General features: G+C 39.6%; 1 protein-coding gene and 2 long non-coding RNA genes across 5 annotated transcripts; 1 reads left to right on the forward strand and 2 right to left on the reverse strand.

Moving 5' to 3' along the window:
- Positions 1-5,201: 5,201 nt before the first annotated feature.
- Positions 5,202-19,796, reverse strand: LOC124881165. 3 transcript variants are annotated; one of them, XM_047386700.1, is made up of 5 exons: positions 19,316-19,796; positions 16,045-16,161; positions 8,339-8,416; positions 8,169-8,231; positions 5,202-7,940 (listed from the first exon to the last, which is right to left on the reverse strand). In XM_047386700.1, the coding sequence occupies exons 3-5, from the start codon at positions 8,342-8,344 to the stop codon at positions 6,921-6,923; spliced, it is 1,089 nt and encodes a 362-aa protein (XP_047242656.1). In that variant the 5' UTR covers positions 8,345-8,416; positions 16,045-16,161; positions 19,316-19,796; the 3' UTR covers positions 5,202-6,920. The 3 variants fall into 3 exon arrangements, with proteins under 3 accessions (XP_047242656.1, XP_047242655.1, XP_047242657.1); XM_047386699.1 differs by lacking the exon at positions 16,045-16,161; XM_047386701.1 differs by lacking the exons at positions 16,045-16,161; positions 19,316-19,796 and adding an exon at positions 10,377-10,557.
- A 109-nt stretch (positions 19,797-19,905) lies between these two features.
- LOC124881175 lies at positions 19,906-22,278 on the forward strand. Its single transcript, XR_007041553.1, has 3 exons — positions 19,906-20,595; positions 20,818-20,944; positions 21,364-22,278. It is a non-coding gene; the product is annotated as an uncharacterized LOC124881175 (long non-coding RNA).
- Positions 22,279-62,209: 39,931 nt separating this feature from the next.
- Positions 62,210-65,904, reverse strand: LOC124881181. The gene is made up of 6 exons (XR_007041558.1): positions 65,763-65,904; positions 65,143-65,561; positions 64,803-64,926; positions 63,946-64,081; positions 63,513-63,624; positions 62,210-63,375 (listed from the first exon to the last, which is right to left on the reverse strand). It is a non-coding gene; the product is annotated as an uncharacterized LOC124881181 (long non-coding RNA).
- Positions 65,905-72,089: the final 6,185 nt, after the last annotated feature.

The following is a 72,089-nucleotide window of genomic DNA, read 5'->3' on the forward strand; positions in this document are numbered from 1 at the left end:
CAGGTTTTTTAAACCATTCCAAACTGCAGGAACGTCTCAATGTGAGAAACTTTTCTTTATCTTCTCATTGTAGCTTCTCTTCGCTGCTTTGATCTCCTTGGTCAATTTGTTCTTGGCCTGTTTAAATGGAGCCCTATCCCCACTGCAGTAAGCCTCTTACTTATGCTTGCACAGCCTCCTCAGAGGAGAAGTGAACCAAGGTTTGTTGTTGTTGTAAGTGCAGAAGGTCTTGGTCTCCACACACATGTCCTCAGAAACTAATGTATGATGTCACCATCAACATCCAGCTGTTTGCAGTGTATCATCTCAGTTGTTTCAAATATTCTTTCTCCCATTTTGCTGGCTGCAGACAACGAGTCACTAACCGACGCAAGCATGCTAATGGTGCCAAATGCATGAATTGTAGCCCTAGAGCTGAGGTTGTCAAAAATTGTGCATGGTCAGCCTTGAGAAAAATCTTGTGCTTAACCGGGTGCTTACTCAGATTAAAAGTATTCCCGTCACTGGCCTTGCACTTTGTGTCACAAATATTGCAGCGAGGGTAATCTATAATAATCTTTATTTGTCATTATAATTTTATATTCCAATGTAATTGTTCTCTGCATTTAACCCATCCCTATAAGCAAGTTGCGCAAAGCCTTTGCGGATGTGGGAGCTTATTGAGTTCAAAGATTTTGACTACCATATCAAAAACACCGCCTCTGTGATTTGTATGAAGTGAAGGTAGCGGACGTGAACATAAGGCTCACAAGCATTGGTTTTAGACTCAATAACATTTAATCTTGGATAAAACACTGACGAAGGTAAAAGCTAAGAAACATCTTTATCGTGTTTCTCAGAAAGAATCCATAGATGCAGCTGTTTACTGTGTGAGGCTAAAGGTTTTGCATCGAGGTGTTAGTGGTAGCTAACTTGTTTACATAGCCATATGTTCTGGGATTAATATACCCTATGATCACAATTATGGAAAAATGCTCGTATCAATTAATTGTGCCTGTTTTCATTTCACATTTCGTTATTATTTAATATCGTCCCACCCCAAATGTCCTAAAGCTGATATATGTCAAATTATAAAAACAAACACCGCACCAACCTTCCTTGTAGTCATTGTAAAGCTGGTGGAGTAGCGACTTCTCATCCCTGCTGATCAACTACTCTGCAATATCAGATAACACGAAAGGTGGCCACAGTTTCAGGCCCTGGACATCGTCCAACTATCTGTCAGTTGCCTTCAAGGGGTTGGAAATTTGTTTGTCTCCGCCTACCAATAAGGAATTGTAGTCTTTTTTGACGCCATCTCTCTCATCCTCCTTTGTCATAAACAACGGCGGGTTTTGGATCGATGCAGCGTATGCTAGGGCAGCCAGTTCTTCCTTTCGTTTCTGCCAATTGCCATAACACAATTTGAAATGGATTTGAAATGGTCCAAATAAAAGATCTCTTCGTTACTTTCTGCCATCATTGCATGTGGTTTGGTAGCCAAAACAATGTCCTTACCCATAATGCACTGCACAGCCCGAGATGCGCAGCTCACTTATAGGAATCAGTGGTTTGCCACTGTGCAGCACCCACGGATCATTCTGGTGCTAAGGGTCTTGCTCAGGAACCCAAAGTGGCAGTCTGTATGATTCAAACCCAGGTTCTTGTGGCCTCTCCAGGACACGAATGCCCTGCTCTTTGACCACTAGGCCATCAGCCCCTCTGCATTGCATTTTGAAAAATGAAGCCATACTTTCAAGCTTTTCTATCAGACATGCTTGCTTTGTAGACAGTATCAGCAACTACTGATGTCATTACGCTCTTGTGCGTGCAATGCTGTGTTCATGTCTGGCATGGAAAATCGCCCACTCTTCCACTCCCTTAGTGTCACAATGATGCGTTTAGGTACTGAAACAAGGTACCATTTGATTTTACGTCATATGGTACTTGATAGTACCGATGGAATTCGGTCGGTACCTAAAAAAGTACCAAATTCAGTACCCATCCCTAGTGATGAAGGCTGTTTAATTAGCAGTCTTGTACCATATGGTCATGGTTTCGCATGGTCTCTTCAGGATGACACCTGGGAGGGACCAATCCAGAGAGACTGGCTGAACCGGGAACCCCTTTAGCACACTTGACTCAAAAACCTATGGACACGTAGAGAGTATTTCAGGGCCCTGAACCAGGACAATATATATGGCAGAAGAATAAAATTAAAAAGCACAAGTCCAGGAGGCAGCGAATTGTTCCAGCAAATTGAGGACAGATTTATACTGTGACTTGACTAAGAACGTAATTGATGTTTCTCCATATTTCTATGTTATAACCTCAAGTTTTGTCTTTATGTAGTTTTAATGTTTTCATGTTATCACCTTTAATGAGGTTCTGAACTGTTTCAATCTTTTTATATACACTGATAGAATGGAAGCATCAACTTTGGTGATATTCTGCTCCTGAGGTTTAACATGACCAACATTTTCTGTTTTATATATATTTTGATAAAAGGAATGATGGAACAGGACCGGATTGGCATTAAAGGTCCTTCAAATAGATAATAATGATACTTATTAAATGGAATGCAGGGACTTCTTTGTCAGATTGGGCGGCAGCGAGATTTCTCTGAGACCTCCAGATGTTTTCTCCTACCTTTTAGGAGGGGTGGATTTTTTGATTGAAAGGGCTTAAGCTGACCTTTGGGTCGCCTCCTGTGACAGAGTTTGTTTGTTTGAAGGACATGGATGTTTGTCCATGATGGGTGAGCTATATGGCTGGAGAGTAGATGAATTTAGTATAATTTGCAAATAGGTTTAGTTTACCTAGTCTAACAGTTAAAATAATGTGTGCATAGAAACTTATATAGGATCCTAATTCATTAGTTGAGCCCAAAATTGAAGATCTAAACCAGAGCCATCATCTTGGGTTGCTTAATTTCTGTAAATAATTTTTTTTATTATTCCTTATATTCATTTACATTTTTTATTTCATTTAATCACTTTAAGTATATTACATATATTCTGGTATACTTATATGTTACATGTTAAGATTGTATACATATGAAAGAAAATTCTCTCTCAGCTGATAGGTTTTCACTTATTAAGGGCAGATGTTTGGAAGCATTTTACTTTATTAATTGTGCTCCTGGCATAGGAGAGCCTGTTCCTGTCAAAAGATAAAATAATAGCTTTGTTTTGTCCAACACTGCGAGTAAACTGTCCAAGTATAACTCAGACGTGGCAGAAGTGGAACGATTAAATGAAGTTGTTATAGTAAAACAGTCACGTAGGCTAGTTCTGATATCTTGCAGATGTGGTGTTATTCACATTATTCTGGGAATCGTTGCTAAGAATCTATGGTTATGTTTGCCTGTGGATTTGCAGTTAGAAAGTTATATTGGATTTGTTAAAAATTCCACATACACACCAATGTGAGGAATCTCAATAAAAACTCCCTGTATTTATCTAAAGGTTAGGAGTTTGCGATAAAGATGTTGTGCAAAGAATGCGTAATAAAAGTCCCCCGTGTAGACTGGGAAGATAGAAATGTAGTATCCCCAGTTGAAAAGATGTTCTCCCAAACTGATGGTTCACAATCCCTTTATTAAACAGCCTTGCATGTGAACACACCGTAAGAGCTATGAAATATATGGAATAAAAAACATCATTAGTAAATCAAATAGTTTGTTGCCTTTAACCCTTTGGATTATTTATTAACCATAAATTATCTTTTAACTTGAATTATTACATCCTTTTTATCCTTGACAATCTCTACATTGAGTGCTATTACCATGCATCTACCGTGTATATTTAATAAATCGTTTTTAACATTAACTTTTATACCTTTCATGTACCTTAAATAAAGTAAAATAGACCATATTGCAAATGTCAGTGACTTAACATAACATGTAACATCGATGAGTGTAAACCTTCGCATTGTTTGCAAGGCATGACTAATGCCCCTTTATCAGTGGCTTGATTTGGTCCACCCAGAACGGCTCTGCATGTCTTGTGTTGTATTTCATAACCAAACGGCAATCCTTTGCCTTCCCGTCACCTTTAACACTACCTATAAATTTAATATAAAACTGATTAATACACCGTAAGAATATATCAACTGTGTTGAAGGCTCACAGCCCACATTCTTGTTGGCCTTGCCATCTTTTTCACAACATATGTGTTTAACTTAGAGTCCCAGGAGGAGGAAGTGTGCACACGGGAGTTCTCCCTGTAAGGGATGGGTTAAATGCAGAGGACAAATTTCGTTGTAATGTACATGTGCAATGACCAATAAAGATAATAATAATAATTATTATTATTATATGATGTAAGGGCTAAATTGTCGTACATTTGCATGTGAAAATATGTGACTTTGAAAACTTAATGTCTTTCCAAATTACAGTGAATTTTCCATAACCTAAGTAATATTTTTTCTCAGTCAGTTCATTGGCATTAACCCTGAAGGAGGAACCAAAAAGCCAAAGGGAAAGATCTCATCAAAACAAACTGGCCAGCTGTTGCAGAAGAGGCATGTTCATGTCAACCCTCGTGTGTCCACTCTTATGTTCAAGTTAATAGACTTCCAATGGAACGTCTGATGTGGTACTTTTACTTGATATGGTCACCCTCCACGTTTTGTTGTCTTTCGCACGTCCTCTCTTTTCTGTCCTGTAAAAGTATTTTCTACCCTGGTCCTGAAGGCATTCTGTCCTAGATTTTCCACGTTTGCCTTTTTCAGCACAATGGATTTCAGTTATCTGACAGATTAATAGTCTCTTGCTGAACCGCAATTGGTCTACCTGACCTCTCTGGGACAGGATGGGGGAGGGGGAAGGAAGTGTAAATAAATAAATAAATAAAATGAAAAGCATAGCTGGGGTCAACTGGACCCCATCTGGGACAACAGGGAGGGGTGAGGGAATAAAATAAAATGAACATAACTGAGAAAATGAATGCATAGGTGGGGTCCAACGGATCAGTAAATAAATAAATAAATATCTACGCTACATAAACTTCCAGGGTTTGACTGGTTATAACTTTTTTTTCCACTTCCGCCTCTCTGCCTGCTCAGACGCTTTTCTCCTAAGCTCCCTGCTTATACTAATAAATTATTGTGGCCTAAAACCAGGTGTTTCAGTTTCATTGTCCAACCCCTGTATATTTCAATATATCAGAAACTTTGTCATATATTTGAAGATATATAGCAATACAAGGATGGACAACTAATTGCTCTATATTGATTTATATGTTTTAGAATACATTGCTGTGCATACAAAACTGAATTACATTACTGCATGTATGTTTATTACAACAAAGTATTTGTTTGAGTCAAGCAAGCTCAAAATTACATTTTGTATCACATTCATTGTATTTTACATTTTAAAGCCTATGGACCATATATGGCTACGTATGATTCATATATTGTGAAATGTAGATTACAGAACATAAGTTAAATCATTATTGACAGCAGCAAAAAATAAAGCAAACATTTCTTTGAGTCCACTTGCCTACATGACATGTCATCCTCAACAAGACATTTCAGTCCTCCACACTTAAACGTGGAGGTATACATGCATAAAAGTTGGCATAATGCGGCAGATCAACTAACATACATTTCCTGTTGAATGTCATCACATCAAAAACCTGCTTCCTGCCCTCTAACACTCTTTTCAAGCCAACTACATGTTCTAAATGTATCACTGAACTGTGTGATTTGTCATACTGTCTCCCAACAGCAAAACACATTCTGTTATGAAGTCTCTCTACCACAATGTAATAATACACAGTGATTATGTGTCCATTTTCGAACAAAACTGTGAAGCTGTTCCTTTTCGTTATTCTAATGAAATGCTCTGAGTAATACAGTTCTCCTCTGACTAAAGTTCTAGTGAAAATTTTCACAACTGTATCCGTGGTGACAGAAAGTGTATCTCTCATAGCCAGTATCTCTTCATTAGTAAATTTTCGTGCATAGTGTAAACCAAGGGTCACAACTTCATCTGCTACTCTTTCAAAGTGTTTCAGCTTTTTTTCACCAGTCAAGCTGTTATACAGCTGTATACATCCAGGCAAAACATTTTTCAATACACTGTTTTTCAAAAGAGACATCACTTGTCTATATGCAAATTGTTTCATTATTTGTAAAGGAACACACTGAGTGCCATGAAACATCTTCAGTATCTCCCCATTAGAAGACTCAAAAATATATCCTGAATGTGCCCACAATGGTCCCCAATAGAGTCTGGCAAATGAAAACATAAATGTACATTAAATGACACATTTTCCTTACCATAGAGTTTTTCAAACTGTTTGACAAACTCAACAACTAGTTTTTCACATTTTTGTAACCCCTCAGATGTGACAGTGTCCTTACATAGTAAGAACATGAAGGTAACAAGGATTAACCAGTGCTGGTAAAATGCATGAGGTACTATTCCCTTCAGCACAAAGATACTATAAAAAAGTGAGAAGTTCTGCCATTCACTGGCTTTCCAAAACTTTCTTTGCTTAAAAGAGCGGGGCACTCTTGTGATGTTGCAAGGTGGTTAATTCTCAAGAGTTGCTGGTCGAGCTCAGGAACACGATTACCGATATAGTATGGCTCCTCAGGGTGTTCACTATCCAGCCACATGCTTGTCATTTGCCGAACAACTCCAAGATGTACATTATGCATATGATCAGGAGGCATTCCAGATATGATGTCATAGTGTGGGATGTTGATAAGACATGTGGGCCCTTTAATGCCTCTCAGATTGTGTGGTACGTATAGCCTCCCTTGCATCAGTTAGGGTTGAAGCATGATCCCTTTTTTGAACGTCTTTGTATGGATAAACCCTAACAGTTCCATTTCCCTTTGGAACTTGTTCACCAGGATGTAGGCAGAAGCTGCACCCATAATGAACATTAAATTGGGTCATGTTTTGCAGAATGGGTCTGGCAACTGAATCACACATCATAACAGCTGCTATAACTTTGCAATGATTCACAGTGTTGTTTCTGTGTAACTTGAAGCCAACAGTTGACAATGACTGACAGTCTTGTGTGAATGGTTTTAAAAAATGTATTAACATTTGGCTTCTTAGTACCAAACCATAGGCCAAAAAGTAAAACGTTCTCTTTACGGACATGATAAGGAAGCTCATTTACCATCGCTTGTAATGGCCAAATTGCATACTGGGATGATTTGAATACTGGAACTCCATCACAATTCAAAGTTAAGGAGAACACATGAGGATTATCCATTGGGCCTCCATCTTTTTTCAAATTAAGATACATTTTACCACAACATATGTCATCATAATTTTCTGAATTACATGTGCCGTCTCCTGACTTGACCCAACATGCAATATCTTCTCTTTGAAGAAGATGTTCCAGTTGTGTTTGGATGGGTAAGTATAGGAAGAAATTTCCATTTTTCAGTGAGCTGTTTCTATCCCATGTAGAGTTACACACACAACACTGCCCCTCGGTGACTTGGTTGCCAATGTAATATTCACAGTTGGGACAGTTTATGTGACATTCTAGGTGACCTTGTATTGGCTTAAGCTCTTTTAAGAACAGATGCTTTGAAGTTAGAACATTTTCTGGGCAGTGGATATTAATCAAATCTAAAAGATCAGACAGGGCTACACCAGTAAGCAAGTGTCTCAAAGCATATGAAAGTATAAGTAAAAAACTCTGAGCGTTGGTTAGTCGTGAGCCTGTGTACAGTGGCTCATCATTTACTGGAGGAACCCTTTCATTAAAGCCTACTCCGAAATGTAATTGTTCATTTGCAGACTTGTCAGCGCTATCTTCCATGGGAAATTCTTCTCCACTGCCAAAGGATTCAGAGTCAGTATAAGACTGCCATAGTGGTTGAAACACACCAAAATCAACACAGTCCTCTAAGCTGAAGGCTGATGACTCTGTTGTTTGGCTCAAATGTGGAGGTAGTTCATCGGATTCAGGGTCTGCATGCAGGCTCTGTAATGGTAAAATACAGCAATTTCAAGGAATAGTTGACAAACATAAGCACTAGTAAATTTGCATAAAATTAAGACTTAACAAATATATTAAAGATGTGCCATTGTTGTTATACAGGGTACAAATAAGCCTTAGATAAATAAATAAAAAAGCTAGGAAAGCAAAATACCTAAAGTATGAAGACACGAAACTCATATGTGAGATCATTGCCCTGATAGAATTACTTACTGTAATGTCATCACCATCATGTGCATTTTCAGATCTGTTGTCAAAGGAATCCTGATCCAGATTCTGTTGTGTAAAAATAAAGAAGTCTTAGAGGAAGGGCTTTCAGTGAAATAGTCATCAACAGAAACCTGTAGATTTGTTGTACTGTTAGTTATCAGAGACTTACTTACTGTCATCCCACCACCATCATCATGTGTGTCTTCTGAGCCACTGTTAGTGTTGTAGTCAGAGGAATCCTGATCCAGATACTGTTGTGTAAGAATGTAGGACATCTTTAGCTGAAGCATGTCTATGGTATACATGGCGCTCTCTCTCTGTCTACCCTTAACCTTTCCCTAGTATAGCGCCCTGAGTTCGACTATTTTCTATTATTTCCCTCAGTAAATGTTTGCTTCAGTCATTCAAATTCTCACCCCCTTTCACTATGTGAGACCAAATAACCAAACAATGTTTCTAAACAATCTCTAATTTACTGATAAAAGCATAACTCACTCTTGTCTCCATCTCCCTTCCTGTGGCATGTAAGGAGGGAAAAGCACTTAGAGCTGACATGAGTGATAAACAATACAAAAGTTTTCAAACCCTAACACCCCATGACTGTGGATGGTACACAGTGCCAAATGAGTGTTTTAGTCCAGACATTTTTCCACTTCCTTGAGTTCCTCATTTTTTAAAATGTGTTCCATTGTCAGACCTTATTTTAGCTGGGAAACCGTGTCTAGGGATATAATGATTTATCAAACACTTTACCACAGATTTGCTGTCTTCCTTTTTTGTAGGCCACTCCTCCGGCCATCCAATAAATGCATCCACACACACCAACAGATATCTGAACCCATTTACTCTCTCAGTCATGTCTGTATAATCAATGATAACCTCTTTTCCTGCTATTGGGTCTACTGGGAACTTTCCAGGTGCTGGTTTCAAGGTTGGTCTGGCATTGAACTGCCTGCACATCTAACATGAATTAATCTAATGCACTGCCATTGGTTTCAAAAGAGGATGCCACCAGTGTTCAAGATTTTTCAACATTTGCATTGTTCCCACATGTCCTACTCCATGCGCTTCTTCTAGAGCTACTTTGGTAAGACCTGGTGGCAAGATGGGACGTCCATCTGGGCTTCTCCAGAGACCATTCTGATCTTGTGAGCCCCCTCGTGTCTTCCAAACTGATTTTTCCTCAGGAGAGGCCCCCTTTTGTAGTTTCATTACTTCTTCCACGGTGGGTTCTGGTGTCCACCCTGCTTCTGAACACAGCATTATGTGCCTGGGCTGATATCCTGCACACTGTTTAGATGCCCGGTCAGCGGCCTGATTACCTTGTGCTACTCTGGTGTTAATGCTGTCATGTCCTCTGCATTTAATGACGGCTACTTCTTGAGGGAGCAACATAGCTTCAGCCAACTTTCTCATTTCCTGTTCATGTTTAATGGGTTTCTGTCCTGCAGTTCTGAATCCTGTCCTCAGCCTGTACTGTGACAAAATCTGTCCCTGTGTCTTCCACAACCGCGTATGCTGCCTTAAGTCTTTCTGTGTCATGTCTGAAGCAGCACCCGTCTGTGTATAGGTTTTGGGTGTCTGTTAGGGATGTACTTTGTAGATCTGGTCTGATTTTTTCATTAAACTCCACTTTTTCTGCACAGACATGTGGCGTACCGGTAGTTATTCTATCTGCCATGTTTATCCCTTCATGTGTGTATGTGATGTTTGTGCCTCCAAGATTTTGCTGAGCCTGTGTTGTCTCAGAGCTGTCATGGTGAAACTTTGAGAGTTCACATATGCCACCACACTGTGAGTTGTTAAAACATTCAGAGGGTGTCCCATCACTAAGTGAACTGTTTTTTGAATTAATTTTGCCAACCCTACTGCATGTTGTGTATATTGTGGGTGGCGTTTTTCCATGTTATCCATCATTACTGAAATGTACATCAGCACTCTCCTCTCTCCCCCTTTTTTCTGAAACAAAACTCCATTTACTGGCAGTTTTGTTACAGAAACATCCAAATAAAATAGTGGTGTGGTGTAGTCTGGGAGCATAAGTTCTGCAGAAAAAGCATTAGCTAGATCAATACATGTGTACCACTGAGGTGAAAGTTCAAGGTTGGAGAGAACAACATAGGGATTTGGGATTTGGGACAGGAACAGTAGGAGTCACCCGAACTGAATTTATTGCTCTTAAATCATGTGCCATGCGGTATTTTCCAGTACCTTATTTCTCTACAGGAAGTATGGGTGTGTTCCATGCTGAGGCTGAGGTGTCTAACACACCTGCTGCCTTCAGGCCTTCAATAGTGTCTCTGACGCCTTCCTGAGCTTTTTTTTTTTTTTTTTTTGCGGATACTGTGGAACCCAAATAAGCAAGGGAGATGCAACCTGAAAAGAAACTTAAGTTGGTGACTGAGGTGTCCTGCCAGTCCCCAGCTGCCAGAGCGCTTTACTGCTCCTCCCAATTCCTTAGCTTGATGCTCAGGATGCAAAGAAAGAGAAACATGAGAAACAGCTTCATCTGACAGTAAATACCATTCTGCTTGGTCAGGTGTTAAATCAACTGTTGCAGCCACACCCTCAGGAGCCACATAAATATTTTTGGATGAAATAAACCATGTCCTACCTTCAACTGTTTCATTAAACAAATCCTGGTACCATTCAGTGTGACAACGGTCGTAGAACAGAGTGACATGGGGCGGGTCAGGCGGAGAGGTGTAGAGGCAGAGACTTTGAATCCAGGGTTTCCACAGCTGATACACAAAGAAGATGCTGCTTGGAGAAGAAGGTGCGGTCAGCAGTCCCCAGTAGATGTCAGCATATTCCTCTGCAACTGGCTGTAAAAAATATTGTCCATGCTGAAGCATTTGTCCACATGCCAAAAAGGAACCATCTGGAAAGGTTACCGTTAAGCCATCAGTACCACACAGCACTGATGCTCCCAGCTTCACTAATAAGTCTCTGCCCAGCAAATTAACAGGTGTGCTGGGTGAACACACAAAAGAGTGAATTACTCTCTGAGTCCCTATCTGAACAGGAGGTGGTACAGTCACAGGCAGAATTTATGCAGCCCCTGAGAAGCCCATCACAGAAATAGTCTTGGTAGAAAGCAGTGGTTTAGGAGGTTGCTGTGTTATGGTGGAATAAGTAGCTCCAGTGTCCACTAAAAATTCAGACAGTTCTCTCCCACCTTTGCAGGCAACATGGGATCTGCTGTGCCCATGCTGCCTTGGTCCTCCTCAGGGGCGTCAGTATGGGCTGTCGTGCCCAATGTCCAGACTGACCGCAGTTGTAGCACACATCTCCCAGTGCCCTGCTGGCTCCACCCCGTCCTCTGGGCGCCCCGCACCATCCACCATTGACCAACTGACCACCAACATGCCATCCGCCTCCATGACCGCCTCTATACCTGTAATTATAAAAATAGATAGGGTGGAAGAGGGGGTAACCCCCCTCCTTGCCACTGATCAGTCACAGACGTAGGGGTGTGTGTTGATGGAGATGCAGCCGGAGGAACAGGTTGAGGTGCAGCTAACGTTACATTTTCAGTTTTATCACTTTTTCTCTTATTTAATTTGTCTTTGGCCTCTTTAAGCAGCATTTTAAGGAGCTGATTCTGTAAATGCTCTTTCTCCTCTTTTCTTTTTCTCTGCCTCCTGAGCTGTATGTAAATGGTGAATTAAATGTTTTCCCCACTTTGTGAAGTCTGTTCCCTGCAAATCAGGATTATTTTTCATCTTTTGACACATGTCAACAGGAACTCCTTTTAATATGGCTTTTTAAACAGCTGTCCCATTCCTGTCCCATCACCCTTAGGATTAACTCCTAAATGTGTTTTTTCTAACTGCTTCTCAACCAGTTCAGCGTCTCCTTCCTTTTTCTGTTTTGCAGAACAGGGCTGTTTAGTTAATCAGATTTTATTTCTCATCCACGTGTCCACTCCAGCACTAATGTGCTCTTTAGGATGCTGATTAGTGTCCCAATCAAATTGAGGGACTGCAACGGGGCGGATACTTATTTCTTATGGCCTTCCCTAGGCCTGTCATTACACGTGTCAGGGGTGTGTCATCAGGGTCCTTACTGCAATCAGCATACTGTTCTATCTCCCTAGCCACCGAGGGGCGCACACATTGTCCCAAAATTGCTCTAAAGTCACCCAAGGCCAGTGTCATGCCTTTAATCAATGTATCTAATTCCTGTAACCAGAACCGTCCGCATCCTACAATAGGTGGCAACTTATCCACTAATGCCTGTACATCTCCCAATAAAAATGGAACATAATTTGTCATTCCAACTGATGAAGTCAACAACGGACATTGAAATCTGGATGGACCGCTCTGGCTACGAGTAGTCATGGTGTGTGTTCTTCCAGAATCTTTAAACTGTTTTTCTGTCATCTGTTGAGAAGCTTTCTCATATACAGGTCCTTCTCAAAATATTAGCATATTGTGACAAAGTTCATTATTTTCCATAATATCATGATGAAAATTTAACATTCATATATTTTAGATTCATTGCGCACTAACTGAAATATTTCAGGTCTTTTATTGTCTTAATACGGATGATTTTGGCATACAGCTCATGAAAACCCAAAATTCCTATCTCACAAAATTAGCATATTTCATCCGACCAATAAAAGAAAAGTGTTTTTAATACAAAAACCGTCAACCTTCAAATAATCATGTACAGTTACGCACTCAATACTTGGTCGGGAATCCTTTTGCAGAAATAACTGCTTCAATGCGGCGTGGCATGGAGGCAATCAGCCTGTGGCACTGCTGAGGTCTTATGGAGGCCCAGGATGCTTCGATAGCGGCCTTTAGCTCATCCAGAGTGTTGGGTCTTGAGTCTCTCAACGTTCTCTTCACAATATCCCGCAGATTTTCTATGGGGTTCAGGTCAGGAGAGTTGGCAGGCCAATTGAGCACAGTGATACCATGGTCAGTAAACCATTTACCAGTGGTTTTGGCACTGTGAGCAGGTGCCAGGTCGTGCTGAAAAATGAAATCTTCATCTCCATAAAGCTTTTCAGCAGATGGAAGCATGAAGTGCTCCAAAATCTCCTGATAGCTAGCTGCATTGACCCTGCCCTTGATAAAACACAGTGGACCAACACCAGCAGCTGACACGGCACCCCAGACCATCACTGACTGTGGGTACTTGACACTGGATTTCTGGCATTTTGGCATTTCCTTCTCCCCAGTCTTCCTCCAGACTCTGGCACCTTGATTTCCGAATGACATGCAGAATTTGCTTTCATCCGAAAAAAGTACTTTGGAACACTGAGCAACAGTCCAGTGCTGCTTCTCTGTAGCCCAGGTCTGGGGAATACGGAACCTGTAGCCCATTTCCTGCACACGCCTGTGCACGGTGGCTCTGGATGTTTCTACTCCAGACTCAGTCCACTGCTTCCGCAGGTCCCCCAAGGTCTGGAATCGGCCCTTCTCCACAATCTTCCTCAGGGTCCGGTCACCTCTTCTCGTTGTGTAACGTTTTCTGCCACACTTTTTCCTTCCCACAGACTTCCCACTGAGGTGCCTTGATACAGCACTCTGGGAACAGCCTATTCGTTCAGAAATTTCTTTCTGTGTCTTACCCTCTTGCTTGAGGGTGTCAATAGTGGCCTTCTGGACAGCAGTCAGGTCGGCAGTCTTACCCATGATTGGGGTTTTGAGTGATGAACCAGGCTGGGAGTTTTAAAGGCCTCAGGAATCTTTTGCAGGTGTTTAGAGTTAACTCGTTGATTCAGATGATTAGGTTCATAGCTCGTTTAGAGACCCTTTTAATGATATGCTAATTTTGTGAGATAGGAATTTTGGGTTTTCATGAGCTGTATGCCAAAATCATCCGTATTAAGACAACAAAAGACCTGAAATATTTCAGTTAGTGTGCAATGAATCTAAAATATATGAATGTTAAATTTTCATCATGACATTATGGAAAATAATGAACTTTATCACAATATGCTAATATTTTGAGAAGGACCTGTAAATCATGCACTTTTGTTTCCAATAGTGTAACCCCTCTTAAAAGTCTAAATGTTTCTTGTGCTTCTGTCTCTCTTAGGCCCTACTTCAGCTCTTTTGCTTCAACTTTACACTTTATTCCACCAAGTCGCCCTTTCTCATCAGCTTTAATCAACCAACTTTCTTTATCCTTCAGATACCTCTTATATCTACCTAATGGTTCTCTGTCATTCATTCCTACTCCTCCTTCAACAATCAATCTCTCCTGCCATGTTGAACAACTTGTCTTTTTTTTTTCTTTTTTCGGTTCACGCTATGGCAATACAGTTTGTAATATAATCACTGCTTCTACAGTCACTCACACTCAAGTGCAGCCATTCGCAGTCGCTCATTTGTATTCTCTCCTCACTCATATGCATAGTAAATCCAGTTAGACAAATACGAAAACACAACAGGCAACAAATATTTTTACGCAATATATCATTTCTTTACCATAATCCATTATTTCAACCAACAAATATTTTACCCAAAACTGATCAAGAATGTAAATTTAAGAGAAAACATATCTATTCCACAACACCACCTACACTATTAGCAGGCAAAAGGAGAATAAATATAGATCTCCTTACCTTTTGTTTTGGGTCGACCCTGTGGTGTTGTAGAACGACGTCTGCCTCGTAGTCAATTAATTATCCTTTAGTTAGTGCCAAATCCCTCTCCTTTTTTGCATTTTTTTTTAAACAAAACCATTTGCGAACACTCTCTATCTGTCTTGTTCTTTCCATCTTATGACAATTACTATGCTTTTTTTCTAAAAGATATATTTAATACGTTATCTCAGTCACTCACTCATTCAATTCTGACCAACCTCCAAGACATTAGAACACATTCAACCCCCAAAAGCCTGTTTTTAGTGGCCAGTGTGTGTGTGTGTCTCACAGCTCATGGACTTAAACTATAAATCTTGTCTAATATTTGCCGGAGTGTTGTGTGTCCAACTCATGCACTTTTCTAACTCTAACAAGTCTGTTGTTGGTTATTTCTCCAACTTAACAGCTCTTGACCGGTCTTACAGTTATAATAACTGCTGTTCACAGCTCTTTAAGAAAAACATGTCAAACTCACAGAACTTTCTATATCTTACAGTGTTATTTCAACCGCTTATATTGTTCCGTCTAAGTTTATGTGTTTATAATCTGAATTTTCACAGATAAATATTTCGTTACTCATCAAAAGCAGCAATCAGCAGTCTATCCGTAAGATTTCCAGATAGAAAACTGCATTCAGTCACCTACTTATGAGAGAGCTGCTCTCCACAGCTGCTTCTCCAGTCATACACAACTTTTCACTCACTCCTAACAAGTCTGTAACACAGATTATTTCCTCTGCGCACAGCTCATGAGTTTTTTACCAAAAAGCCTGGTCCTGCTGAATTTTATGTCAGCTCGCAGTTCATCACTTCACAGGACTTATTCTTAGACTATGTGTTTGTGCTTTTATTACGTCTGTAATCTGGTTTTACTGAGGCAGAACTCACGTAAAACACAGCATTCACACCCAAGTGTTTGTGCCTGATCTCAGTGTATTTACTTTTCTATAGAATTTGAGGTTTATCAATTCCTCAGGCCTCAAACCTAGCTAACAGTAGACCTCCGTCGAGGACGTACTCTGAACTACCACGTTCGAGAAACTACTATATTTTTCCACACAATACCACCATTAAGTCTTGTAATTCTCTTAAAACAACATCTTATTCACCAGTTTAAAACAACCTCCTATTCACCAGTTTAAATCCTAGTCAACTTTTATGACACTCTTTTTCTTAAGTTTTGGCTGACTCAGACTTACTTAGACATCAGACACAATATTAATTTAGCCTATCAAAAATCCAGAAGCAGAGTTTTGATTAAACAGGTTCTGCTTACCTGTTTTGTAGTTTTGGCTAGCCCGTGTCTGATGCCTGTTGGTCCTCGTCAGTGGTCCGGATTTCTTTCGCCTGTTGTTCCAAATCCCGGACGAGCCCCCAATTGTTGAAGCCGTCTCTGCTTCCCCGGATCCGTTGATATGGGTACAGGTTTCAAAGAGTGAAATAAACACAAGTACAATCTACTTATGTCCGCCTCTGCAGAGTGAGAGATGGAGAGCCAAGCAGCTGCAAACCCAACTTTGATCAACTCTTGCTTCCAGCTCGTTTTATTCAGTCTCAAGGGTGTGTTCAACATATACATATATCATGTCACACATGTATAACATAACATAACAGTCCCTTAGGTCCAAATAAGGAATACTTCTGATTGTAACATGCAACTCATCCTCCCCTGTTTCTGGCCTTCCCTGTCCTCTTCTAATTTATGACCTTGCACTCTCTATGCTTCTCACTCCCTAGGCCCCTTCTATGCTTCACACATTGCAGTTACACACATAGATAGTTTATATTACACACATAGACAGTTTATATTCTATAATTGCCACTTTACTTTTGCGACCACCCCTGATATCACCCGTTCAGTAGATTGAGCCCAGATTCTCAGAGAGTGCCCACCCTTTATCTCTTCATGTTCTAATGCTTGCTCCAACAGATAGCGCAACTTCTGGGAGTTGGTCCCAATAATTACAGGAACTGAATCAGGGCTCTTTGGATCAGGACATACAAGGGCTAACACTAAAACTGTCTCTGATGTCCATTTAGAACAGGCTGGAAGCCCTACATCCACAGCCACATACCCCAAGTATGGATAATCAGTATCACTCAAGCCCCATATTGCTAGGTCTTTAAGGGGGTGGATTGGAATGCTGACAATATGGTTAGAATACCAGCTCTCGAATATGATAGTGGCCCTTGATCCTCTGTCAAGGAGAGCTTTGCACGGCTGTCCTTCAATAGTCACATCGACCATCATGGAGGGGCCGATTAATCTTTTCAGAAGACAATCGGACAGGACAGTGTGCACTGAGCTTTGCTTAACTGAGCCAACCTCTTTTGCGTCATCCTTTCTCTTAATTTCCCTGATTTCGTCTTTACTCTTTCGGAGAGTACATAGTAATTTCTGGATAACTTTTGTGGTGTTCTCAGGAGCTTTACAGCGGGACGCAATATGACCACCTTCCCCACACCTGTAACAGAAATAGTCTTCTAAGCCAGTTCTGGTGGGTCACTTTTCATACCCACTTTGTTGCCCTCTTTCTGTTTTTAGAAAAGGTGGTGTAATAGGACTATGTGAAACTGACATAACAGTTAACAGTTAGCTGTTAAACTTGCTGTTTCAGCATTTTAACTTCACCACTGCCCTCATCCTTTGTGCATCTCTTGTTTTCTTTACATTTTTGCCATGCAAGTCCATCAGACTTTTTAGCTGTTAACTCAGCTAACTGGGAACGGAGTTCTCTGATTTCTGTTTTTAACTCCTGGACTTCGACACTTTTGGATTTTGCATCGTCATCTACTCTCACTGGCCTCACTGTTGTAGCTAGTTTACGCCGTGACATTTCGTATTCTTCCTCTTCCTTCATTTCATTTAATAGCTTTAAGAAAGTCGGAGGCTTTTCTCTTCTCTCCTTGAGTCTGAGGTGTAACAACATTATATCTGATTCGGCAGCATCCCTTATAAGCTGGTCAATTCTGGCGCGACCAGCTTTATGGCCTGGAAGACCTCCCTTTTTCACAACTTTGGTTAGTAAACGTTCCAATCTTCTCAGAAAGTCTGACAGTTTTTCTTTGGGCTGCTGATGTAAACTTCTGAAGGCAAAGTATAAATTTTCTCCAGATTCAAGTTTTCCAAAAGCACTCTCCATTGCTTCCACATACTCCTCAGCACTTGCTTCTGGTTCATTTTGTCGTACAGCCTGAACTATTTCTAGTGCAGGCCCTTTTAGGCTCTCCACTATTCTTTTACGCTTCTCTTTGTCAGAACAATCACACTCTTCAATTATCAGGCGAGCTTGCTCAAGCCAGTGCTCCAGATTTTCTTCTCCAGCAGGTGTAGGAAAATTTCCTGAGAATTTGCGCAGGCGACGGAAAGCAGTGTCCTCATTAACAGGTCTCATAGTTTTTCCTAACAGGTCACCAACAGCTTGAATGATTGATTCAGGTGAATTTGCTTGCGGCACGCCTCCATATAGAAATGCAGACACATCCTCTCTTGACCTCCCTTCTTCTCTCATCAGGCTTTGCAGCTTTGAAAATAAATCTTCTTTAGTCCTTGCCGGCTGATTTATAAGAAGAACTTTCCACGGGGAGTCTCCATTTGCTGGTTTCAGGTAGGGTGGAATGTGGTCTTCATTTACCTCACAACGGCACTCACAAAGTACTAAACTAAGACTAGTTTTTGGGTCAGTCTGAGTATTTCTCACTCTTACTTTTCCAAATGCCTTTACTGTCTGTGCTATCTCTTCAATGTCAGCTACTTCAACCTCAGTAGGAACATCACACAACACAAACGCATGTAGAGGATCTATATCAGCTTCTCTGCACCAAGTAGCTGAGCACCAGCTTAACTTAGCGTTCAACACTTGTTCCTCGGCCAACATTTTGTTTTCAATATTCCGAATGAAATTTACTAAAACATTTTATCCCTATGTATTTTCAAAAAACAATACTCATTATTTAGGGAAACAAATCCCAGCGGTGCTTCCAATATGTAGCGCTTCCCTTAACCTTTTCCCTAGGATAGCGCCCTGAGTTCGACTATTTTCTATTATTTCCCTCAGTAAATGTTTGCTTCAGTCATTCAAATTCTCACCCCCTTTCACTATGTGAGATCAAATAACCAAACAATGTTTCTAAACAATCTCTAATTTTTTAGAGATGTAAAAGAAAATATTTGAAAGACAAGATTAAGGCAGAGTTTGTAACAAATTAGTTCAACCTTCTTTAACAGGTATGTTAATCCAACTTCACTTGAAACCAAACTAAGTCTTAGCATGTAGATACTAATATTTGGATACTTCCCAAGTAATCTTTGCAAATACAACATACAATTTTTACAGTACCTACAAACAAAATTTAACCTGTGGATCCACAGCTGGTAACATATAAAAACGAACCCAAATAAAAATCAGCGCTGTTCACTGTTCAACCAAATTACCATATGTGCATTAACCCCTCGTTGCAGGCCTGATTGTTGCTCGGGGGCGGTGTGGCTAAAAACGATGCAGCCCGTTCACTCTGTTGAGCTAAATAAAATAGTGAGTACTCACATAAACTCCAGAGTAGTGTTCGGGTCCTTATGTGTCACCTCCCAATCGTATGCTGCATCTATTCAACGAACCCAGCTGAAGCGATGACTCAAACCCACTGTTGCATCCCACGTTGCCAGAGGAGCTACCAGGTTTTCTCGGTAACCTGGAGCGCTATCTGGGTACTGCGGTGGGGAATCTTCCGGTGCAATCCACCGTAGTGGCAAGATCGGCTATTAACTGAAGACCCAGCTTTGTCCCACGTTGCCAGAGGAGCTACCAGGCTTTTCCGGTCACCTGGAGCGCTATCTGGTGCTGCGGTGTCTCGCACTTCTTTTCAGCCTGCTTCGATACACAGCTAGCTCACTATCTAAATTAAGCAATCCATAGTTTCATTTAGTCTTGTTGCTTACTGTCCTGTCTCTTGTAGGGCAGTTACAATCATGCCTCTCTACACACTCTCCCCTCCAATTCCAACTTTTTTCAAGTCCAGACTCTCTCTCCCCCCCTTCTCAATGCTCCTCTCCTCAGCCAATCAGAATTCAAAATGATGGCTCATTCATTTATACATCCAATTGGCTATGTGCACAATATGGCGACTGCTAACTTCCGGTCAAAAGTTGTGAGGGCGGGAACGTCCGGGTAAACGTCCCTGCCATTCAGGTTGGATTATTTTGATAGCAACCAGTGGAAAGAAATAGGTATGTCAATTGTCCAGAGGAAAAAACAATGCTATCAGCGTGTGAGTGGATCGTCGCTACACTGTTGTGTACCTCAATGTTCGTGTTCCTCATGCTATAATTCTAAAGTTAGCTTTCACAGCTTCCCTGCTGATAATGTAGCACGTCAGCAATGGCTAGCCAAAATCCGGAGGGATAACTTTAGTCCCACTAGAGACACACGGGTATGTAGCCGACATTTCTTACCCGAGGATCTGATAGATACACCGGGGGGGAGGAGATGGTTAAAAAGGGGTGCTATTCCCATTTTTTTTGAGTGGAACAACAACTCATTGCCTGAGAAAAGACCCGGTGTGTGGGACCGTAGGCCTCGGGAGGAATCTGTCGCTGCAGATCCGCATATGGACCCTTCTGAATCGGAGATTGTGTTTGTAGCTCCTGATCATGATTACTGTGTTTCACTGAAAACCAGAGTAATGGCCAATGAGTTACAGATTGAAATGCGGCTCTGCACAAGAGAATTGAACAGCTACAGAGTCAAGTGGAAGGACTGCAGCTGCGGATCCGTTTTGGTTTGGAGCGCTTTGCAGGCTCAGACGATGAAATCAGGTTCTATACCAGGTAAGTTTGTATTTTTGTGGGCTAATTATGCTGTGTTAACATATTGTGTTTTGTACTGTAGTATTCTGTACATGCATTGGCTCAATGTAATATATATATATATATATATATATATATATATATATATATATATATACATATATCGTCATTTAGCTTAACGGCGGGGTTTACAATAGGTTATGATATCAATTACTCCATATATGTTTTATTTTATTTACACAGATTTGCTTCATACAACCAGTTCCAATGTTTCTGGAAGCTTGTGGAGTCTGCTGTGAAGACCAAGATGATTCGGGTCACCAATACCAAGGCCTCCATAGCTGACTCTGACAGATTTCACACATACACGGTATGATGATTATTTTGTAGGTTAATGTGTGACAAACAGATCTGGAATAATCCATGCAGTGTGGTCAGAAAAGCAGTAATTAATGTGCAAAAGGACGATATCCATACCCAGATGTATTTTTAGCTGCATTTATAATATTGTTGCATTGTGATATTTAATTAATGCCAATTTTAGAGCTGATTGAGATTGAAGCTTTGTGATTTTACTCTCTTCTAGTGGAGTAACTAGGAACTACATGTGATTATAGTTGACATAATCAGGAGAAAACCACATTTTTATTAAATTTTTCATACCATGAATCACACTCTGAAAATGTCTTTTCAAAAGCATTTATAAACAGGTGTTTGTAAAAGTTGTATTGTTAGAGCTGTATTTTAATTTCTGTGCATTATGGTTTTGTGTCTTTTCTTCTTTTGAAGAAACTTCCTCCTATTGATGAGCTGTTCCTTTTCTTGATGTACCTGTCCTTGGGTCAGCCACACAGAGATCTTACTGAAAGGTTTGGCATCCACCGAACAACTGTAAGCAGGATCATCACTACATGGGCCAACTTTCTATACCACCTGCTTGGAAGCCAACGCCTCTGGTTGCCCAAGGAGGTGGTGCATGCTCGACTTCCAGCAGAGTTTGCTTCATACCCTGACACCTAGGTAGTGCTTGATTGCACTAAAATCTACTGCCAGACACCATCGGATCTCCTATTGCAGAGTGAGGTGTTTTCTGCATACAAGTCCCACTCTACACTCAAAGCCATGATCGGCATGGCACCTCTTGGTGCCATCACATTTGTCTCTGCCCTTTTTGCTGGATCCATGAGTGATTGTGAGATCTTCAAGCAATCAGGCATAACCAATGTATTAGAGCCAGACATGGCAATAATGGTTGACAAGGGCTTTCTAGTTGACAATCTGGCTCCCTGCAAAGTATATAGGCCAGCCTTCCTCTCAGGGAAAAATCAGATGAGCCCACATGATGTTCATGAGACTCAGTCCATTGCTCGGCTGAGGGTCCATGTAGAACGCTGCATCAGGAGAGTGAAGGAGAACAAACTTTTTGACCGCGTACTATCAGTGTCTGTGTGTGGGATCATTGATGAGCTCTTCAACGTGGCTTGCTACCTGGTAAATTACCAGTATGGGCCCCTCGTGAAGGCATGGGCAAGTTAAAGCAGTAAATACAATGTCAACAGTTAAATTCTCAGATGTTTAATGAAATGGTATAGATTTAGATGCGATGGCAAAAAGATAAATGTGGGTGCTGGTTAATTTTGTTTCTCAAACTGTTAAATAGGCTTCTTCAGGTGATATGTTCAATTAAAATACTTTGCAAAACTATGTTTCCATCCTTGTCGTGTACATGTCCTGGTTTCACACCCTGTAAAACAATAAAAAGAAATTATACCAGAAAATATTATAACATTAGCGACACCAAATATAGAACTGTATGGCATGTAATATCAAGATCACACTTACCATGGTCCTTGGTTTGTGCCGGCTCTGTTCCGATTCAGTACAGCTTAGTATAGGCGGCACATCAGTCAAATTCAGAGCAGAGTAGTGTGCGGTCTGGTACAGTAGTGCAACACTGTGATTGCACAACACAATACCAGCTGCACGGGAACACTCCACTTCGGCGATTTGTACAGGATAGCAGTCTTCAAACTTCATCTAAACACAAAATAAAAACTCAGCCAAAACTATAAAGGTATTACTTGGTAATTTTAGAACAAAATACAGGATTTCAGAGTGTTGGCTGTTTTTTGTGAACTTAATTGTATTTTGATTTGTACTCTGGGTTTACATTTGCTATTCTAAACTGTATTTTTAGCAAAGTGCAATTTTGATTATTTATGAGTGTCATTGCACATTAAATGAGTAATAATAATTATGTGATAAGAAAAAAACGTTGTTCACAGAGTATTGTTTCCCTGGGGCCCTAATATATCTGTGACTCAAATAAACTGCACACGTTATAAACCATTATAATCTGTTTGCCAACCAAACATGGAAGAACACAACAGTGATCACTCTTACAGGAACCTGTGCTGTGTTCAGTCTATAAACAGAAAAATAGCCAAAAGCAGAAAGAACTGGCCATTGCATTAACAATTTGAAATGGGGTTGAGAACTGAAGCCATTAGACACTAGCTTATGGGGTTCTCATGCAAGCTAACGCCAAAGCTAGATGTATGCACCTAATCAATCACTTTTCCAAACAGCTAGAAATGCTTACTACTTTACTGGTAAATGGACTGAACTTATATAGCGCTTTTCCAGTCATACAGACCACTCAAAGCGCTTTACACTAGCGCCACATTCACCCAATTGCACTCACTAACGCTTACACATTCATACACCGATACACAGATCAGTAGGCAATTTGAGGTTAAGTGCCTTGCCCAGGGGCACATCGACATATGGCAGGAGGAAGCTGGAATCGAACCCACAACCTTCTGATTGCAAGACGACTACTCTTCCTACTGAGCCACAGTTGTCTACACATCAGTGACATAAGAACCCCAAAATGTACTCCTGTTTTCGTGAAACAGACAACATTTCTTGTTATTGTTTCACCCTACTCTGAGTTCATGAGGCTTATCATGCTTTCGCATGGATCTGTAACAGACCGCCCTGATGCTCACTCTCCCTGATGAGTCTTTGTTGGACACTGTGGTTAAGACAATAAAACAGGGTAACAGGGTAGAAATCTGAAACTACGACTTTGAGGTTAGGTTAAAACAGACTTAATATAATTGCAGAAAGCAATAACGCATTAGTTTTAAAGTAGAAAGAAAGCTGTAAAGTAGATACGACCTAAAGCTAGTTAGCTGAACAGTGACTGAATGTGTTTAACACTTACCTTCATAGTTGTCAATGTAATTCAACACGTAAAACCTGAAGCCCTTTTCTTTTTTGCAACGTGGCGCTGATGATAAGGCTCGAATCAAGCGGAGAACATCGTTGACTGAAACTTTTGGGAGGTCCTGAAGGCAGCGGGTGTAGTACAACGCCATTGCTTTAGGTGGTGAACAACCGAACAGGAAGTACTCGCCCTCACAACTTCCGATTAGCGGAAGTTGTGTAGCCACATCATGCAACGAGCCAATCACTAAGAAACAATAAAGCAATTTTGTTTGCTTTACCCATGGAGCACATTTTCACACAGTCCATTGCAACCAAACTATGCCAAACCCAGCTCGTAGCCCCCTCCTGGGCAGCTAACATACTACACATATAAATATAAATACCACTGATAGCAAATATCAGTGTCAGAAAATACCCTGTCTGTCTGACAAAGATCAATAAACAGTTTTTACATGCAGTATAAATTCAACCAGGGCTATATATATATATATATATATATATATATATATATATATATATATATACACACACACACACACACACTTATGGCTATACATTATATATAAGATTTACATTCGGCTGTTGTATGTTTGATATACATTATAATTAGTCTGTACTTCATATCCTCCAAGGAACAGGGAGGGCGATAAGTGCCCAATGCCGACTGCCTGCAAAGTGGATGGCAAAGATAAGATTCTTCCACCAAATGCCTCAAATGGAGGCTCAACATTTGGCCTGACCAAGGACTACTTATTTGCTCAACTTAATTAATAGATACTAATCAAGAAGTATTACATTTCAATGAACTGGTTAAATTGTGGCCATTTAGTGTAGCGTAATGCCCAAAGTCCAGAAAATACACACAAAAGGTCATGTTCGTGACTCACCACTTCCTGGTTTGACTGATGCATGTTGATGGCCTCAGTCAGTTTCCTACGATAAGTATAAAATTTAATTTTATGAATACCTATTTTCAAAGGCATGGGCATATGGCATGTACAGGTCCTTCTCAAAATATTAGCATATTGTGATAAAGTTAATTATTTTCCGTAATGTAATGATGAAAATTTAACATTCATATATTTTAGATTCATTGCACACTAACTGAAATATTTCAGGTCTTTTATTGTCTTAATACGGTTGATTTTGGCATACAGCTCATGAAAACCCCAAATTCCTATCTCACAAAATTAGCATATCATTAAAAGGGTCTCTAAACGAGCTATGAACCTAATCATCTGAATCAACGAGTTAACTCTAAACACCTGCAAAAGATTCCTGAGGCCTTTAAAACTCCCAGCCTGGTTCATCACTCAAAACCCCAATCATGGGTAAGACTGCCGACCTGACTGCTGTCCAGAAGGCCACTATTGACACCCTCAAGCAAGAGTGTAAGACACAGAAAGAAATTTCTGAACGAATAGGCTGTTCCCAGAGTGCTGTATCAAGGCACCTCAGTGGGAAGTCTGTGGGAAGGAAAAAGTGTGGCAGAAAACGCTGCACAACGAGAAGAGGTGACCATACCCTGAGGAAGATTGTGGAGAAGGGCCGATTCCAGACTTTGGGGGACCTGCGGAAGCAGTGGACTGAGTCTAGAGTAGAAACATCCAGAGCCACCGTGCACAGGCGTGTGCAGGAAATGGGCTACAGGTGCCGCATTCCCCAGGTCAAGCCACTTTTGAACCAGAAACAGCAGCAGAAACGCCTGACCTGGGCTACAGAGAAGCAGCACTGGACTGTTGCTCAGTGGTCCAAAGTACTTTTTTCAGATGAAAGCAAATTCTGCATGTCATTCGGAAATCAAGGTGCCAGAGTCTGGAGGAAGACTGGGGAGAAGGAAATGCCAAAATGCCAGAAGTCTAGTGTCAAGTACCCACAGTCAGTGATGGTCTGGGGTGCCGTGTCAGCTGCTGGTGTTGGTCCACTGTGTTTTATCAAGGGCAGGGTCAATGCAGCTAGCTATCAGGAGATTTTGGAGCACTTCATGCTTCCATCTGCTGAAAAGCTTTATGGAGATGAAGATTTCATTTTTCAGCACGACCTGGCACCTGCTCACAGTGCCAAAACCACTGGTAAATGGTTTACTGACCATGGTATCACTGTGCTCAATTGGCCTGCCAACTCTCCTGACCTGAACCCCATAGAGAATCTGTGGGATATTGTGAAGAGAACGTTGAGAGACTCAAGACCCAACACTCTGGATGAGCTAAAGGCCGCTATCGAAGCATCCTGGGCCTCCATAAGACCTCAGCAGTGCCACAGGCTGATTGCCTCCATGCCACGCCGCATTGAAGCAGTCATTTCTGCCAAAAGATTCCCGACCAAGTATTGAGTGCATAACTGTACATGATTATTTGAAGGTTGACGTTTTTTGTATTAAAAACACTTTTCTTTTATTGGTCGGATGAAATATGCTAATTTTGTGAGATAGGAATTTTGGGTTTTCATGAGCTGTATGCCAAAATCATCCGTATTAAGACAATAAAAGACCTGAAATATTTCAGTTAGTGTGCAATGAATCTAAAGTATATGAATGTTAAATTTTCATCATGACATTATGGAAAATAATGAACTTTATCACAATATGCTAATATTTTGAGAAGGACCTGTATATAACACTATGAGTCAATAGAAAGTTTATGAAGGAAACATAATTTATTTGAAAGCTGTGGTGTATGGACCACAGCTTTCTGTTTGAAATTGCGATTTCAGACAACACAATCACGTGATCGCCAAAACTGCGTTTTTTTTTTTTTTGGCTGCTCTCCAGACGGACCTAGGATCTGCTCTGTCAACTATTGCATGACAAAAAAGTCAGGTGAAAGTGATGCTCAGGCCCACATTAGCAAACAGTCTACAATTACAGCATCCTTTGCCAGTGTAATTCCATATGACATGAGCAGTAAAAGACACCGGGAGATAAGGACTGCCATAATGTACTACATTGCCAAGGACATGGTACCTATTAACACGGTCACCAAACGCGGATTTAAAAACCTTCTCCACAAGCTAGTCAAGAGCTAGATAACGTTAGGTAGCTAGCAGAAAATTCAAATGAAGCTGGACTGATATGAATAACAGCTGTCAGCTAGCTAGCTATTTGCTATTATTATTTTACCTAAATTGAAGAATGTCAGCCAGGATTTGTGTGAATAAGAATACTAAACTGTTCCACCTCAACAGAAAAGGAGTCTACACTTAAGATTGCTGAGCAGAAACTTTTGCAAGAGGAACTACCAATGAAGAGAGAAAGAGGGTACTCAACAAACTCTTCCTTGACATACCAGAGGAAACTGTTGAACAAGTTGCAAAAAAGGTAATGGGGTTCTTTTCATTACAGGTGTTTTGATCATATACATTATATATATATATATATATATATATATATATAAAGTAACTGTCAGGTTTAACCAACCTAACAATATTTATAACAACACAAAAAGAAAAGAGAGACAAAGTATGAGTTCCTTTTACTCGCTTTGCGAGGAGAGACGGTCAAGATTTGCTCAGTTACAGATCCCGCACCGCTCTGAAGCCTATCCGACCGCTTCCTCTTTTTATTGTCTTTCGGGGGTCCCTAGTTTACAAAAACATTGTTCTCTAAAGGATGGGGGAAAACAACAGCTGCATCGTAAACAGGTCATAAACAGCTTTATACATTAACAACACATTTCCACAGTCCCCTTCAACTGGTAGGGTCAGCTGTGACTTTTTGTCGAGTGTAATCAGCCTTCATCTTTATGACCTCCTTCATCTTTATGACCTCCTCAACTGGACTGCTTCCTTCTCTGCTAGTTCAGCTCCATTTATGATCTTTGCCTGCAGACAAACTCACACATCCTTTCTCACACATACATCATGAAAGGTTATAAGATCAAATAGTCAAGTTAAAGAATAGGAGAAAATATAAGATAAATCTATATTCAATTATTCCAACAATATTGACCATGCATACAATATATAATTATATGAAATATATTATTTAATTTAAATCAACATATTTTTCAACATAGGTAAGACATATCTTCCCGTATATATGTGATTGTATTATCTTGTATGTTGAAGTATATTGTCTCATATAATTTTACATATATTTTTTTACATACATTCACAATAAATCTTCCAATATATAATCTCATACAATTTAGGATATATTTAAAATATATCCAAAAATATATTACATAATATAGGAACATATTTACTCAATATATGAAAACGGCAATAATTGCAGTATTTTCCCCTATATTGCAATATATTTCTTCATACATATAGTATATTACTATTTAATATATCACTATGTACATTTCACAATACATGAACACACATGAAATATATTGCAAAATAATATATTGAGAAATATATTTTTGTTGCGTAAGGGTGAGTGTCCTTTATCAAGCATATTGGATAGTTTTGAGCCACTTGTTTCTTTTAACTTGAATTCACTCCATGACTCCATTGCAAATTTATGTCCGGCGCTTTCATGATGGCTCCTCAACGATGTAGCTGCTTTTCGCCAATTATTAGATCCGAGAGCGGTAAATGCTGGCTCCAGGTGAAATCTATGTCCTCCTTTTAGAAAATGCCAACACGGCATCTCTACCCACGCTATATTCCAACCACAAATATTGATGGAGCCAGCCTTTGTTAAAACTTCTCTGTTGCACTCCAGGTAGGCGTGACGGGTATTTTTGCAGACGTGGTCATCTTGGTCCATCTTGAGGACTTCTGCTTAGATCCCCCAGCTGTCCAGCGCCAGCAGTGTTAGCATTCTCTGCATATGTGGAAGGATGGCAGTACGCTTGATCCCCTTCTTCCAGATTATCCTTTTTTTGTTGGTCAGAGTCTGCTTCCAAAACATCCCCCTTCTCCGATTCCATCCTAGGAAATTTGGGTAACGGAAAATGGTCCTTCTTATATTTCGTGCACCTCTCCTATGTTTACCGAAAGTGAAAATTCTAGTTCATTTCCTTTTGCAGAACTGACTTTTCCAGGGGGGAGCTATAGCAACCCCTACCACCCCCCCTGGCGCTGCCACTGACTGGAGCTGGGTATGCCTCCTTAGATACTTTGCTAAAACTGATTCTGTATTGTGTTTACAGAGTGCTCGCAAATAAAAATATAAGATGCTGCTTGCAAGTAACTGTCAAAAACGTACTAGAATTGTGGATTAGTTTAATTAATAATAGGATAAAATGGTAAAGATGGAACTGGGTGAGAACGAGCCATAAGAGAGACTGCAAACAATGTTTCAAACTGGCAACAAAAAGGTAGAACCGAATAAAACTGAACCTGTAGATTACGTCATTTTAACATGCTTGATAATACATTAGTGAACATATAATATAAAATGTGTGGTTTGTTTGACAACAAAGTTTCCATTCATGTGAGGTAACGATCCATGTTTTTCAGGAAGGGTCACCATGTTAGTTTGACCCGACTGGTTGCAGGTTCGACTCGGACCAACATGTCTCAACCATAAGCATTCCTGACAACTTCTCCCTCCACTGGTTTCTGAATTTATCTTCCCCCTCCTGACGATCATAAAGATATATTCAACATGAGAAAACTGAAATCACCTTTTGGAAAATTATTTTTTGAGATTCCAAATGTGGTAAAAATGAGGAAGTGTTAATCTCTTTATATTCTAGCAGTAAAGAAAAACATGTGGGTCTTTAAAGAAATTATTTACAGGGAACAACAGTTCCAAGAAAGAGATCAGGCCATTCATTCAGTCTCTTTCTGTGTTGTTTCATCAAGTCCAGTAGTTCCCATGGCTCAGGAGAAGAGCTGGATCACTTCTCTGGCTCTCTGCGCCCTCTGATGAACAACCATGTCCTTTGGTGCCGTTCTAGATTGTTCCACCAGCATGAAGGCCTTCAGGTCTGTTGTATCCTTTGCTCCTCCATAGAGCCCCTCCAGATACTGAAGCAGCGCCAAAAATGTATCGTCTGGGGTCTAAAGAAAAAGAATAACTTTCCTTTACCTTACCATCTTGGGTAGGTTACATGCATTTATAGTTAACAGTCTTTCATGGCTAAAATATAGAAACATTTTACAACACTTGAATGAATTATTTCTTTAAGTAGCAAAAAATCTTACATATTAAATATTCAAATGTTTTCAGGGGGGATTTAAGGAATTCAAAAATGAATGAGTTCATTTCCTGAACCAAACCGGATGTTGATGTCTCTGGTAGTCCAAATTTCAACAGATGAGGATTCAGGTTATTTTTTTTACTTTTTCAGAGTCGTACATGTGCTGCGATAACCATGTTTATACATATATATATTTTACCCTAATCTGAAGATATATGTATTCATGAAACATGGCTAAAATCTACATTAGATTTTGTTATTAATGGCTATATTAGTATTTGTAGGGATAGGGGAGAGGATGTGTAGTTTTTCTAAAACAAAGAAAAAGGACAAGAACTTGAGTACATAGTGGTTTAAATATGGACAAAATAATGGAAATTTAGTGTGATATGGTGTGGTGATTTTAATGCCTACAACACAATATGGGACTAGAGGACTGATGGGAATGGATTGGTTATTGAGGAGTTAATGGAGTGTAAACATCTTATAATCATTAGTAATTTAGACAAGAACAAGATCAAACATCAGAATCGTTACAGAGACAGCCACTGATATTACATTAGTTTCTGATTCATTGGCAGGGCTCTGTTCTTGGAGTGTTATTAAAGACACAGCTATTGGATGTGATAATTTTTCAACAATGATTTAAGTTGGCCTGAATTAACAGAAGGATGACACTGGAGAGTGGCATAATTGATCTTGTAGTAGAGCTGAATGGGAGAAATATAAGACAATAAGTCAACAAAGAATTAGGGAAAAAAACATGAGCGGTGATGTTGATTCATTAAACCTCCTGTTTTACAGTTCTGTTATAGAAGCTGTTTAACATTCAGTTCCAAAGAAAGGTGGGAATTAATAGTTAAGATTTACAAAATGTCAACTCCAGGAAATGTTGAGATCTGCTTTGTAATTAAAAGTAAACTTATTGAGTATTCAGATGTGATTTTATTGGACTTGTATAATAAAGTATTAGAATGTGGAAATAGAAAATTGTCTTAAAGTTGCAAAGAGGCTGTAGTGAAAAACTAACCTGCACAATGCATGTACAAAAGGTTATTGATAAATGTTTAAAAAAAAAGTATTTAGAATTAGGTGTTTATTCAGGTGTGAATGGGGCTCAGACAGACAAGCTTTAAAAGTAATTTACATAAGCCTCATAAGACGTACAGTCGATTATCGTTGTATAGTTTATGGTTCAGATTCTGACACAGTTCCCAGGGACAACATCCGACTTTGCGCTCAATTACAGGAGCAAGTAAAGCAACTCCAATTTCAGCTTTACAGGTAGAGATGGGTGAAATGTCATTAGAAGGAAGAAGGAAAAGCGTTATTAAACTACTGAGTTAATCTGCAGGGCCAAAGTTAAGACCTCCCCATGTAGGCAACTTTACAAACCTGCAGGAAAGAAAAAAAACGCAGGTCATAAAATATTTGGTTCGACAATCATACAGAAAGCAACAGAGTTAGAAATAAATCCTTTAGACATCAGTCCATTAGTGCCACTAATGGTAATACCACCCTGGATTTTACCAGATTCTGATGTTGATTTAACTACATTAGAGCGAAAGATCAGATATAACTTTCATTTATGATTCACTAACAGACAGTGCACATATGCATCCCAGCATTTATCAGGTCATATTTCTTTTGGACTGTGCTTGTCCTGATTCACACTCCTCACCAGTTGGTGGCGGTAATGCACCAAATTGTTGTCTGCCAACAGCGAAGAAGAAGATGAAGAAGAAGACTTGGCTTGTGATGTCCAAATGAAGCCTCATGAAGCAATGAAGCTTTACAGCACATTGTTTTTGCCTAAAGGTTCATTACTTGATGCTTCATTCATTTCTCATTAGTGACATCTGCTGCTGTGACAGCCTTCTTACTTCAAATATCAGAATATGGCAGTGTTTGCAGTATTGTCACAATAAAGTTTTTTTTTTCAAACCCATGTGTCATTTATTTTTAGTTCTTAAAATGATTTATACCCAAAATAATTCTGCTAATATGCTGACATCTGTGGTAATAGTCTTCTTTTATGTGATATGATTTTTATGTGGACTGATTTGACAATAAAGATGCACTGTATGCTTTGTGTTTGTGATTTCTTTCCTGAAAAACTTGAATTCTTTTTCTGGGACTTCTGCTTCAGATCTTTTATAGTTAGCTGCACACAGAATTTCACTCTTTTAATAGCATTCGGTCTGTTTCTCCTGGGTGAGACTGATGTGTCTTTGCTGATCAAACCACTAAATGTGAAATTGCTGGTGGATGGGTATTTGGGTGTTAATAATTTTTATTCAAGAACAAGACTTATTTCACTGTTTGTGGTTGAAGGCTGTTTCTTCATTGCCTGATGACCTCCCCAGCCTTGGAAAACACGCTCTTACAAGGCACTGAGGATGCTGGTGAACATAGGAACCTCTGTGACATGTGGTACAAGTAGGGATACACATGTTTTTATGTGAGCCAGCTCTCCAGGGGGTCCTGATGTCTCCTCAAGTTACCTTCTGCCAGGTATCGCTCCACCTCTGGTATGACATCTGCTGTGGTATTGGAGCTTTGTCTCTTCTGGTCCACTGTTTCATCTAGCAGACACCACAGTTCACCTACAAATAGAAACAAAAAAAAACTAAATACAATCATACAACACCAGCAGCTGAAATACAGCAGAACTAATATGTAAAGGTCAAGGAATTTACAGAATATTTCAAAACTCACTAGAGTTGTTGGTGCTTTCTCCTGCATCTGATGAATGTGGAAGTGAAGCTTCACTGCTGGCTATTAGTGCCGTACATTCAGATTTTAGCCGCCGTACTGCCTCTTGTACCTTGTTTTGGCTGAGAAAGCCAAGAGTTTTAAACCTGGGGTCAAGTAATGTGGCCACTGTCATTGTGCTTAGGGATTTTATACTTGCCACATGTTCTCTGACATGTCTTAAAAGGTTGTCTGAAAGAAGTTTAGCAACACTGGTGATATTTACTAATTTTGCAAGTACTGCATGGTGCAGAATGTTCATTAAAGGTTATCTTTGAGACTGAGACCCTTCTCTCTTCTGGGAGCTCTAATGTTGCCTGGTAAAAAGGGAATAATACAGGTAAGCACTCCTGAATTATTTGATGCTATATTATTTGATACAGCATGTTCATGCTGACGTGCGACCAAACCACTACAACAACCCACGAAGCAACAAGTGTCATCGCGCTTTTATTCTGAAATTCCACCCCCGAAATGAAGCAGTGACGTGTCCACGGAAATGCGAGACATCGTTTGTCATCGGTCACGTGGTTTACCGCAAGACAACACAAGCATTGAACCTTTTTACTCTGTAAACTCCTCGAAGCTTTGCTTCAAATGTTCCATCTCTAGAGTTTGGATCGAAGCCGAGTTATAACTACTCATTAACTGTTAAAGGATCTTTTGAAGAGAAGCTAACAACAAAGATGTGGAGACAGCAGCTCAAACGGTGGCAGAGTGCAGCAGTGGGAGAGATTTCCCAAACAGCTAAAGAGGACAAAGAAGATCAGCAGCGTCTCAACATCCTGAAGGCTGTTTTCAACCCTAAAGTTCTGCTGCACAGATTAGGTTTGTATGTTTTCATGTCAGTTACAGTTTAGGAACATTTTAGGTGACTAATGGATTAGCTTCTTAAAGACCAAATGTTCACCATAGACTTAAAACGTAAACGCTTCGTTACTCGGTGGGAACGACCCACGTCCGCCATTTTGATTGGTTTGTTGTCCTTCGACACCGATACAAGTTTGTTTAGAAACTAATTAATAGGGCTGCACGATATTAGAGAAACCTGTGATGTGTGATAACAGTGTCTAATAGTGTGATGACGATATGACTTGTAATATATGAACAAATACTTACAGAGCATCAGGAAAGTATTCACAGCGCTTCATATTTTGTTAAGTTACAGCCTCTTTACAAATTGTATTAATCTCTATCCCCAAAATTCTACACATACTCCGTATTTGTTTGTAGAAATTTCAGTATTATTATGAATTATGAAGGTAGAGGCTTAGATCATTTTGGTGCTCATGGGAAATGTATTATAAAATGCCAAGATTACAATGCATCAAACATATTTGGTCATAATGAGAGTCAATGGGACCAAATTGGTAACAAATATAAAGAGTGTATGCTAAATTCATAGCTCTTGTTCTACGTACCTTGCAATCAAAAGGATAAACTAATTTAAAAAAAAAAAGTTACAAGAAAATCCTGGCCAAGTTTCATAGAACTGACCTTTAAAGTGTCTGAGATATTGAGAATAAAAAAAAAAAGCAGAAAGCACACATTTGGTCCCCCAAGGTGCCTAATGGGTTAAAGTAATTTTTAGAGCTTCTTTCACAAAAAAAACTCTGTTTCTAAGCAGACTTGTATCGGTCTCGTAGACCAACTCACCACTATCAACATGGTGGAGGTGAGTCGTTTCTACCAAGTAACAAAGCGTTTACTGTTTTACGTCAGGAATATGTGGTTATATTGGGAGACAACGAGATCAACTGGGCAGGACATGGTAAAGATATGCCTCTAGTAAAATAATATTAGGAAGGATAAATAAATAATAGAAACATGTGGAGGTCATACGGTGAAATCAAACATCTGACATCCAAAGGTTTTATTATCAAATGAAAACAATCAACGACATGTTTTCAGAAAACCGTAGTAGGACTTAGTGTCATGATTTGTGATCAGTCATGTTGCTCAGCTTAGCACAACTGTCTGTTCATTTTAATCACCTGATTCTGCATTATTTCTACCTGTTTCTCCTCCGATTCCAGATAATTTCTTTGCCTTGCCACAGCGTTCCAGCAGTTTTCATGATCAACTTATTGTGTATGACCCAGTTTCCGTTGCTACATCTATGATTCTTGCTAAACACTTGTTGGACCAAACCTTCCATGTACAGGTCCTTCTCAAAATATTAACATATTGTGATAAAGTTCATTATTTTCCATAATGTAATGATGATAATTTAACATTCATATATTTTAGATTCATTGCACACTAACTGAAATATTTCTGGTCTTTTATTGTCTTAATACGGATGATTTTGGCATACAGCTCATGAAAACCCAAAATTCCTATCTCACAAAGGATGCTTCGATTGCGGCCTTTAGCTCATCCAGAGTGTTGGGTCTTGAGTCTCTCAACGTTCTCTTCACAATATCCCACAGATTCTCTGTGGGGTTCAGGTCAGGAGAGTTGGCAGGCCAATTGAGCACAGTGATACCATGGTCAGTAAACCATTTACCAGTGGTTTTGGCACTGTGAGCAGGTGACAGGTCGTGCTGAAAAATGAAATCTTCATCTCCATAAAGCTTTTCAGCAGATGGAAGCATGAAGTGCTCCAAAATCTCCTGATAGCTAGCTGCATTGACCCTGCCCTTGTTAAAACACAGTGGACTGTTGTGGAATTTTCTTATCAAAGTGGGTAGAAGTTGACTCATAACAAGAGAAAATCCGGACTTTGTCTTTATAAGTTTTATTCAAAGGCATTCAGCGTTTGAATGACTCTGTCACCAAGCAAGTCAGTTGAACAGAGCCCCGATCAACATTTTCACACAGTATTTATACCAGAACAAGACAGTGTTATCTCAACTGCAAAGAGTCCATGTTCTATGACCCCAACCCTTCTTGAGTTCCACAGTGACAAGCTTATCTAGGAACAGACCTAACTGCCCTAACTGACATTGTCCTAAAGATGGGTCTGAACCATCAAACTTCTGATAATGGCTTTACAGCTTCTTCCTCTAACACAGATGTTCTGAGGAGTAAAAAAGGTTATACACTGTGAAATGCTTACTGTAAGAATTTCCATCACACTCCCTTCTTCTGATTACAAGATAATCACAACTAAAGGAAAATTCTTCAAAACCATCACCCCTCTCAGCCAACAGATAATCCAAAGCCATTCTAGTTTGCAAACTCATAGTTCTTATAGCCTGCTGCTCCGTAGTTAGAACAGTGAAACCTTCCTCAGATAAAGCAGTAAGATTAAAAGTTAACACAAAAGGATCTGGAGCCAAAGATTCTGAAATAGTATAACGATCAGTTCTGATAGGACATGACTCAAATTTATGTCTGTTGATCAAAGCACATAAAACAGATATAATAGCTTCGCAACCTACTGTCTTCCCAAGGAAATAAGGTGTACTTTCCTCCTGTGTAATACAAATATCAGGATCTTTAATCGGATTTCTAATACCCCGAATTCTATAAAGAGTTCCTGTAGACGCACACGTTAAATTAATCTCACTAGAAAATCTACAAGCATTTCTGCTTTCCCTTACACTATAATTCCTCACAGTTTTGATGCATCAGTTGCCACCAAACATTATCAGTATGATCATAGTAGTCAGAAAAGCGATGAATCTCTCTTCAAATCCGCTGATGAGTATTATTAGTCAGATTAACCACACATTGTCTTTGCTGTACCTTTTCCCAAAATAAACACAAGAGTTATAACAATACTTGCAATACCAATCATTAGCATCTGAACAAACCATCTTCCATATAGCTGCATCGTGACCTTGAAGTGGAATGTCCTTTCTTCTGGTACTGAAAGCAAACAGTTTTTCCCAAAGAAAACAAATTATAAACACAACTTAAAAAACAAAAAAAATTCATCTCCCTCTCCTGAGTGGCTTCTGCGCTTCAAGCTGCCCTGTTACCAGTCTGGTACAGGTGGGCGGTCGTAGGAAGCTCCTCTAGAAATATATTTAGAAACAGGAACTCTAACCTGCTGGAAGTTAGGCTTCCATAGTCCAACTAAACAACGGTGGAAATGAACACATTCAAATTTGTAATAATACCATAACGATAAATATCAAGCAATAAACATAAAAGTTAGATAAAAGCATCCGAGATTTCCTCCTCAGAGTCAGTCTCGCTGTCAAAGTGGGAGGAAAGAATCTCTCACTGTGGTGTGTGTGCAGTGAGGCAAATGACCTAATGATTTCTAACTTTCAGGCAATGCGATGGCCTTAAGTAGATTCTGAAATAACGTTGCACTGCCCAAGGGATTATTGTGCCCTTGTAAGAACAGTGTTCTTCAACCACCTCTTCAATCACTCGCCAGTGATCAGCTTACAGTTCCTTGTCTTGTGGTGGTCCGCTGTCCTCACACCTTTCAGCCGTGGATGATCCAGTTGGAAGATGACTTGTCCTGGAAGCCAGATGAAGCTGGAGGAGCTGGAGCTTTCCTGCAGCTTTCCTGGGTGTCTAGTAGGATCTGATATGGGCCATTCCAGCGCCTGGACTTCCTGTGGTTTCTCCTAAATTCTCTGAGCAGAATCCAGTCGCCAGGAATAAAGGACTGGAGGGTGGAAGTGGCTGTTTCTGGTAATGCAGCCTTCACCATCTGTGAAACTTGAGAAAACACAGTGGACAGGTTTTGACAGTAAAACAACATCCTATCTTCACACAAAGATGTGGAAGAAAATTATCTTGGCAATATCCCCATGTCCAAATTAGGAGACCTGCCACACAGCACTTCAAAAGGACTGAGATTTGCCTGTGTCCTTTGTCTCAATCTCATATAAGTGAGAACAGGGCCTTCACAGTGCTTGGCTAATTTTCAATTCAAAGTCCCATTCTCAAACCTAAGTGCTTAACTACATGAACTTCATCAGAACATCCAACAAAATCAAAAGAATTGATCTTCAGACTTCACCTGATATACTAGCAGTGACCATCAGCTAAATATTCTGAATATCAAAAGGGTGACATGATGTTTGAGGAAGGTCTGATTACAGGTCAACATTTCATAGTTTCAGAATACCCAAAAAGAATTTCAAAAATGGTCTAATCTGTGGAGATGTAAAATTTCACAAAAGAATCAACACCATAATTTCAGAGAGGTTTTCAGAATGTGGTCTTAGGGAGCTATGCACCATTTATATAAACAAAGTACAACGTCTCTCTCGCGTTGTCACTAAGTCCTCACTGGAGGTATGAGCTACCCTTTTTCCCATGAGTGCTAAAACTTTTGGAACCCCATGTTACTTTATTCTGACATTCCCCTCTTCTGGCGCAGGGTCCAACCCATGCGACAATCCAGCAAAAAGTTTGTACAAAACCAAGATCACATTACATAGAACCAAAGAAATGAATTCTGACATAACTATGTGTCACTATGAATTTAACGAAAGCAACATAAAGAAAATCCAGATGTTTTTACCTGCAATTCAGTTCCATTAATAACAAAACACAAACTTTAGTCACATCATCCTGATTTGTCTTGTACAAAGATGAGTATTAGATTAATGGACATCTAATGTAATTTAGATGCATAAACCCTATAAATTTGAAGTTAATAAATAATTCCCACCAAGTATAAAGTCATGACTCTGATTCTTTATCAAAAATATACAGGTCCTTCTCAAAATATTAGCATATTGTGATAAAGTTCATTATTTTCCATAATGTCATGATGAAAATTTAATATTCATATATTTTAGATTCATTGCACACTAACTGAAATATTTCAGGTCTTTTATTGTCTTAATACGGATGATTTTGGCATACAGCTCATGAAAACCCAAAATTCCTATCTCACAAAATTAGCATATCATTAAAAGGGTCTCTAAACGAGCTATGAACCTAATCATCTGAATCAACGAGTTAACTCTAAACACCTGCAAAAGATTCCTGAGGCCTTTAAAACTCCCAGCCTGGTTCATCACTCAAAACCCCAATCATGGGTAAGACTACCGACCTGACTGCTGTCCAGAAGGCCACTATTGACACCCTCAAGCAAGAGGGTAAGACACAGAAAGAAATTTCTGAACGAATAGGCTGTTCCCAGAGTGCTGTATCAAGGCACCTCAGTGGGAAGGAAAAAGTGTGGCAGAAAACGCTGCACAACGAGAAGAGGTGACCGGACCCTGAGGAAGAATGTGGAGAAGGGCCGATTCCAGACCTTGGAGGACCTGCGGAAGCAGTGGACTGAGTCTGGAGTAGAAACATCCAGAGCCACCGTGCACAGGCGTGTGCAGGAAATGGGCTACAGGTGCCGCATTCCCCAGGTCAAGCCACTTTTGAACCAGAAACAGCGGCAGAAGCGCCTGACCTGGGCTACAGAGAAGCAGCACTGGACTGTTGCTCAGTGGTCCAAAGTACTTTTTTCGGATGAAAGCAAATTCTGCATGTCATTCGGAAATCAAGGTGCCAGAGTCTGGAGGAAGACTGGGGAGAAGGAAATGCCAGAAGTCCAGTGTCAAGTACCCACAGTCAGTGATGGTCTGGGGTGCCGTGTCAGCTGCTGGTGTTGGTCCACTGTGTTTTATCAAGGGCAGGGTCAATGCAGCTAGCTATCAGGAGATTTTGGAGCACTTCATACTTCCATCTGCTGAAAAGCTTTATGGAGATGAAGATTTCATTTTTCAGCACGACCTGGCACCTGCTCACAGTGCCAAAACCACTGGTAAATGGTTTACTGACCATGGTATCACTGTGCTCAATTGGCCTGCCAACTCTCCTGACCTGAACCCCATTGAGAATCTGTGGGATATTGTGAAGAGAACGTTGAGAGACTCAAGACCCAACACTCTGGATGAGCTAAAGGCCGCTATCGAAGCATCCTGGGCCTCCATAAGACTTCAGCAGTACCACAGGCTGATTGCCTCCATGCCACGCCGCATTGAAGCAGTCATTTCTGCAAAAGGATTCCCGACCAAGTATTGAGTGCATAACTGTACATGATTATTTGAAGGTTGACGGTTTTTTGTATTAAAAACACTTTTCTTTTATTGGTCGGATGAAATATGCTAATTTTGTGAGATAGGAATTTGGATTTTCATGAGCTGTATGCCAAAATCATCCGTATTAAGACAATAAAAGACCTGAAATATTTCAGTTAGTGTGCAATGAATCTAAAATATATGAATGTTAAATTTTCATCATGACATTATGGAAAATAATGAACTTTATCACAATATGCTAATATTATGAGAAGGACCTGTATATTCCTTACTTTTGCATATCTTGAACTGTCAGCTAGCTTAATGGCACCAGGGAAACTTTCAATCCAATAAATCACCAATGATTCTGTATGCAAAACTAATTCTTCAAACTAGTTTAAACTATTTCATTAACATTTTAATAATAAAAAACATAAATCTAAATGTCATGCTACATCCTTAATCATTATACAAAAAAAACCAACATGTTTTTAAGGCAACAATCACTACAAGCATTTTGATTATATTGTCTCTTAAACAGTGTTAAAACTCAGGAAGGGAGGTGCTGAGCGTTACCATGACAACAAAGGCATGAACCAACCTGGTAGGTGGGCGGAGTCAGGCAGAACTAACCTCTGATTGGCAGCCTCAAAAACAAGCTGCTTCTTAACTCTCCTGAAAACTCAAAGTTTTAATCAATCTGGGATTTAGAAACATTATTCTAAACATGGATTATTGTTTCATGCAACATATAATCAAACATTCAGTCCAACAAAACAAAGACAAAACATCAAAGACAGACAAATGGCCAAATTTGAAGCTTCAAGAATTCAAAGAAATTTTTAACAATCTCTTTTCAGAATGTTTTCTCAGCCATATCTTTTAATGCTATAATTGATCAATGTTGTTATGACAATCTTCAGGATCCTTTTTTTTAAAAATGAGTGCACATAGTCCAAAGAGATCTCAAAGTATTTAGAAGCACAGCAACAGTTTTCTCTTAAATGAATCCAAATTTACTGATGCTGAAACCTTTTGCTAATTCTTTGTACTGTAACTCTGTAATAATATCTACAATCCTGAGAGTTATTGTTATAATTCACTTTTTGTTTGGCTCAATTTGATCACAGCTGTATTGCAGAATTTCAGGTTAAATGCAAAGAAGTATTTTAATTCAATTCAAATTCAAAGATATTTTATTGATCCCCGAGGGGAAATTAGAAAAGTCAGGATTGACATTTTCATGTTATACCCAAACTAAACAAAACAGCAGTGTTTGACTTAATCAGAAATTAAGATAAGAAGCTTGACTCCAAACTGGACTTTTTCCCACATAGTGTTTAAAAAAGAACAAACATAATTTTCTTTAATTTGGGCTATTTAAATTTTGAGAGTTGGGGAAAACTTATTACTAGAACCCCTCTTTTACAATCCAAATGCTGATAAATGTTCCAATATTTTATCTCTTAGTAATCTGAAATCACCTTGTGTACCTTTGTACTCATATGTATTCCTTTAATCTTTAAACCCTAAGAAATCAAACAAGGAGACTTGAGTTTGAGCCGACCATCCTCTTACTGTTAAGAGAGCCTTTATTTCTTTTCTTTTCCTAAAATAAAGGATTTTACTTGTCTTGATTCCGTTATAAAAATCCTAACCTTGGTTCCAAAACTAAACTCTTCAACCCCAATCTGTGTTCCCCAGAGTAGAAATTTTGAGTATTACTGTATTTCAAAGCCACCAAATGACTGGAACTCATCATTGGCTTAGATCTGTTTTAATAAGTAATCGGTCTACCTTTAATTAAATATTATAATTTTATGGACCCAAAATCTATGGCTTACGGGCTTCAGGAGTCCAGGAACCACAAGTTGAGTACTACTGCATTGAACAATGGTGTTAACCTTCTGCAGAGATTGAAGGATTGGCTAAATATATTATTTCTGCTTGGACAATAATCAGATTTAAAATTATTAGTTCACAGCTCCTAATTTACCTCAGATCATATTTGCTTCTAACCCAGTTCATAAGAAGCTTCAGACAAACATTATGCTAAAAAGCCAAAAACAAAACAAAAACCAGATCTGTTTTAAAATAAAGAAAAAGCATGCTTAAAAAACTTGGTACTGTGGTGGAAAATAACTCCACGGTTCTGAAGGCCTTTTCATGCAGAGTCTTTTAGGAAACATGAGATTAGTTTAATTTTTGTGTGGTACCACTGTCCAATCAGATTCTTTCTAAATAACCCCATTTTTCATTCTCATTTTAAAGGTTTGTTTTACCAAGGGAAATGTGTTTAACAAAACCAATTACTCTCAAAAGTTTTAAAAGTTTTTAGCTGGTGATATCTTAGAAAACAAGTGTTTTAATATTTCTGTGCAGCACAGAACTGATTAGGTGTCCTTTCCTTCTCCAAAGGGAGAAAAAAGAATCTGCAGAACCAAGCCTTTCATAGTTTTTGTCAGGACCTGATATAAGGTACAGTATAAATCAACATGCTGCATGAATCAGAGGAGGGAAGAAAAAAACCTAATATAACCTCTTCCCAGCAGCTGCTGTGAAAACAATGAATTTGTACTTTCCATAAGCGTCAGTTAGCACTTGCGGACAAAAACTGCACCAAACTGTAAGTACTGTGTCAGAAACTGTATGAAGACCATCTGCAGTAGAACTAAGCCTGTTTTAATGAGGTCTCTACCCATTAGATTTATGGAATACAAAATCTGACAACAGAAAATTATACCTGAAGGAGAAACCCATCAGGTTTTACGCATTCGCTGGGTTTTAAAAATACTCCTTCATGAGATCTGTCCTGAGAATAACATAGAAACACTTGGTTACTGCTGAGTTTTGGAGATGTTGTAACTTCCTCTGCTTTTAATAACTTTTAATAACTAGAATAATTGACCCTGAATATTCCACGACAAAAGAGAACTTGTTTCTCTAAAAGAATTAACTGGAAAGTATTAAATGAGTTAAGTTATCACCCTTTTAAAGATACTTTTCTAACCCTAAAATAATATTTTAACCTGCTATATCTGTCAACGTCAAGCAAGCGTCACATGAGCAGCGGTTAATAAGTGTTCTTCGTTGCAGAAAATAGGAAAAGATTTATGCAAATGTGTGTGTGTTTGTACGTTACCCCCATCAGTTTCTAAATCGCTCCAGAGTCAGACTGTCATGGCACACAGTTCTCTATCAGTCCAAAAAACAACCAGGCCCTTCCCCGGTCTGTTGGTGAGACATTGAATCATTCTTTGTCCACTTTAACTTCTCCAGGAGGGAGAAAGAAGAAACTTTGCTCCGGTGTCTCTTCTGCCCGCATAAGATGCTTTCAATATAAATCCAGTGTATCACTCTTCTGGCTCTTGCAAACAGCATGGATCTTTGTCCATCTCAGTGGGTCCAGATTTCTTCTGAGTTTTTTTTTTTTTTTTCTTGTAGAAAGTCACACTGCGATTTTCAACATGCAGGAAGGCAGATCTCTCTCTTTCAGGCCGTGCTGGAGAAGCGTCTCTGGCGTAGTAGCCATGGAGAAGGGCAGGTTTCTAAAATCCAGACTCAAAAACGCAGATGTTGAACTCAAATCCCATATATGTGTGTATTTGTGTGTGAGAGAGGCAAAAGAAAAGTTTAGTATAGGTTCAGATTTTGCACAAAGAAATATTATCAGTCAGTCAGTCAGTTGTCCCCCTGCCTGTCATTTCCTTCCACAACATGCACTATACTCCTTTCTAAAACAACTTTCTTTTCGCATCTCTAATGTCCCTTTTCACTTTTACCTTCTTTTCCGACTGATCGCAATATTTAAGACAAACAAAACTTCCTTCAGGAAAGTTTTAACTCTTTAACCCCTTAATTGATGCACTCTGTGCTTTTTAATCTTTTTCTTATGTTTTTTTATTTTTCCATCAACTGTTTTACTTGAAACTATTTAAACTATTTAACTTATTTACACTCAAACTTCCACACTGTGAAAAACCAAACTTATCTTCCAAATTAAAGCACATTTCACACAATCATCCCCACTTTTTCCTTTCATTATTTTATAAATCAGAGTCTGAAGAAGGAGACACCCCTGATGCCTCAAGGTTCCGGAACCATTTTTTTAACCTGTTCAGCGGCACGTCTGCCCACTGGCTTTTCTCCTTTATGAGGTGTAGAAAATTGCTAAAAACCACCCGCAAAACCCTGTGTTTTGCTTTATCCCATTGTTACCAATGAGAACCTCCCTGCCATTCCTTTTGCAGGGTAACTGGGCCCTCAGCCGATGTCCTCCCTCTCGCAACTCTGGAACCTAATTAATTAGTTAGGAGATGATGGTTAATGTGTAATAAAAAAATAATAATATACATTATATCATACAGAGCAACTTCTCACCCAGATATATTTGACAACAAATTGTTCGGATCCAATCGGCCAGAACCCGCAGGCGGGCACCCGGACTCCCCTCCTGTAATATGGAAGTGGACTGAGAACAACTTTCAGGCTGGCCAGGCGTCCGTGTACCCCTCCTGCGGTCTCCTCTGGCACGTTAGATCCTGTTTGTGACGCCAAAATTGTTGTGGAATTTTCCTATCAAAGTGGGTAGAAGTTGGCTCATAACAAGAGAAAATCCGGACTTTGTCTTTATAAGTTTTATTCAAAGGCATTCAGCGTTTGAATGACTCTGTCACCAAGCAAGTCAGTTGAACAGAGCCCCGATCAACATTTACACACAGTATTTATACCAGAACAAGACAGTGTTATCTACCTCCCTGCCATTCCTTTTGCAGGGTAACTGGCCCTCAGCTGATGTCCTCCCTCTCGCAACTCTGGAACCTAATTAATTAGTTAGGAGATGATGGTTAATGTGTAATAAAAAATAATAATATACATTATATCATACAGAGCAACTTCTCACCCAGATATATTTGACGACAAATTGTTCGGATCCAATCGGCCAGAACCCGCAGGCGGGCACCCGGACTCCCCTCCCGTAATATGGAAGTGGACTGAGAACAACTCTCAGGCTGGCCAGGCATCCGTGTACCCCTCCTGCGGTCTCCTCTGGCACGTTAGATCCTGTTTGTGACGCCAAAATTGTTGTGGAATTTTCCTATCAAAGTGGGTAGAAGTTGGCTCATAACAAGAGAAAATCCGGACTTTGTCTTTATAAGTTTTATTCAAAGGCATTCAGCGTTTGAATGACTCTGTTACCAAGCAAGTCAGTTGAACAGAGCCCCGATCAACATTTACACACAGTATTTATACCAGAACAAGACAGTGTTATCTACCTCCCTGCCATTCCTTTTGCAGGGTAACTGGCCCTCAGCTGATGTCCTCCCTCTCGCAACTCTGGAACCTAATTAATTAGTTAGGAGATGATGGTTAATGTGTAATAAAAAATAATAATATACATTATATCATACAGAGCAACTTCTCATCCAGATATATTTGACGACAAATTGTTCGGATCCAATCGGCCAGAACCCGCAGGCGGGCACCCGGACTCCCCTCCCGTAATATGGAAGTGGACTGAGAACAACTCTCAGGCTGGCCAGGCATCCGTGTACCCCTCCTGCGGTCTCCTCTGGCACGTTAGATCCTGTTCGTGACTGTTGTGGAATTTTCTTATCAAAGTGGGTAGAAGTTGACTCATAACAAGAGAAAATCCGGACTTTGTCTTTATAAGTTTTATTCAAAGGCATTCAGCATTTGAATGACTCTGTCACCAAGCAAGTCAGTTGAACAGAGCCCCGAACGCTATTTTCACACAGTATTTATACCAGAACAAGACAGTGTTATCTCAACTGCAAAGAATCCATGTTCTATGACCCCAACCCTTCTTGATTTCAACAGTGACAAGCTTATCTAGGAACAGACCTAACTGCCCTAACTGACATTGTCCTAAAGATGGGTCTGAACAATCAAACTTCTGATAATGGCTTTACAGCTTCTTCCTCTAACACAGATGTTCTGAGGAGTAAAAAAGGTTATACACTGTGAAATGCTTACTGCAAGAATTTCCATCACAGGACCAACACCAGCAGCTGACACGGTACCCCAGACCATCACTGACTGTGGGTACTTGACACTGGACTTCTGGCATTTTGGCATTTCCTTCTCCCCAGTCTTCCTCCAGACTCTGGCACCTTGATTTCTGAATGACATGCAGAATTTGCTTTCATCCGAATAAATTACTTTGGACCACTGAGCAACAGTCCAGTGCTGCTTCTCTGTAGCCCAGGTCAGGCGCTTCTGCCGTTGTTTCTGGTTCAAAAGTGGCTTGACCTGGGGAATGCGGCACCTGTAGCCCATTTCCTTCACACGCCTGTGCACGGTGGCTCTGGATGTTTCTACTCCAGACTCAGTCCACTGCTTCCGCAGGTCCCCCAAGGTCTGGAATCGGCCCTTCTCCACAATTTTCATCAGGGTCCGGTCACCTCTTCTCGTTGTGCAGCGTTTTCTGCCACACTTTTTCCTTCCCACAGACTTCCCACTGAGGTGCCTTGATACAGCACTCTGGGAACAGCCTATTCGTTCAGAAATTTCTTTCTGTGTCTTACCCTCTGCTTGAGGGTGTCAATAGTGGCCTTCTGGACAGCAGTCAGGTCGGCAGTCTTACCCATGATTGGGGTTTTGAGTGATTAACCAGGCTGGGAGTTTTAAAGGCCTCAGGAATGTTTTGCAGATGTTTAGAGTTAACTCGTTCATTCAGATGATTAGTTTCATAGCTCGTTTAAAGACCCTTTTAATGATATGCTAACTTTGTGAGATAGGAATTTTGGTTTTCATGAGCTGTATGCCACAATCATCCGTATTAAGACAATAAAAGACCTGAAATATTTCAGTTAGTGTGCAATGAATCTAAAATATATGAATGTTAAATTTTCATTATTACATTATAGAAAATAATGAACTTTATCACAATATGCTAATTTTTTGAGAAGGACCTGTATATCTAGGAGAAAGATAGGGTTAAACACTGAAAGACAGGACCAAGTGTATCATCGTAGAAGGTAAACATCAAGTTGTTGGCAGTAGAAGCTTGGCCTATTCCCCCCTCCAGGAAGGTGACACAGAGTCAGGCCAGGTGTCTCTTCTAGGAAGAGAAAAGAGAGAGAACATAAAGTTAAAAGCTACAATAACTAATAATAAATAATGCAAATTTGGAGAGTAGTATGAGAATGTAGCAGAGAGAGTGAAAGTGGTCATTATGTCCTCCAGCAGCCTAAGTTATAGCAGCATAACTACAAAAATAGCTCAGGATAACCTAAGTCACTCTAACTGTACTAACCTTTATCAAGAAGGAAGGTTTTAAGCCTAGCCTTAAAAGTAGACAGGGTGTCTGCCTCATGGACTAAAACTGGGAGCTGGTTCCACAGGAGAGGAGCCTGATAACTAAAGGATCTGCCTCCCATTCTACTTCTAGAGACTAGGAACCACCAGTAAACCTACAGTTTGAGAACGAAGTGCTCTGTTACGAATATATGGAACAATCAGATCTCTGACGTATAAAGAAGTTTGATCGTTAAGGGTTTTGTATGTGAGAAGGAGAATTAAAAATTCTATTCTGGATTTAACAAGGAGTGAATGAAGGGAAGCAAAAATAGGAGAAATATGATCTCTCATTTTAATTTTTATCAGAACTCTTGCTGCAGCATTTTGAATCAGCTGAAGGCTTTTAACTGCATTTTGGAGACATCCTGATAGTAAAGAATTACAATAGTCAAGCCTTGAAGTAAGAAATGCATGGACTAGTTTTCAGCGTCACACTTGGATAGGATATTTCTAATTTTGGCAATGTTCCGGAGATGAAAGAAGGAAATCTAGAAACCTGTTAAATGTGGGATTAAAATGACATGTCCTGGTCGAAAATAACACCAAGGGTTTTTTACTTTATTACCAGAGGTCAATTTAATGCCATCCAGATTATGTGATTGACTAAGTGGTTTCTTTTTCAAAGACTGGTCCAAAGACGACATCTTCCATTTTGTCTGGATTTAGAAGCAGAAAATTTAAAATCATCCAACTTTTTAGGTCTTCAAGACATGCTTGTAGTCTATCTAACTGGATGGGCTCATCAGGATTTATGGATAAGTAAAGATGAGTATCATCAGCATAACAGTGAAAATTTATGCCATGCTGCACAGATCATTGCTGTGTAAATGCTCACACACTTGTTTAGCAGATATTTTCTCAATAATTTTAGATGAGAACGGTAGATTGGATATAGGTCTGAAATTTATTAAGTCAACTTGTTCAAGCGAAGGTTTCTTAAGTAAACATTTAATTACAGCTACCTACATCTTTCTAGGGGCACCTAGCTTTGACTGGTCTCCATTGAAATTGTCCTTTCCACTTCAGGACTATGGTTGCAGCAGCGCTCACTGGAACAGTCAGAAGCTTAGAAATGCAGCTGTAATCATTGCCATTAGTATGATTTGCAATAGTAATACCTTTTTGTGAAGGTCTCTTTGCTTTTACCAGTTTTACCCCTCTGTGCAATACTTTAGTAATAAGAACCCTTCTTATAGGCTATCAATAGATTTTAAACCAGCTGATATTGATTTGAACATATAAAAGATGCTTTCTAAATGCAGACAGATTTAATATGGTTGTTTGGCTTTTTATACACCTTCAGACATCCATTTCTTCATGGGTTAAATCCTTATTCTCTGTGTCATTCCAAGTTTTTACCCTTAGCATTCTTTGTGGAATAATTGGCTTTAATTTCCTATTATATGAGGAGTATTTGATAGTTGCCAACATCTGGTGTGGATTCTATGTCTTTGTTTTTAAAAGAAATATGTAAACAGAAAAAGATGACATGTTCATTGCTTATTGTACCTGCTTTAAAACCTGATCAATCCAGGCTGAAGTCAAAAAAACGTTCTAATATGCATGATGTGTTTCAGTGTTTCCTGCAGATGTTAAGCAGATGTTGATGGTTAAAGAAGCCGCTCCTGTAAAGCACAGACCTGGTGCTGGCCTACATGACCCAAAGCTCCACCACATAAAGGAGGAACAGGAGGAGGTCTACACCAGTCTGGGGGGAGAGCAGCTCAATAGGAAGGAGGAGATTGATGCCATCAGGTTTCTAGTCACTGCTACTCCCATAAAGAGTGAGGATGATAAACAGTCCCCTCTGCTCTCACAGCTTTATCAAGACCAAATTAAAGGCAGAGCGCTTCCAGAAGACATCGATGGAGGAGAAGAATCCATCAGGATACAAGATCATAGAGATGGTTCCATTTCCTTAGAAACTGAAGACACTGAGAAGGATGAAAAGGCCGATGATGTAAAGCATCCCGTCTCTGAGCTCAAACACTTGTCAGACTCTGGACCAAAATCTAAGGACATGGACGATGACTGGAAGGACAGCAGAGCTCCTGAGTCAGATGGAAACACTAACAAACCTTTTAGCTCCTCTGAGTTTGCTGAACATTTTGTTCACCGTGGCTTTCTTCAGAAAGACATGATACATTCAGAAATACGATCTTTAAGCTCGCTGGATGGGAAGAAATGTTTCACAGAGAAGAAAAATGTGGAATCGCCAAAGAAAGTCCAGACAGGAGTGAAGGTTAGCTGTGAAGACTGTGGTAAAACCTTTATTGGAAAATGCGCTTTAAATATACATAAGAGAATCCACACAGGAGAGAGACCTTTCTGTTGTGATCTATGTGGACACAGATTTACTGCAAAAGGAAGTTTAAACACACACATGAGAATCCACACTGAACAGAAGCCTTTCTGTTGTGATCTATGTGGACACAGATTTACTGAAAAATCAAGTTTAAACAGACACATGAGAATCCACACTGGACAGAAACCTTTCTGTTGTGATCTATGTGGACAAAGATTTAACCAAAAAGGACATTTAAACACACACATGAAAATCCATACTGGACTGAAGCCTTTCTGTTGTGATGTATGTGGACAAAGATTTAACCATAAATCAAGTTTAAACAGACACATGAGAATCCACACTGGACAGAAGCCTTTCTGTTGTGATCTATGTGGAGAAAGATTTAACCGAAAAGGAAGTTTAAACATACACATGAAAATCCACACTGGAGGGAAAGTGGTTAAGGTTTAAATGCTCAAACAGATTACGGTCGCTGTAAAATATGTGATCTGAAGTTCAAGGCCAGTGGTGGGAATTCTTCTAATCTGAGGAAGCACCTAGTTAAGCACCAGATTTTTGTCAAGTCTGAAGAGTTCACAATCTTCGTCAACCTCATATTTAAGGGTCTTCATGTTGAAGATGTTGTTTTGATATATTCAATAAAGTTTATATATTGAGAAATACATACACTACCGGTCAAAAGTTTTAGATACACTTTCTCACTTAATGGGTCTCTTTATTTTCATGACTATTTACATTGTAAATTCTCACCAAAGACAACAAAACTTTGAAGGAACACATATAGAGTTACGTAGTAAACAAAAAATGTGAAATAACTCTAAACATATTTATATTTCAGATTACAGCTTCTATAAAAGCTGTAATTTTTCTATTTTAGATTCTTCAAAATAGCCTCCCTTTGCTGTGATTACTGCTTTGCTCTCGTAACATTCTCTCCATGAGCTTCATGAGGCGGTCACCTGAAATGGTTTTCCAAAGAGTCTTGAAAGAACTTACCAGAGGTTCATTGAGAGACGGCCAAAGGTTAATAATTCAGTCATCGCAGCAAAGGGCGGTGTTTAGGTAAAATGATTATATCATTTATATCCTTGCGGCCTCAACCTCACCCAGTCTGGATGTCGTGAGAAATAACAGAGCAGAGCAGGAAATTAAGATTAACACAAGTTTAAGTTGGTAAATAATAAGGCCAATGATTTCCAATGCAGAATTGAATACAAAAAGAATGATACAAAGGGGAAACAAATTACCTAAGGCCTTAGGGAGAGTCTCTGATCAGCAAGCTGTATTCACCGAGTGGTCTATCTGACCATCTGTATTAAAGGTTTTTATACCCTCAACGAACTTCAAAGCTGACTGCTGAAACTTCCTTTTAAGGTCACTAATGGAGTTTTCTACGTTCCTGTATCCCCACTATAAATTAGTTACTCCTATGGGAGTACTTTATTGCCTATATCATGACTATCAGCTGGCATTTACTGCTCACAGCTGCTGGGAACATCCTGACCTGGGATTAACCCTTCCTCCAGCCTGAAGCCTGCTGTGACCTCTATGTTTTCTCTCTCTCAGGCTCACAATACATGTTATATCTCAGTCTTATGCATACACATGCAAACTGAACACATATGAAACTAAATGATTTTAATTCTCAACAGCGGCTACTTTAGGCGATCTGAAATATAAAACATATTTAAAATTATTTTACAATTTTTTGTTTGCTAAATAAATCCATATATGTTAATTAACAGTTTTGATGCCCTTAGTGAGAATCTACGTACAATGGAAATTGTCATAAACATAAAAAAACATTGAAAGAGAAAGTGGTTCTAAAAGTTTCGACCAGTAGTGTATGTTAAATGGAACATTTTTGACATTTTATTTTATAACATTTAATACCACATAACACACATAAAAGTACTAAAAACTGGTACCAGCGAGTGCCGGTTAAAATTCCCAGGCATCAAGTATTGGTACCGTATCTGTTCAAATGTGAAAGGGACCCATCCCTAGTCAGGAGAGGGTGATCAGACTGCATTTAGATGTCTTGTCATTTTCAAATGAATATATTTTGGAGCGTTACTGTTTTTTGCCACAGTCAATGTATCTCAATAATATTCTCAGCCCACACATTGCTCTTATGACACAATGACTGCACGTCGTTTTTATGCCAACAGCAGCTTTTTGTATAATATTGGTGATGCAGAAAATCCTTCAAAGGCAACTGTATGTCGTGCTGTCAGGAATGTTACTGTTGCTCTTAAACTGTTACTGTACAGCTGAGGTGTCCATGGTGTCGATTGCAAACATTCAGTGATGTCAGGTTGTCCTCCTTAGCAGTGTTGCATGTCCCTACCTGCCACACAGGACACCAGGGTTTAATTCTGTGTAAAAAGTGTAATTGTGGTTTATGTCATCAGACATGCATAACGTAGCTTTAGTTAAAGTTTAACTGTGATTCTAGATGGGAGTCTCCTCCACTCACTAACACACAGACACACAAGAATAATGAAAGAAGAATTTCACAGAACTGCAGGAATCAGTGAAAGCAATAATTTAGTTGGTATCACATTTTGAGACTTCAATCATTATCTATTCATATATTTCTGGGTTTCCAGGCATCATTCACTGCATACATGGCAGTTACATTCACTGCTCCTTCACTGCATGAAGGAGATTGTTTTATTTGTTTTATATTATATTGCAGAGTTTATCATCTGCTCAATGAGTGTTAACATTGATTCTGTCATCTGATTATGCTGCACTTCTCATTTAATTAATCTGAGTATGCTTTGTTGATAACCACACAGTTTGTTCAAATGTAAATTTAATGTTTTGTGGTTTTATTCTCCTTTACTATACGGCCATTTTTTGTGACTCCTGTTTTTCCTGATTGGTTCTTCTTCTGGTATTATTTTTTGGCGGTTGGCAAATAACTTTGAGGTGTGCATTACCGCCACCGACTGGTATGGAGTGTGGTTCTTCATGGTTTTAAATTTACTTATTTACTGTTACAATAATCAAATTCTATTTATTAGTTTTTTTGCAAATCTAAGTATGATTTGAATATGTCTGCTGCCTAAACGTCTTTGCAATGTATCTATCAAATTAAAATTATCTTAAATATCTGCAAATTCTCTACTCAAAATTGTTCTTTCTTGTTCATATTTTCTATATAATATGTATAATAACATGTATAGTATTACATGTTCTATTGTTTTCTCTTCTCCACAATCCTTTGTATTCTAAATAAAGTATGTTTTATTTCCAACAAAATGTCTGGTCTACCATCTGATTGATTATGTTTTAAACTTAATAATGCTGAACTTGAGTCTGAACCAATTATTGTTTTTAATGGTTTTATATCCTCCACCCACTGCACTGCTAACAATATTGCTAATAATTCTCATGAATATATTGATAATCCATTTGTAATTCTTTTTCCTACTTTTATTTTAAATTCTGGTATTTTAAATGCTACTGCTATTTTTTCATCTGTTTTTGATGCATCTGTGTAAATCTGAACATAATGATAGTAATTGTTTATATATTCTTGTATTATACTTGAATCTAAAGTACATTTTGGATCCTTTTTCTTTTCCATCAATGCCATATACACCACTGCTTCTGGTAACAGCCACGGTGGCACTACTGGCAAAGGCAACATTGAACTTATTTCTTTATGATATATTTGAAATTCTTCTGCTATGTTATTGATAATCCAACCAAAACTCTTAACTTGTTTTTTTTTTTTCCCAGCATGGTTTTAAAATATCACGTGTAAGATGATCCGGATTATCGTTTTGTAAGTTTATCCAGTAATTTATTGCTAACTGTTTCCTTCATAGATCTAATGGATTTTAGAGGAAAATTCAGAATGAAAGACTTACCTTCACCGCCTTCACCTTCCTATGACTCTTCTGTGCAGCTTCCAGCCTTCCAGTCAGCATCCTGTCCGCCTGATTCTCCAACCAATCAAAGGACCCTCAGCTGTGTTCATCCTCGCTTGTCAGATGAGCTCATCTACAGGTCCTTCTCAAAATATTAGCATATTGTGATGAAGTTCATTATTTTCCATAATGTCATGATTAAATTTTTACATTCATATATTTTAGATTCATTGCACACTAACTGAAATATTTCAGGTCTTTTATTGTTTTAATACGGATGATTTTGGCATTCAGCTCATGAAAACCCAATATTCCTATCTCACAAAATTAGCATATCATTAAAAGGGTCTCTAAAAGTGTTTTTAATACAAAAAACGTCAACCTTCAAATAATCATGTACAGTTATGCACTCAATACTTGGTCGGGAATCCTTTTGCAGAAATGACTGCTTCAATGGAGGCAATCAGCCTGTGGCACTGCTGAGGTCTTATGGAGGCCCAGGATGCTACGATAGCGGCCTTTAGCTCATCCAGAGTGTTGGGTCTTGAGTCTCTCAACGTTCTCTTCACAATATCCCACAGGTTCTCTATGGGGTTCAGGTCAGGAGAGTTGGCAGGCCAATTGAGCACAGTGATACCATGGTCAGTAAACCATTTGCCAGTGGTTTTGGCACTGTGAGCAGGTGCCAGGTCGGGCTGAAAAATGAAATCTTCATCTCCATAAAGCTTTTCAGCAGATGGAAGCATGAAGTGCTCCAAAATCTCCTGATAGCTAGCTGCATTGACCCTGCCCTTGATAAAACACAGTGGACCAACACCAGCAGCTGACACGGCACCCCAGACCATCACTGACTGTGGGTACTTGACACTGGACTTCTGGCATTTTGGCATTTCCTTCTCCCCAGTCTTCCTCCAGACTCTGGCACCTTGATTTCTGAATGACATGCAGAATTTGCTTTCATCCGAAAAAAGTACTTTGGACCACTGAGCAACAGTCCAGTGCTGCTTCTCTGTAGCCCAGGTCAGGCGCTTCTGCTGCTGTTTCTGGTTCAAAAGTGGCTTGACCTGGGGAATGCGGAACCTGTAGCCCATTTCCTGCACACGCCTGTGCACGGTGGCTCTGGATGTTTCTACTCCAGACTCAGTCCACTGCTTCCGCAGGTCCCCCAAGGTCTGGAATCGGCCCTTCTCCACAATCTTCCTCAGGATCCGGTCACCTCTTCTCGTTGTGCAGCGTTTTCTGCCACACCTTTTCCTTCCCACAGACTTCCCACTGAGGGGCCTTGATACAGCACTCTGGGAACAGCCTATTCGTTCAGAAATTTCTTTCTGTGTCTTACCCTCTTGCTTGAGGGTGTCAATAGTGGCCTTCTGGACAGCAGTCAGGTCGGCAGTCTTACCAATGATTTGGGGTTTTGAGTGAAGAACCAGGCCGGGAGTTTTAAAGGCCTCAGGAATCTTTTGCAAGTGTTTAGAGTTAACTCGTTGATTCAGATGATTAGGTTCATAGCTCGTTTAGAGACCCTTTTAATGATATGCTAATTTTGTGAGATAGGAATTTTGGGTTTTCATGAGCTGTATGCCAAAATCATCCGTATTAAGACAAGACCTGAAATATTTCAGTTAGTGTGCAATGAATCTAAAATATATGAATGTTAAATTTTCATCATGACATTATGGAAAATAATTAACTTTATCACAATATGCTAATATTTTGAGAAGGATCTGTAAGACCTCAGCAGTGCCACAGGCTGATTGCCTCCATGCCACGCTGCATTGAAGCAGTCATTTCTGCAAAAGGATTCCCGACCAAGTATTGAGTGCATAACTGTACATGATTATTTGAAGGTTGACGTTTTTTGTATTAAAAACACTTTTCTTTTATTGGTCGGATGAAATATGCAAATTTTGTGAGATAGGAATTTTGGGTTTTCATGAGCTGTATGCCAAAATCATCCGTATTAAGACAATAAAAGACCTGAAATATTTCAGTTAGTGTGCAATGAATCTAAAATATATGAATGTTAAATTTTCATCATGACATTATGGAAAATAATTAACTTTATCACAATATGCTAATATTTTGAGAATGACCTGTATGTCGTGATTGTTCTGGGATTTCTTCATCCCAGCTGAGCTTTTCTTTACAAAGCTCTCTCAGAATGAGTTTAACAGGTAAGAGAAGTGGTGCCAAAAACCTTAGAGGATCATACACAGAGCTGACAACAGATAAAATGCCTCTTCTAGTGCATGGCTTGTTTGGCAGAAGAACTTTGAACATGAAGCTGTCAGAATTTGTGCACCATTGCATACCCAGAGCTCGTTGGACAGAAAGCTCATCTTTTTGCAAATCCAGGTCTTTAACGACAGACGCACTTTCACTGTCAGGAATGGAGTTTAGCAAAGCTTTGCTGTTGCTCATCCATTTAGTTAAATGTAAACCACCTCTTTGACACAATTTCATCAGCTCTTTTGCAAGTTTAACTGCTGCTTCAACTGTTGGCACTGACTTTAGGCAGTCATCCATGTAGACATTCTTTATAACTGTCTGTGTTGCTTCTGCTGAGATATTTTTGCCTCCATCTTCAGCGGTTCTTCTCAAAGCACATGAAGCGCAGCTAGGAGAAGATGTGGCTCCAAACAGGTGAACACACATTCTGTACTCTGCGGCTTCTTTAGTCATGTCACCATCCGGCCACCATAGAAAACGCAGCAAGTCTGCATCTTCAGCTGGAATTCGCACTTGGTAGAACATAGACTCGATATCTGCCATCATGGCAATAGGTTCTTGTCTAAATCTGAGCAACCCTCCAATGAGGGTGTTCGTGAGATCAGGTCCTCGCAGTAATACATCATTCAATGAAACTCCTTGATAAGATGCAGTGCAATCAAACACTACTCTTAGCTTTTTCTTTTTTGGAAGGTAGACTCCATGATGTGGAATGAACCATACCCGACCATCACTGCGATGATGTTCTACTGGGACCTTTACAGCATAACCCTTCTCCAGTATGTTGGCCATGAAAACCTTGTAGTCTTGACAAAAGTCTGGGTTTCTACTAAGCTTCCTCTTTAGAGAGTTAAGCCTTTGGACAGCAATATCCCAGTTGTATGGCATTATTACCTTGTCATCTTTCAGAGGCAGCTTGATGTAATAATGACCATTAATGAGCTGTACTGATGTAGTTACATCATGCATGAACTGCTTGTCCTGCTGGGATGGTTCTTGTTTATCCTCATACTGTCATTCTGGAAAATCTGCTTTGTATTGTTTCACCAACATGTCTTCAATGTTCAATACAGATATCCGATTGACAAGAAAATCTTGTTTTTCAGTGACACACAAATCCTTATCCTGACATCTGCTTACTGGTCCATTAATCACCCAGCCCAGAGCTGTTTTCACAGCATATGGCCCATCATTCTGGCTGTTGATGATTTTCCATGGTTCCATAGCCTTATGTGCGTTAGCTCCAATGAGAAGTCCAATATCTGACTCTAATCCTGGAAGACGGACTTGCTTCAGGTAGGGCCATTTCTGCACATCTTGTTCTTTTGGTATATTATCTTTTGTTGCCGGGATGTTTGGTTGAATATATACATCTGGTAGCAGGATAAAGTCCTGTTAATCGAGGCCACAGACCTCTAAGTCTGTAAGAACATAACTACAGACTTTCTGCTCTTGTGTCATGGTGCGAAGAAGGATTTCTCTCTTTTTTCCTTGAATTTTTAACTCATTAGCCAGATCATCTGTGCAAAAGGTTGCTGTGCTACCCTGATCCAGGAATGCATAAGTCTTGATGATCTTTCTGTTTTTCTTGTGTCTTATATGCACAGGTACAATGGGGAGTATGCATTCAGTTTGTCCGGCCCCGGTGACGTCACCTTCTTTGTATCCAGCTGACACGAGAGCACTTGTGACTTCACTTGTGTTTTGTGGATTGTCATCTCCGATGTTTTCTTCTGATACAACATCCTGTTTTACCACATGTAGAATAGTAGGGTGCTTAAGAGAACAATCAGAACATGAGGCCTTTTTTCTGCAGTCTTTATATAGGTGACCTGCGGTTAGACACCCAAAACAAAGACCGTGTGACTTTAAGAAATTTATTCTGTCCTTGGCAGGTTTTTCTTTAATTTTGTTGCAAACGTTCAAGGCATGCTTGTTCTCACAATAAAGACAGGGGCTTTGAAATGCACTGGTTGTCTTAAATGAAGAAGTCGTTTTCTCATGTTGACTCTTTGTAGCGTCTTTTCCATTGGATGATATATTCACAGCAAAACTGCTTCTCTTTGAAAGGCATTTTAATTGGTCATATTTCTTCTTTGCGCTGCTCTGACTACTTGGAGTGACATCAAGAATATCTCCAAACACCGGATCATTGGCAACTTTCGCTTGTTGGTAGATGAATTCCACAAGATCCGTAAATTCGGCTCTTGTTCCTTTCTTTTCTTGAATGTGGTAAGCATGGCTTCTCCACTTTTCTTTCAACTTGTATGGTAGTTTGCACAAGATTTTTTTCATATTTGTTGGATTGTTCATTTTACTCATATAGTCCACATCATTCACAGTGTTGGAACATCCGATCAGAAACAATGCAAATGCACTCAATCCCTTTCTGTCATCTGGTTTTATCTGAGGCCATTCAATTGCCTTTTTGATATATGCTGTGACAATGGTCAACTTATCTCCATAGTGCTGCTCAAGCAAAGCCCTTGCTTCTCTGTAAGTTCTGTTTGGTTTCATGTGCTCGCAGCTGCGTACAAGATCCAGTGGTTCTCCGCCTGTGAACTGTTCTAAATAGTACAATTGATCTTGTTGACTGTCAGTTTGGTTCTAAATGGCATGCTCAAAGGCTCTTATAAAAGATCTGTAGGTAAGAGGGTCACCCGTGAATACCGGAATTTCTCTATAAGGAAGTCGGGAAAGACTTTGCTGTTTTATGAGCATCTCAGTATGATGATTTTGTTGCTGCAAAACCTGGTACAGATCGTCAGGAAAGGAATGTGAATGTTGGGCATGTTTTGTAGCACTTTGTGAGTAAAACTTCCTTGATGTAGGAGGGAGATCAGCCTCCGCTTGATGTTCATCATCAAATTGTTCTTGCTTTACTGGATTGTCCACAGAATGAACAGATTCAGTTTTAAGTTTTAGAATAGCTCGTAAGGAATCAACCTCAGACTTCTGGGTATCTTCACTCTCTTCATACACCTTTAGTTTAGCATCTGATATGGCGAGCTCAGTCTCAATTTCTAGTTGCTCTTTTCTTAAGTTCAGACGGGTTTCTTCTAATTCAATTGCTTCTTTCTTTTTTATAGCTGCTGCTCTAGCTAAGAGTGCTTCACGATCTGCTTTAATTTTTAGCCCCACTGAACTTGTACTTGATCTTTGGGATGCCTTGCTTGTAACTGAACTGGTCCTGGAAACACTGTCATGTGGTCCTACATCCCCCTCTGGTGAGCACTTTGTATCTTCTGTCCATTCTTTAATGCCTTGTAAGAAAAGTTTAAACTCAGAATGTCTGACCTCAAACACATCCTGATCGTTACACTTATCATCTTCATTTAACAATTCACACAGCTCTTCATTAATGCGCTTGTATTCTCCATTTAACAAACATTGGAAGAGATTTTTCATTTATGAAATCAACATTGGATTCATTTTGTTTCAGTCTTTCGAGGGTATTCTTCTCCTTTGTCAGCTGTGATAGCTTTCCCCTTGTTTCTCCTTTTAATCTAGTGAGCTTGCCTTCTAGAGCTCGTTCCGTGGTCTTTGGCGCCCTCTTTTGGTCGTCTTGTGCAACTTCACTTTCGTCAGCCATCTTATCTTTTATCTATTTTAAATCTTTACACATAAACTGTAATCTTCCAAACAGCTTCGAACTCTTCTTAAAATGTACACATAAATATGTGACAGAGATCTTTTATGTGCCGGATTTCTTTACAATCCGGAATAAATAGGCCTTGACAGGCGCTGGCTCCGTTAGCAAGTTAGCTTAGTAACCAACCTGATGCGGGGAGAAGTTTCCTTCGTCCTTGCAGAGGCTCAACTCGAGTGGGCTTTATTTCTCCAACTCCGACAGGCGTTGTGCGATGTTTTCTACCGCTGGTCTGGTCAACCTCTTTCTGACTTGCTCTTGAAAGAATCCTGCTTGAGGTCAAAAAACTGTTACTCCTGAGGTGCTAGACTTCAGTCAAAAAAAAAAAAAAAAAGTATTCTTCTTCTACTAACTGTCCACAGACAATTAGAAGGCACCATGCAATGAGCTTCAACAAATAAGATTAAAGATGCCTATCTTATTCCAACAGTAGAGTAACAACTATAACTCACAGTTACAAATACAAAAAAAATAATAACACAGTATTAAGCTTCAATTATGCAAATGGTTCCTACAATGATGTTGGGGTACTTGAATACTCGAGGTATTCATATCCAAAGTGAGTCTAACAATTGTGCTTATGAAGGTGTTGATAAGCACCTGTTGCAGTTGTAGATATCATCTTCTGTATGACAAATGGCTGATTGTTTATCACTTCTATGGAAAGTAAAAAGCACACAAAAAAACACTTTTGAAAGGAAACTAAAATTTTGTAATTTATAGCTGTCACATGGTAATAATCACTCTTTTTACTGTCCTGAAGACACCAATGTCCTCGTGAACCCATTGACTTGCATGTACGTGTTTTTGGATAATAGTTGATAGGTTAAATTGTTTTTAAATTCTGTTCATCACCTCCAAATTAAACATGTTTTAATTATGGTCCAATTCATTTTCAAGGAACACGAGTGCAAGAAGCAATGCGCCATGTGGACCAGCAGTGAATTTGGATGCGCAGATTCCAGCTTCAAACTGTTCAGCGTAGAAGATACTCTGTTCCAGCTCCAAACAGTTTGTGGCACATAGATGGAAACCATAAACTTATATGGTCAGACTTACTTGTTTCAAAAAACAAGGACAATACTTCAGGTAGTTCCTGGACAAAGAAAAATAACTTCTCATTTAAAATAAATAGCCTATAGAAATTATGGAGTTATTGATTAATGTCAGAGTGGTAACAAGTTAATCATCATAAATCAAGCGTAAAAGATTTTCCCTGTCCTTTAGCGACCATCTCATATAAAACTGTTTTGGTCAAGAAAATTAAGTCACTCTGCTTCTGAAGGGTCAAACCTATTGTTTGTATGAATCAATTTAAATAATGAATAAAAATACATTGTATGCATGTTCATAAAAATGGATTCATAAAAATGCTTTGAGCGGTCATGGTCAGAGATTGATGTAATGTTTTAAACAAAAGAGGAAGCAAATTGACATTACAATTACATGCAATCTTTTAAAGTATTAGTCATAACGTTTCCATTTTTTATGGAACAGAAAATCATGAATTCTATTGAATATGACTAGACAAATTAGTTGCCCTAAGAAACATACATAACAATGAGACCAACTAACTCAATAAGATTAAAGTCAGTTAACATTTGTTTTCTCTTTTGAAAATTGTACTCTTTAGGAAACAGCCCTGTGGTTTGGCATGTCTATATTTACACTCTTAAGTGTTGGACACTGCAGAATAAGATCACTGAAGCAATTATATGCATTTGCTTTGGATGCCAGGCCTAAAGTCAGCAAACATAAGTGTTATAAATTAACTAGTATTACTGTTTGTTTGTTTTTGTTTAATGCAGAACTTAGTGTTTTACATCAGGCACCTTGTGGGTTGTTTAAGAATATATATATATTGAGCTGTTGGTGGGTGTCAGTTATTTTTCTGTTACATTGATATCCATCTGTGTTTGTGATAAAGATGGGTTATAACGATCCTATAACAATTGCTAATTCTAGCTTTTTATGCAAATGAGGCGTCAAATTTTTTGCGATTTTAGCTAATGTTACTTTGTAACTTGCTTAATGTTTTAATTTCTGCTCTGATATAAGCAAGTGTTACCTTAGTAACAGTGTTTGTCTGATGTTAATGGGCTAGAATTCTGTTATTTTCAGTTGATGCTAAGTTTAATTTATCATAAGCTTATAAATCTAGTGCAACTTCTAATAGATATAATTTGTTTCAGGTAACATACAGAACAAAACAGATGACAGAGAAACAGTCAGTCTATATTCATGCACAGCCTTAGACCAGTCTGTTGAAACAGATTGTACAGTACTAGATAAACTGTAAAGAATGTGTTGTGTACTTTGTGGGAGAAGAAAGTTCCCTAATTTAAAAATGATGAAGAGACAACTGGTTTCCTCTCAGAGCCGAACACGGGGGACCTTTTATTCAGAACACATCTCTGAATACATCTTCATACAAAATCCCAAAGAATCCCATAATCCCTTTCATGAGTCAAGATATATATACAACAGTCATATCAATGTTGTGTATGTGAGAATTTTTGACCAATAAGATGTACAGTAGCTGTCCTCCTGTGTCCATCCTCTCTGCTCAGAGTATCTGTGTGGATTAGGTGTTCCAGCAAATCCTCCCATAGCAACATACAGACCTACCTTTCCACAATAATAAGACTGTTAAACTATGTTACTGCTACCAGTGCTAATAAAAAATGTTCTGTTGTCTGTACAGATGGCGAATTGTTGTTCACGGGGGCATTGATGGCTTTAGTCGCCTCATTGTTTACCTGACTGCTGCCACCAACAATCATGCCACCACAGTTCTTAACAGCTTTCTTGAAGCTGTGAATACATATGGAGTGACATCACATGTTCGTTCTGACAAAGGGGGAGGGAATGTACAAGTGGCACACTTCATGGTCTCAACCAGAGGTCCAAACAGAAACTCTCACCTAACTGGAAGAAGCACACATAACCAGAGGTATTTGCCTTAAAATCTTTGTGTGTTCTCCACGTTTTTCATCCCGACTACTTCCATAAAAGTTGGTGCATTGTACATACAGTTAGATTTGCTTTACTCTAACTAAAACCAGGAAGATAGAGCACCTCACCCCAATACTAAAGTCCTTCCATTGGCTCCCCTTAGCTTAGAGAATAGACTTTAAATACTTCTAGTAGTTTATAAATTAAAGAAAGGCTTAGCAACAAAAATACATTAAAGACATGTCGTCATTGTATCAACCTTCCAGACCACTCAGGTCTTCTGATTCCAATCTGCTCTGCATCCCCAAAAACAGAACCAAACATGGAGAAGCAGCTTTCATTTTTTTATGCGGAATTTGAAACACTACCAGATCCAACTGGCTTGTTTTCTAATGTGATAAATGTTTATCATCAGACAATTGTTGTACTGACTGCAATATTTGAAAAATATTTAGGTTACAGCTTACAAAGATTTTCTTGATACAGAGTAGGTGCAAGTTTGTTTTTTGGAAACGTATCAACATGCCTTTTTCTTGAGGGTAGTTGCTTCTCATCAACATGCATCTGTGCCTCTTTTGGCACAACAGTTGTGACATTTAGATCTTTGTGATAGAAATGGCGTTTTTTTTCTTTTAAATTATTTTTTTTATTCAGACAGCAGAACAATACACAGTGGTATACCTGTTGTTATATTCGATATTTGCCGTGAACATACAATATATTAGGTTAGACATTTTGTATCTAAACATCTAAACATTGACCTGTTTGCACAGATATATTGTAATAAAATCACTGTTATGACACCATTTCAGTTTTCATTAAGAATTTGTTGATAACATCACATTTAACAGTTTGTAATTACTTTGTTGGTCTAATCTCTTATTGTTTTAACAAACATTTTCAGGAACATAGTTGGTGATTCTGTTGTTTGTGAAACCAGATAACAGCTAATACATGAGTGTGCATCAACAGAAAATGTCCAACAATAATATGGAAGTGTTTTAATAGTTGATCTGAACAACAATGCTGAGAACTGTTGTAATACATAATTAACAAGCGGATTATCCTCTTACTTTTTGGTATTAAATGGATCCAGAATATCCATGTCTATCAAGAGACTGAACCGTAAGAACAGTTTAATAATAGTAATTCTGATAACCAACAACATTCATAGAACATTCTGCGATTGATAAACTTGTTAGACAATGTTTAAATGGCCCAGCTTAAATCTGACCAAAACCAGAGTAGGCCAAAGAAATGCTTGCCATAAGGTTTTGGTGGAAGTCTTTGTGGTTTTCGGATAGCTTCAGAGTCAGGAAGCAGGGGGACAACTGTGGGAGACTGCAGTCAACAACTTCGACCTCGAGGTTTGAGCATACCACAAACCAGCCAGTCCAGAATGTTAGTAAACTCTTGAGGATGTCTGATGTTCCTTTTATGCACACAAATGAATGTATTATAATAACAGGGACTCTGATCAATACATTAGCAAGATTAATTTACTTGTTCATAATTCAATTTCCAAAAGCATATATGAAGAGTATTGAAAAATGTATAATCTTTGCTTACCATTTTCTATGAATCTTCGGAGGAAGCTCATGATCAAACAGTGATCCTCTAACGTGAGTATGTCATCATCTATATCTCCATCCTTAGGCCAGTTTATGTTATTGATTACCATCTACAAAAAGATTTGCAATGCAAATTAATTGGAATGTGTAACTGAAGAAAAAATAGACGGTGTTAAGGTAGAAGTTTTGATGTGTACAAATGTTTGTCTTTCAGTCCAAAATTGAAAAACAGACATAGGAAATACAAGACTAAATGGTGGCATGCACTGGGATGTACTGGCAAGCCATCTCAAGTGTACACCACCTCATGCCCCCAACTGCTGGATGTAGGCACTATCTCCACCTACTAACCTTAATAGACATGTGGGCATACAGGAAGGATGGATATTTGCATGCAGTGTTGATTTCTAATCTTTTCAAAGTAAATTTACCTGTTGTCTCTGCCTCACTGGCCCTTGGAAAAAGTACTGGCACAGCATCAGGCCTGAAACTAAAAAAATCCCACACACCTGTGTCTTTCAGCCCTCTTCGGATTTGTTTGACCTGTTGTTCTGTTCTTTCCAAAACCTACACATAAAAAAAAAAAATTTAAATAAAAAGAATATATAAACAAACAAATCTTATCGAGAGTAGTTTTTCATTTTTTATTTTCAGTTGCAGTACTTTTCACAATTACAAAGCTCAGTATGGTCCTGCAGTCATAACGTTCAATAGATAAGTTCAGTGTGTTCTCAAGCTCTGGGGTGTGTGTTTCATATAAGGTCCTGAATGCTTGAAATAAAATGACCATTTTTTTTATTGAAATCATAAAATGTTCGTTCGTCGTCTTCCTCTTATCCAGGACCGGGTCGCGGGGGCAGCAGACTCAGCAGAGACGCCCAGGCGTCCCTCTCTCCAGACACCTCCTCCCGTTCCTCCAGGGGGAGCCCAAGGCATCATAAAATGCTTTTGTTTAAAAACTTTGTTTTCATTGTTATAAAAATTAACATCACAAAGCTTATTCAGTGGATTTTTAAAGTTGTAGAGTTGATTTTTGGAATCTCTGATTCGAAAAATATAGAGTTGACTATTTCTATGGGCACCATAAAGATGTTGATTTTGCCTTTTTTAAAGAAGAAAAAGACAATCTCTTGCAATAATTTGCCTTCTGTCAAACTACTATCTTTCCACACCATTCAGATGTAGATATATCAGGTGGGGCAACTAGTCTACATTCACCTTAACAGTTTGTGTTGAAATTATAAATGACCTTTCATCAGATATTGTTTCTGCAGGTATAATAACTTACAGCATGGAGGAGTATTTTTTCTTCGAGCCAATGTCTGTTATTGACTGTAACTCCAGGAAGATCCCATAGCAACGTCAAAGAGAGAACCACGGATTTCTCCTCCTCTGACGAATCCTTTTTTTTCCTGTAAGTATTAAATGTAGGATAAATAAAACAGTATGACATCACATGATACAAATGCAAACCAAAACATGTACCCCAAAGTACATCTGAAGAATTAAAAAAAATGCAAATAAAAGAGTTTGTATCTCATGACATTTACAAACAATATCATGGAAAAAGAAAATCTTTTGTTGTAGGTCTTGTTACATAGTCAAAGTAAAACTGAAAATTTACAAACCATTCTTACGACTTCACGGACATCTTGGTCTGCACAATCAGACTCAGTTACAGTGGCTGTTTCTGGGTCCCCTCCAAACAGCACATGGATGATTCCTGGGCTGAGACCAACCAGACGAGGACCACCATTCAGAAAGCTGTGGCCGATAATGCGACCCGCCACCACAAAAACGTCGCTTTCTAGAAGCAACCTTGATGTAGAAGGAATGAGATGGTCCTGCTCACCTTCAAACAGCAATGTCTACACATCTGTCAAACAATTGATAATATTAACACAAACAGGTTTTTTCTGAACAATCTCCATAGCTGCCAATTCAAGAAAAATGAATAACCATAACAGTTTCGTCATCAAGCATGAATCCATTCTGAAGGTTTGACATGAATATTGAAAGGACATGCCCTCTCCAATGGCAGCATCACCTAAAAAAAGGACAGAAGACAATTCAAAGACAGAAGACAATTTGTAGGTCCAAAATGAAAGCCAAATCTTGCGAGACACTATGTCTCCATCCAGTTGTAGAGTAAAGACTGGACTAATTCCTTTTTGGATGTAAAACACTCTGGTTTATAAGGGGAGTTGGAGGAGTTGACAGAATTTTTAAAAATAAATGATTTTTTTACCTATGAGATGACATCGCAGTGGGTTAGTCCACTGCACCCGTGACCTTTCGTAGAATCTCACAATGACATGGTTCCTTTCCTTCAGGGTATCCCTTAAACTCAGGGTAAATGATAGACTTTCTCTATCCTTGTTTGCTTCATGTACTGACTCAATGTACAACTCAGACGTTTTGGCTGGAACTACTTCTGTAATCCAAGCTTGAAAGAAACATGATCAAAAAAGTGTATACAAACTGATGCAACAGTGCAATAAAATTTCTGAATCTATATACATTTAAAAAAATAACATTAAATCAAAATTATATGCAACCATCCATTCCAACCAACCATTTTCTAAACTTGCTTCATCCAAATAGGGTACTTTGAAACCTGGTGCCTATCTCCTGTTCAACAAGCAAAACTTATGCAACATACAACCATGCCAGGTTTCCATTTATTTTCTGATAACACAGACAAACACAGGAAAAAGTAGTTTTTTCAAAGATAGTTTAATGTAAAATAAGGCTTTGGTAAACCTACAGTTGCTTAAATACAAACCCCTACAGCATGTGAAAGAAATGTGAGCAAGAACTAATTATTTAAAAGTCTCACCTTTACTAGTAACTATAGAAGTGCATAGCATTCAAAGTAATAAACAACTACAAAAACCTTGTCATTACAAGAAGAATTGTCATAATAATTACAAGATCTTGATGTTAACTAATGAGAAACCCATAATAGCAAAACGCAGATCTCATACTTGAGATAACTGGAAAGCAGCCATTTACTGCAGCTGCCCAACATTATGTGGCACCCTAGTGGCCATGGATTTAAACAGAGTTCTAACGTGTTTATTGAGCAGTAAACTTGAGTCCTAATTCTAACCTGTACATGGTACTTACCATTTCTGATGTCCCTCTGAATATCTGGAGGATTATGCTGTGAGAGACATAGTCCCTCCAGTGTGTCCTGGGCCATCCCCTGGGCCTCCTCCCAGTGGGACGTGCCTGGAACACCTTCCGAGGAAGGCATCCAGGAGGCATCCGGTATAGATGCCCGAGCCACCTCAACTGGCTCCTCTCGATGTGGAGGAGCAGTGGCTCTACTCCGAGCCCCTCCCGGATGGCCGAGCTCCTCACTCTATCTCTAAGGGAGTGCCAGGCCACCCTACGGAGGAAGCTCATTTCAGCTGCCTGTATCCGGGATCTCGTTCTTTCAGTCATGACCCAAAGTTCATGGCCATAGGTGAGGGTAGGAACGAAGACCAACCGGTAAATCGAGAGCTTCGCTTTTCGGCTCAGCTCTCTCTTCACCACAACGGACCGGCACAGCGCCCCCATTACTGTGTCAGCCGCACCGATCCGTCTCTCGATCTCCCGCTCCCTTCTTCCCTCACTCGTGAACAAGACCCCGAGAAACTTAAACTCCTCCACTTGAGGCAGGAACTCCCCTCCAACCTGAAGAGGACAAGCCACCCTTTTCCGGTCAAAAACCATGGCCTCGGACTTGGAGGAGCTGATTTTCATCCCTGCCGCTTCACACTCGGCTGCAAACCGCCACAGTGCATGCTGTAGGTCTTGGCTAGAGGAGGCCAGCAGGACCACATCATCTGCAAAAAGAAGACAACACAAATGGGTTGGTTTAAATTTGAAATGGCAATGGACAGACATTGCTGGTGGCTGCAGATTTCCCTGTACAAACCCTGATCTGAACCTGTCTCCAGTGTCACCACTATATCGGCAACTTGGTGCTGTGAAGAGCTGTGAGTTGCCCCACTGGTGGAAGAGAAAGATTCCTCTCCATTCTCACTTTCAGCCTGTCTTTCCCTGTCATCCTGCGATAGCCTTTAGAATCAATTTAACAATCAATTTGCATCTGATTCTTGAAGTACTTATTAACATGAAATACAAACATTTCAATATGAAAATAAACAGAAAAATTTTATCACAAACAAGATGTTGGCACATACAAATTAAGTTATTGTTAATACTTTGACCATGTGTGTGTTTTATGTCTTTCTCCACAATGTGTTTTATGTGATGGTTTCAGATTATGTGTACCACCTATCTATAAAAACAATTATTAGCCATGGATTTATTGTAGGCACATAGGGTATAACTTCCCTATCCATGGAATGTAACTTTGCATTATAAAAGTTAACTAACCATCCATACGTAAATATGAGTTTGACTTATCACCTTCCCAAATAACATCCGTTCTGATTCAGCCGTTAATTATTCATCACTTCACTGGAAGGAGTAAAGCCTACTGTTCTGCATATTGGTATATGAATGTGATTGTGAATGGGTTTATGTGACTCAAGTGTAAAGTTCTTTAAGTGGGTGGTATGTCAGGAAAGAATCAGAATCAGAATCAGCTTTATTGCCAAGTTCGTGCATACAAACAAGGAATTTGACTCCGGTACACTTTGCTCTTTTGTTCTGTTTTTGCATTACAGAATATACATATTTACAATGTACAATATACAAATATCTAATAGAAAAGGTGCATTTGCAACATCTGTATGGTGTTGTTCTGTACTCTATTGAATGTTCATCAGAGAAACAGCCTGGGGGAAGAAACTGTCTCTGTGGCGGCTGGTTTTAGTAAACAGTGCTCTGTAGCGACGGCCTGAAGGTAAAACTGAACAGTTTATGTGCAGGGTGTGTGGGGTCTGCAGAGATTTTGGCAGCTCTTTTCTTGACCCTAGACCTGTATCAGTCCTGGATGGAGGGAAGGTCAGCTCTGATTATTCTCTCTGCAGTCCTGATTATTCGTTGCAGTCTGGACCTGTCCTGTTTTGTGGATGAGCCAAACCACACTGAGATGGATGAAGACAGGACAGATTGAATGATTGCAGTGTAGAAGATGACCAACAGCTCCTTTGGAAGGTTGAACTTCTTGAGTTGCCTCAGGAAGTACAGTCTCTGCTGGGCCTTCTTTCGAACAGTGTCTCCTCAGAGATAGTGGTTCCTAAGAACCTGAAGTGGTCCACGGCCGATACAGTGTTGTTGAGGATGGTGAGGGGGGTGTATGGGGTTGCTGTTCTCCGAAAGTCCACCACCATTTCCACAGTCTTGAGTGGGTTTAGTTCAAGGTAGTTCTGACCGCACCAGTGTACCAGCCGATCCATCTGCTGTCTGTATGCAGACTCATCACCGTCCTGGATCAGTCCAATGACAGTGGTGTCGTCAGCAAACTTGAGGAGTTTCACGGACGAGTCCGATGAGGTACAGTCATTTGTGTACAGAGAGAAGAGGAGTGGGGATAGAACACACCCCTGGGGGCACCAGTACTTATTGATCTGGATCGGGAGAAGATGCTCCCCAGTCTCACCTGCTGCTGTCGGTGTGTCAGGAAGCTGTTGATCCACTGACAGGTGGAGGCTGGGACGTTGAGCTGTGTGAGCTTCTGGTAGAGGATGTCTGGTATGATAGTGTTGAAGGCCGAGCTGAAGTCTACAAACAGGATCCTGGCGTACGTCCCTGGGTGGTCGAGGTGTTGCAGGATGAAGTGTAGACCTAAGTTAACATCATCATCTGCCGACCTGTTTGTTCGGTAAGCAAACTGCAGGGGGTCCAGCAGGGGGCCTGTGATGTCTTTCAGGTGCTTCAGCACCAGCCGCTCAAAGGATTTCATGACCACAGACGTCAGGGCTACAGGCCTGTAGTTATTTAATCCTACGATGGTGGGTTTCTTGGGAACCGGGATGATGGTGGATCATTTGAGGCAGAAGGGGACCTCATATTTCTTCAGTGACTTGTTGAAGATCCTTGTGAAGATCGGAGCAAGTTGATTTGCGCAGGCTTTCAGGCATGATGGGGAGACGTTATCAGGTCCTCCAGCTTTCTTTGTTTTCATACGCTGAAAGAGCCTGTTTACATCTTCCTCTGAGATCTTTAGTGCAGGCAGAGGATCGGTTGGTTGCTTTATGGGAGGAATTTGTTCCTGAATGGGATGTAGAGGAGATGATTTGAGGTGTGAATGGCTTCTTGTCATGTCTGCAGTAGAAGCCATTCAGACGGTTGGCCAGGAGACGACTCTGTTCAGGATGGGTGGAGGGGCTCTTGTAGGCAGTCAGGTTTCTCAGACTAGTCCATACAGCTGAAGTATCACCAGTAGAAAGGCTGTTCTTAAGCTTCTCACTGTAGCTTCTCTTAGCTGCTTTGATCTCTTTTGTTAGTCTGTTCCTGGCCTGCCTGTACCACGCCCAATCTCCACTGTTGTGAGCTTCTTCCTTTTCCCTGCGCAGGTTCCTGAGGTGTGGAGTAAACCATGGCTTATTGTTCCCAAAGGTGCAGAAGGTCTTGGTCTGCACACGCATGTCCTCACAGAAACTGATGTATAATGTCACCACATCAGTTAGTTGGTTTAAGTCAGTGGCTGAGGTTTCAAAAACAGTCCAGTCTGTGCATTCAAAGCAGGCCTGTAGCATCTGCTTTGATTCCTCAGTCCACTTCTTAACACTGTGAACCTTGGGTTTGGAAGCTCTTAGTCTCTGTCTGTAGGTTGGGGATGAGGTGGATTAGATAATGATCCGAAAAACCCAGAGCAGCCCTGGTAACAGCATTATATGAGTCCTTTAAAGCTGTGTAACAATGGTCCAGTGTGTTTTTGTCTCTGGTGGGACACTTAATATGCTGTTTGTATTTGGGGAGTTAATTTGAGAGGTTTGCTCTGTTAAAATCTCCCAGTATTATGATGAAAGAGTCCGTGTATTTTTTCTCCAGGTCTGTAATCAGCTCAGCAAGATGTTTTTCCGTGGCAGAAGTGCAGCCATGCGGTGGAAAATATGAGCCGATTATTATAAACGAGGAAAACTCTCTCGGTGAATAAAACGGCTTACAGATTATGGAAAATGACTCCAGATCCGGACTACATGTTTTTCCCAGCACTTTTACGTCCCTGCACCAACCTTCATTTATATAAAAGCAGATTCCGCCTCCTCGCTTATTCCCCGATAGCTCTGCGCTGCGATCTGCTCTGAGCAGCTGGAAGTCCGGTGTTACATCGATTCGCGTTTCCCCATCAGATACGGTTTCCCCAGCGTCTCCTTGCCGCTCACGCGGCAAAAAAGGCGCGTGCTTGTTGCAGGCTCGGAACCGTCGCGCTGTGCTCGCACCACAGGGGAACTACGGTAACCCTGAAAGCTCAAATGTCGTGTTTCGGAGAAGTCGATCTACATTTGTTTAGCTAGTGTGTTGTTATTAGATAAACTAATATATCATCATTTGATAGATAGATAGATAGATAGATAGATAGATAGATAGATAGATAGATAGATAGATAGATAGATAGATAGATAGATAGATAGATAGATAGATAGATAGATAGATAGATAGATAGATAGATAGATAGATAGATAGATAGATAGATAGATAGATAGATAGATAGATAGATAGATAGATAGATAGATAGATGTAAATATAACGACACATATTTATATACACACACACAGACATATATATATATATATATATATAGAGAGAGAGAGAGAGAGAAACTACAGATATCTATACTGTTGTGATCCTATATGGTCCTATAAATGTACTATAAACCCCGTCAGATTCCCCCTGCATAAAACAGGGGAAACGGTCCTATAATCTCCATCAGATACCGTTCCCCCTGTAATAAACAGGGGGAACGGTATCTGATGGAGATTATGTATGGCTCTGAAATGTCTAAGCATTGATGAGGTGTTATTATTGTATACCAGCTCTCTGGCACACAACAAACACTTCACCTGAAATACAAAGATGAAAGTTCATTGATACAGAATTATTGGTAATGATGCAAATAAAATTAGGTAATGTGCTGCAAACACACTTTACACAAACCTTGTTTTGAGCAAACATTTCAAATTACTCCCAGATGGGAGAAGTTTTCCTTTTTTGTTGCCTCCATTCTTCTCAGATGCTCCTATTTCTGCTGACGTGCGACCAAACCACTACAACAACCCACGAAGCAACAAGTGTCATCGCGCTTTTATTTTGAAATCCCACACGCAAAATGAAGCAGTGACGTGTTCACGGAAATGCGAGACATCGTTTGTCATCGGTCACGTGGTTTACCGCAAGACAACACAAACATTGAACCTTTTTACTCTGTAAACTCCTCGAAGCTTTGCTTCAAATGTTCCATCTCTAGAGTTTGGATCGAAGCCGAGTTATAACTACTCAGTAACTGTTAAAGGATCTTTTGAAGAGAAGCTAACAACAAAGATGTGGAGACAGCAGCTCAAACGGTGGCAGAGTGCAGCAGTGGGAGAGATTTCCCAAACAGCTAAAGAGGACAAAGAAGATCAGCAGCGTCTCAACATCCTGGAGGCTGATTTCAACCCTAAAGTTC

Source organism: Girardinichthys multiradiatus, chromosome 14 (genome assembly GCF_021462225.1).
Source record: "Girardinichthys multiradiatus isolate DD_20200921_A chromosome 14, DD_fGirMul_XY1, whole genome shotgun sequence".
Taxonomy (NCBI): domain Eukaryota; kingdom Metazoa; phylum Chordata; class Actinopteri; order Cyprinodontiformes; family Goodeidae; genus Girardinichthys; species Girardinichthys multiradiatus.

Bases quoted from the DNA above. Each gene is read 5' to 3' on its own strand.
- LOC124881165 (XM_047386699.1), bottom strand. The intron at 7,941-8,168 runs GTAAGTAATTCT...TTACCATTACAG, and splicing joins ATGATGGTGATGACATTACA to AGCCTGCATGCAGACCCTGA.